The sequence below is a fragment of the Diceros bicornis genome (genome assembly GCF_020826845.1).
Source record: "Diceros bicornis minor isolate mBicDic1 chromosome 35 unlocalized genomic scaffold, mDicBic1.mat.cur SUPER_35_unloc_2, whole genome shotgun sequence".
In the NCBI taxonomy this organism is placed as follows: Eukaryota; Metazoa; Chordata; class Mammalia; order Perissodactyla; family Rhinocerotidae; genus Diceros; species Diceros bicornis.
The window spans coordinates 767,452-839,540 of NW_026690913.1; the positions used below are offsets into that span (position 1 = coordinate 767,452).

At 42.1% G+C, this 72,089-nt stretch overlaps 1 long non-coding RNA gene across 6 annotated transcripts; it reads right to left on the reverse strand.

The window, feature by feature from the left end:
* Positions 1-22,998: 22,998 nt before the first annotated feature.
* Positions 22,999-50,418, reverse strand: LOC131402264 (uncharacterized). 6 transcript variants are annotated; one of them, XR_009218476.1, is made up of 4 exons: positions 44,816-44,894; positions 42,670-42,765; positions 42,516-42,578; positions 22,999-23,073 (listed from the first exon to the last, which is right to left on the reverse strand). It is a non-coding gene; the product is annotated as an uncharacterized LOC131402264 (long non-coding RNA). The 6 variants fall into 6 exon arrangements; XR_009218477.1 differs by lacking the exons at positions 42,670-42,765; positions 44,816-44,894 and adding an exon at positions 50,045-50,418; XR_009218474.1 differs by lacking the exons at positions 42,670-42,765; positions 44,816-44,894 and adding an exon at positions 45,783-45,915.
* Positions 50,419-72,089: the final 21,671 nt, after the last annotated feature.

Sequence of the window (72,089 nt, forward strand, 5' to 3'; positions counted from 1 at the left end):
TGTGGTTCGCGCCTGGGAACTGAACCTGGGACTCCGAAGCGGAGCGTGCCAAACTTTAACCACTAGGCCATCAGGGGTTGCTCCAGGAAATTTTTCTAGAAAAATATTGGAATCAAGATGTATGATTTATTTCTAAAAATTTCATAACATACTTTAAAACATGAAATGCTCAACATGTTTAAAAGCACTTTACCACTCAGTTTACCTTAACAAAGATATAGCAAACATTTTGAGAAATATACTTTCCACAGGAAAGTCCAATTGTAGCTTTATGCTTTTGTAGACCACTCCCAATAACGTGGCTTAAAAAATAATACTGTAAGAGTCTCTCAAGAAAAGGTATTTCATTTCTATAAAAATCGTTCTTTACAGTGTCTCAATGTTTGTTTCCTACTAAGCTTCTCAATGTTCTTTAGGCTTAACAATATAGTAGAATCAAGCTCCTATAATCTAGCTTTTAATCCCACAATCCGGAAAGCTCTATCTCAAGGTCATCAACGACCTCTTAAATCACCGAATAATATTATTCCCATTTTATAAGTGCGAATACTAGGTTTTAAAGAAGTCAAGTTCATGCCCAATATTGTTTAGCTAGTAAGAGGCAGAGCCTAGATATGACTGACTCCTGCTGTCTGATTCTAAAATCCATAAGCATAACCTCTAGGTATACAGCCAAACATAACACTCTGTATTCTTGCAACAGAATAAATGCATTTGCTTTTTCTTTAATATCTGTAACACGGTTCTTAACTATTCCAATACATTGGTTTCTCCTTTTCTGTAAATGAGAGTGTTCTTCAAAGTACCTTCCTTCCTCTCTGCTCTTCTCTATACTTTCCCTCCACTCCCAGTTCTTGAATTCATTTAACAAGCATTTATTTTATTGAGTCCATACAATTCCAGACCCCATGGAAAAACAATGAAAAAAAACCAGTCCCTGGCCTTGAAGGATTTACAGACTACTAGGGGAGAAAGCCCTATAAGCAAGTCCAATACTATTTTCAAAAAAAAAAAACAAGTTTGAGTCTGCACAAACACAGAAGGCTATCTATGCCACACAGCACGGGTTTTCAAGCCTTTTCTGAGGAGGACTACAGTTTTTTAAGAAATAGCGTTTAAAATTTCCAAAAGAGCACGCGAGACCTAGAACTTCCCTGATCCACTGTCCCCTTCCCACTACAAGCCATGTTTTTTCTAAGACTCTTAAGAACATCGTTTGAAAACCACTATATTCTAACATCTTAATAGTTTTGCCTTTCATGCCTAGGTCTTTAATCTACCTGGAATGGATTTTTGTGTACGGAGTAAAGTAGGGTTCCAATTTGAATTTTTTCCATACTGATATCTAATAGTCCCAGGACCACTTAAAGAAACGCCCCTCCTTTGCCCTCTGCTCTGTAAGAGCACTTCTATTAAAAGAAATCAAGTTTCTGGATACACGTGGAACTGGATTTGGGTTCTCTACTGTTTTCCACTGGTCTAACACTGTGCTAATACCAAAGTGCCTTAGTTACTATAGCTTTATATATAATAAATCAGGATATCTCATAGATCAAGTCTTCTCACCTTGACCTGCTGCTTAAAAAATATCTTGGCTATGCTTAGTCCTTTGTATTTCCATATGGATTTCAGAAAAGACACGTAATTTTGAGCTCTGTAATTTCCTGGTAAACTGGTAAAATACCCACAAAACAAATCTAGATCAGTGTTTCTCGACCAGGGCAATTTTAACACCCCCACCTCCCACCCCAGGGACATTCAGCAACGTCTGGAAACATTTTTGGTTGTCACAAAGTGGGGGGTAGGTACTACTGGCCTCTAGTGGGTTGAGGCCTGGGAGATGCTGCTAAGCATCCCACAGTGCACAGGACAGCTGCCACAACAAAGAATTATCCCATTCAAATTTTAATAGTGTCACTTTTGAGAAACCCTGTCCCAAATAAATCAAGGGGCAAATTTGCATGGACCCATTAAAGGCCAGGGAACGTCTACCAAAAACAATAATTTAGTTTTAGAAAAACTGAACTGCCATGTGCCAAATGAGATTTACCCCAATTCATTAAAAAAAAAAATCATATTATTTGCATAGACCAAAAGGCTTATCTTCCTCTTCTCTATAGCAGGGACATTTACAGGAAGCTTATTGGAGGGGTTAAGTCTTTAAAATACAAAGTTATAAAGAAACAAGACATATCCAGAAGATATTTAAAAAAAAAAAGAAACTCATAGAAATCAGTAAGAAACAACCCAATAGAAATATGGGCAATCTAAATAGGCAATTCACTAAAAGGAATATTCAAATGACCGATAAACATATAAAAAGTTGCTCAACCTCATTAGTCACCAGAGAAATACCAATTCAAACTCACGAGAACACCATCCATGCACCAGAATGGCTAAAATTTTAGAAGACTGGACATAGCAAGTGTTAACAAGAATGCTGAACAACGTAATTCCCATAATACTACTGGATGTAGGGAAGGGGTTGCATAAACTGGTTCAACCACTTTGGAAAATGTTGGCAGTCTCTACTATAGCTGAACATATCCATACACTATGACCAGCAATGCCATTCCTAGGTATATATCCAACAGAAAATACTTACCTATTTGCAAAAGAATGAACAAGAATGTTCATAAAAGCATTAAAAGCCTAATGTAGAAACCATCCAAATGTCTAATAACTGCAGAACGGATTAATAAACTGTGATATGTTCATAGAAGTAAATAATATACCACAACAAGAACTACTACTATATGCAACAACACAAATGAATCCCCAAAACACAATGGTAAGCAAAAGTACGCAGACTCAAGAGTACAGATATCACTCCATTTCTATAAAGAGGCAAAACTCATCAATGGTGACAGAAGGGAGGATAGCAAATACCTGTGGAGAGAAAGGATAGTGACTAGAAAAGAGCATAAGAAGGGGCTGTAGGGTGTTGGTAATGTCCTATTTTTATCTAGGTGGTAGATACACGAGTGTGTTTACTTTGTGAAAATTCATCAAGCTATACACTTAGGATTTGTATGCTTTTCTGTATTTAGCTTATATCTTACTAAAGAATTTGCTTAAAAATAGAAAGAATCCAACTCTGATTTATCGCATCTGATGCTTCAAGAGACTATTCTAAACAGCCCAAACTCACAATGATGCTAAAATGCAAGTTGTGTATATATTGACAACTGATTTTTTTACCAAGGAACAAAGGCAATGCAGTGGATAAAGGATAGCCTTTTCAATAAATGGTGCTGAACAATGAGATATCCATAGGCAAAATAAATGAACTTGGATCCATACCTCACACCATATACCAAAAATAACTCGAAATGGATTTTAGACCTAACAGTAAAACCTAAAACTATATTTGCTAGAAAAACACTTGTATTCAAAATATATAAAGAACTCTCAAAACTTAACAATAAGAAAAAAAAAATAGGCAAAAGTTTCAAAAAGACATTTTATCAGAGAAGATATACAGATGGCTCATAAGCACATGAAAAGACGCTCAACATCATAAGTCATCAGGGAAATGCAAATTAAAACCACAATGAGATACCACACTACATGCCTATTAGAATGGCAGACAAGACTGACCATACCGAGTGTAAGCAAAGATGTAGAGAAATGGGAACTCTCAGACACTGCTGGTGGGAATGTAAAGTGGTATAATGTATAAACACTTTGGGTAACAGTTTGGAAGTTTCTTAAAGAGTTAAACATAAGTGATCCACTCATTCTACTCTTATGTATTTGCCCATAAAAAGGAAAGCACATGTCCATAACAAAGACTGACATACAAATTTTCATAGCAGCTTTATTTGTAATAGCCCAAAACTAGAAACAACTCACACATACATCAACACGTGACTGGATAAACAATTTGTAGTATATCCATAGAACAGAACCTTACTCAGCAACACAAAGGAACAAACTGTTGACACACACAACATGGATGAATTTCAAAAGAATTATGTTAAGTGACAGAAGCTAGACAAAATTGGTGCACAAATTGTCTGATTCCATTTATATAAACTCTAGAAAATGCAAACTAATCTATAGTGATAGAAAGCAAATCAGTGGTTGTTTGGGGAGAGAAAGTCACAGAGGGGTGGGAAGGAGGGATAACAAAGGTGCATGAGAAAACTTTTGAAGGTAATGCATATGTTCACTATCTTGACGCTGACTGAAAGTTTCATGGAGGTACACCTTATGGTGGAGGCCATAACTTATCAAAGCGTACCATTTATTTTATTTTATATTTTTTCATTTATATATTTTTATTTGGAAATGTTTATATCAGTACAGTGAAACTAAATTTTAGAGACACGGGATGTCATTAGTTTGGATATCATTAGTTTATTATAAAAGAGAGACATGGAAATTATTTACATGATGAAAGATTTCAGTACTTCAGTGCAATGGGCAGCTTCACGTGATGCCATTTCAATAGTGATTCATTTCAGTCTACATACTTTCCAAGAATGTCACCATCTCTAAATAAGAAATAATCCTTGTCGTCTAGAGCTACTTTGGTGCCTCCGTACCCTTGGAGAAGCACTTTATCTCCCACTTTCACACTAACTGGTTGAATCTCTCCACTCTTTCCTTTAGAGCCGGATCCAACAGCTACTACTGTTGCTTGCAATACTTTTCCTTGAGATTTTTCTGGAAGCATAATGCCTCCTTTGGTTACAGTTTCGGCTGCACTCCTTTCAAACAAAACTCGGTCAAGAGGGGAAGAGACTTTCTAAGTGCCTGTCCTGCCATGACTCCGGCCGCCGCAGCCCACGCTCCGCTCTAGCGCCGCCGTTGCAAGAAGAGACCCGCAATCCCACCCTCGAGACACGTGAACTTGGGACAAGGCACCCGGCGTGTAGGCGCACTCGCCCCCGGCCCCTGCCCCTTCCCACGCGAGGGGGCGGTGAGGCAGCGCGCACCGCGATTCCGCAGGAGGGCCCTGCGCAGGCCCTGACGCGAGGACCCCAAAGCGTACCATTTAAATAAATACAGTTTGTTTTGTCAAGTATGTTTCAATAAAGCTTTTCTAAAAAAAATACAGGTTGTATATAAATATTATAAACCAGAGTTTCTATAATTAGCTCAAAATCAACTCCATTCATTCACACAACAAATAGTTATCTAGCACCTACTATACGCCAAGCACTCTGCTAGGTTCCAGGGTTACAATGGTAAGCAAACTGACATGGCTCCTGACCTCATGGAGAACACAGTCTGCTAGGGGAAGCAGAGATCAATAAAAGATGCACACAGACACATGGATAATAAACACTTCACAGACAAGTGCTGTGAAGGAGACAAACAGAGTGAGATGACACAAAATAACGGGGAAACCAAATCTGATCTAACGGAAAGGTCATCATGGCTCCCTCAAGGAAGTGAAATTTAAGCGATACCTAATGGAAGAGGAGGATAACAAGTTGAAGATGTAACTTTCCTCAGAAGAGACACTAACACAAGCAAAGGCTCTGAGGCAGAAGAAAGCATGACCCTTTGAAGGAATGGAAAGAAAGTCAAAAGGGCTAAGGGTCAAAACAGTGTAGACAACACTATTGGTCACCTCTCCAGTAACTATTCCATCTCCTCTTCCTCACTCCTAACAGAATCACACTTGGGTTCCAGCAGCCACCCTCCTCCACACATAGTCATGTGCTTTAGAGGAAGATGACTCCATTCTTGATTTTAGGAAGTGGATACGTTGAGACTTAAGTCAGTCATGGCCACCTCTTTTCTCCCTGCCAGTGATTAGTTAAAGAATGGCATGAGTGAAAGCAGGAAAAGAAGTTATTGCATGCTCTAAACAAGAGATGGTAGTTTGGACCAGGGAGTTGTCAATGGAGATAGAGATTTGCACGGAGAAATAAGGTAGAGCAACGTGTACAGGATGTCTCCTAGGTCTTAGGCAAAAAACGACCAATCTTTTCCATATAGTCAAAGCCAGAGAAATATTTTTTAAAAATTAAGAGTCTTATGTTATTCTTAATATATTTCACTTAAATAAATCTAATTAGAACTATTCAAGGATCATACCTAAAACATATCTCATCCTCATGCAGGATGCTGGCTTCAGAAGTTCATGCAAACTTATCAAGAATGAATGAGGCTAACTAGATTTTGTCTTACAATACAAATCAGTGTTTTCTAAAATTCTAACTTATAATTAACAATCCTGCCTACAAATAACATCAATTTCTGAATGTCATTTATTTTGCCTTGCCTGCTTCAAAAAATGATTTAAGCTAACAAAACGTCCAAATCAATTAAAAGCCAAGCCAAGAATAAAGTAGTCCAAGGATTTCTGACCACTCTTGTGTTATCTAAAAATAATTCCAGAGAAATTAGATGGAGGTACCTAATCAATTATGCTCATCAAATTTATCAAATTAGGTCTCACAACAACAGTAATGAAGGTTCCTATTACACATACCAACAGACCCAGGAAAAAATATAACCTACCTTGACAAGTTGATGAAGTGTCATTTCTTTCAGAAGGTGGTGTACTTGGACTGTTGAAATGACGTGAAGCTCCTCGGTCCTCGCCATCGTTTGTAACACTCTTTGAGTGGCACGTACAACGACGTGACAACGGCACTTCAGCTTTTTCGCTTAAGCTTTCATCCGCTGGCTTCCCTCAAAGTGAAAGAACCTCTATTCATAATATTTCTAATTAAACAAACATTAATCATCCTCTGCAGCTAGAGTGAGCAACCACTCGAATTTGCCCAGGATTGGGAGGTTCCTCAGGCTGTAAGATTTTCAGGGCTAAACCTGGGAAAGTACCTGGCAAATCTGGACAAGTTGGTCACCCTATCTGTAGCATCAAATTAGGACAGGAGAGAAACACTTATGCTGTCAGAGACATTTATAGAGAAATGATCATCAATTTACATAACTTACAAAAAGATAATAGTCAAAGATTAATAATGTAATAAAGGCACAACCACTTGAGTATTCGTTTATATTGAGATTCATTAAAATATCAAGCAGGGAGGATTAAAAGAAAGACCAAAAGTATATTCTTAGTTACTGCTATTTCCTTAAATGAATCATTCTGGATAAAAAGTACTTTATTATATTTTTTTCAAGTCCCAATAATCAAGCTGAATATATCAACCAAATACTCACCACAAAGAAGACACTGTCGCCACGCTAAAGCAGCACAAAGTAAGACTAAGCTTTTCCCACTTCCTGTAGGGCTCTCCAACAAACAATGCTGCTTCCTTTTTAATCCTCGGACAATCTATTGACACAAAAACAATAAAAAAAAAAAAATCAGTAAACAATTTACTTCATTAGGGTCTGTCTGCATCACAAGTACAAACACAACAAGCAGTAAAGTTGTACTTGAGGGAACATAGCAATAGCAGAAGGGAGAATTAGTATTTCGTTCAATCTAGACCTTATTCCTTTATCTTTCTCCCTAAAATTATGTTGGACTTAAAAGCATATAGGCATAAAAGAAATGAACAAAGCAATTTGTGCCTTAAGGATGCAAGCACCATCATTTCTGTAAAACTAGAGTACACTAATACCTTTGAAGACAACTTAATGGAGGATACTGCTAGAGAGAGTGTAAATCACTACAACCACTTTGGACAGAAATTAACAATTTCTAGCAAAGTTGAAGATACCCAACACCAGGAAGTCCAGTCCTATGTATATATCCAAAATCTTTCCCACAGGAACATAAGGAAACATGCATAAGAAAGTTCATAGCAGCATTGTTTAGAATTGCAAAAGAATGTAAACAACTTAAATGTCTGTCAGAAGGAAACTGGATAAAAAAATTCTGGTACATTCATACAATGGAATACTATACAGCAATTAAAATAGATTAACAATCAATAAGGCTACTTCTTAAAAATAATGTTAAGCAACTAAAAAAACTTCTGAACAAATATAGGTACAGTATCATATCATTGTACAAAGTTTAAAAACAGGTAGAGTAATGCTCTATATTGTTTACAGATACATACATATGTAACAAAAGTATAACAACACGTCTAGGAAAGAAAAAGAATAAATTCAGCATACTAGTAACGTTACTTGCAAACAAGGTATAAAGTAAATATGGCAAAATATTAAGATGGAACAACTCTGGAAAGCTGGCTTACTCATTTGTTGTCTATTAATTTTCTATATGATTGAAACATCTCAAAAAATATGGTGAGAAATATAGTATTCTGTGTAAAAGACAGTAAATACTTTGTAGAAAGTAGTAATTCCGTAAAGTAAATAGAAGTTCCAAATGAGCTGAGAATAGTTTTCAGAATATTCTCCTTTGCCTCCTAACCATATACAGTTTATAGCGATCAGGATTATTTTTTGAAAGGTTACATGTTCTTCCATGAACCCAGCAAATATTTTCAATCCATTTACTATCTGAGAAAATGAATGTAGTCACAGATTCAGTATATGTTATGAATTATCAGCATCTTTATCTTAATAAAGACTTAACTGCTGAAAAATACTTGCAGAATTCATTATAGCAAGCTATGATGGACAAGCTTGACAAGGAAAGTTCATCTTCACCCCACCAACTGCACATTCAGACCATATTGAAGAGTCCTGCTTTCCTGTTTACTTAGATTCCTAACTGCAGCAGAAACGAAAATCAAGACTGAAACAACGTCATTCAAAGAAAACCAGATACCCAACTAGACTAGGACAGAAGTCTAGAAATAAAAAGGGGATTCCTAAATGTATAAACAAAACAAATGCAAGTAAAAGAATTTCCTAGTCTTAACCATCACAGTGGTTGAGAACATGTCTCGGAATCTGACAAATCCGGATTTGTATCCCTACTCTGCCAAAACTGTGGACCAGGAGGAAGAAGTACGAGTTCTAGATCAGGTTCCCACAACTCAGCTGTGTTTCCTTGATCATGTCTTCACTTCTCTAGACTAAGATCCTTATCTGTAATAATCCCTAATTGAAAAACTGTTGTCAGGGAGAAAATGCCTTGGCACACAGTAGGTGCTTGATAATTCTGATTTAAAGGTCAGAAGGGTATAATGAAAAGAAGATGGGCTTTGGAGTAAAGCAAGCCTAAGTGTGAGTCCCACTGTGTGAATCACTGAACCTCAGTCTGTTTCTTCATCTGTGCAATGGAGATAAGATTATCTACCTGATAGAGTTTTGACGAAAATTAACCAGGCATTGAGATGAGAATTAAGCAAGGTAATGGATAGAACGTGCCTAAACTCCAGTACTTGACACAGAGGAGGTGATCTACTTTAATCCTCACCTCTTCTAAACCACCTATGCTTAATCTAGGATCCAGAGACGGAAGTCAGAGACTGTGCTCTCTTGCTATTGCGTGCAGAAGTCTTGGTACATCACTGCGTTTCTCTGAAGAGAATGTCCGTGGGTTTCTCATTCCCAGAACTATATCCTAATAAAATAACTGAAAATAGAGGGGAGACTGATATGCACTGTTATCAACTGAGGACTTCCTTGCAATAGTGAAAAAAAAACGGCAAATTCGACCTGGGGATGGAGGGATGGCTAAAAGAGCAACTCAACAGCTTATGAAGCCAATTATACCCTGACCCCCAGCCTATGTGTTCCCAAACAAGCTAAGAACCACTATTCTGAGGTATTTCCCAGTTCCAATATTCTGTGATTCTATCTGTGCAACTCTTGAGAAGAGATTTGGTGGACCCTAACCCCTTCACCGCAGCCAATAACGCAACGCCGGCTAGCTCCTCAGATACAGCCTAGAAATCCACCCCGCCCGCAGTCGCCGCCATCCCCCAGGGGATAAAGGACGAGGCCCCGATCCGCCTCCCGCCGCCGCCCCCGCCGCCACGAGTCAGCGGGGGCCCGAGGGGGCCCGGGCCCTGCTCCCCGGGGGTCGGGACAGGCTCCCTCCGGCCTCCGCGTGCTCAGACCCCCGAGGCCCGGGGACGCGGGCACCCCGACGGCCCGCACGGCGGCCAGGCGAGAGCAGAAGGCTCCCTTCGGGCAGGCTGCGCGCCGCCCCACGAGAGACAGGCTGGCCTGTTCTGAGGAAAACCGAGGCAGCGCTGCCTGGGCTCCGGGTCCCGGGAGAAAAGGAGACGGTATCCGCGAGCACACACGGCGGAGCCTGGCAGAGAGGAGAAGCCCCAAACCTCTCGCCTCCTCACCGTGCTGCCACGCCCCGGCCCAGCGCGGACTCCGGCGCCTCGCCCGCTCCCTCCTCCGCTCTCTCCAGGCTGCGCGCCCGCGCTCTCCCGGACGAATTCCCGCCTCCCGCCCCCTCGACTCCCAGCACCCAATCACCCGCCAGAGCAGAAACCAAGCAACCAATCCTGGCGCGAGGTGAGGGGGCGCGCACCCTGGCCCCCCAGGGAAGCCTCCGCAATAAAAACCGACAGAAAGGATTTGGTGGCCCGGAGGCGAACGCCTGAAGAGCGAAGGACGCTCGCAGACCGCAGGGTTTAAAGGAAAAGTCTTCTCCGTTTTGAGATTTTTGAAACCGGCGACTTAACCCGTGCATCCGTTTCCTTGGAAACTCGCAGTCTCATTCTTCGGGTCTGTAGACCAACCGAAAGGAAACCTTTTGAAGCCTCGCCGGGTTCTTCCCAGAGCGCCTGGCAGTGCCGCTCAGCTCACGCTTCCGACCTTCACGGCGCCCGGGTGTCGCACAGACGGAGGCGGGAACTGCCAGACGCCCGAGCCCGGCCAGGCGACAAGGCTGGCTGACGACTGGCCGCAGAACCTCAGGATGTTCGAGGCTTCCCCGGATAGCGAGTCCACCCAGAGCAACGCTCTAGAGCGCTCCCGCCCCGGCGGCTTCTGCTCCATCAAGGCTCATCCGCCTCTGTCCCTCCTAACACCCCGTTGTTATTCTTTGCCATGAAGTACACTTCAGCTCCCTCGAAGGTAGGGAGTTAATCATGATCTCTCCAAATTGTGATTTTGTCAATTTCTGAGTAACTTAAGCTTGGCTCCAGTCCCAGTGTCTCAATAAAGCAAAACCTGAGACAGTTTCTCAAGTTTGAGCAAGTAGTTTGGGGAGAGGTTTGCTGCAGGGGGAGCAGCGGGAGGAGAGTGGATTTGTTTGCCTCCCTTTCAGTTTTACTGCATCTTCCCAAATTGCAGAATGTACAGTGCTAAAGATAAATTCTACCTTTTAATTTAGTAATCTCAGGCTCAAAAATTTATCCTAAAAGAGTAATCCAAAAGAAAGAAAAAGTAAAAATACCTCAGTTGATAACAGTGCCTACTGTAATCCTGAAAAAAGTCGTCAACCTCCCGGTCTAGTAATAGCACCCTATACGGTTATGATATATCAGTTTGATCATTATGAAGCCAGTAAAATAATTATCAAAACTAAACAACTTGCAAAAAAAATTTCATATAAAGTTAAATGAAAGAAAGCAGACTCCCTACTGGGTATTATGAATTCCATTATGTGAAAATATATATGCATAAGCAAAGATAGAGGGAAAGTATAAAAAATGTAACTTGCTGTTAAAACAGGGGAATGAAGGATAATTTATCAATACTTAAAAAAATCTTCAAATTTTTATTCTGCTTTTACAATTTTTTAAAATATCAAATCGTTTAAGTAACTGCTCCAGGGAAAGGACTACGATTTTCCTCCACTCAATTCCTAAGGCTCTCAACCCACTCTAGCCTTGTATGGCCATTCGACGTGTGTGGCCTTAACAGAAATGGATACACGTAGGCTCTGGAGCCAGACAGTCCTGGATTCCAGTCCCTTGAACTGTTCCTTTCAGGTGAACAGTAGTGAAAGAAAACACAAAAAACTACAAGTTCATTTGATAAGGAATAGGAATGTTTATAAACCAATATTCAAAATAGCTGCACACATCTGTTTTCACTTGAATAAAAAAATCACATTGTGACAAATTTTGTAAGTTTAACTTAAAATACATGAATATTAACATTTACTAGTATAGTTACACATTTTGTTTACATCATCAATGAATGTGATGAAAAACAGCATGTTATTATTTAAACACAGCAGGTTTTGACCAGTCTTTGAAAACTGATCCAAGAATGTGCGCTGCATTTAGTTAGAAACCGTTTATTTCAACCTTTTCTGAACTCCTAGAGGTTTCCTACTCACATAAAATATTCCAAAGCCTCAGTTTAAAACAAAACAAAACAGGAGCCGCTGTATTTAATCTTAGAAGACTACAAAACTGCCTTGTTTAAAAATATGAAAATTCTTACAGTATTTTTCAAGTGTATGCTTTTCTTTTTCGCATCGAAATTACTTAATTGAACATTAAGCATCTGATATCTCAGGGAAAGCCAGCCCAGTATCCTGTTTTTCAGAGCTGACCAGGTGTTTCTGATGCAATCTATGGCCCAGCAGAGACCCATTTGACTAAAGAAGAAATAATTAGTCAAGTGTTCTCTAAACATTGCTGCATAATGGAATCAACTGGGGAATCTTAAAAAACAATACTAATGCCTGACTCCCATCCGCAGACATTCTGATTTACTTGGCATGGGTTACAATTGGGGATCAAGAGTTTTAACAGCTCTCCAGGTGATTTTAATGTGCAGCAAAATGTGGAGCCACCACAATGATGCAAGACACAATAGTGATCTAAATCACAATTAGCCACAAATGACAGATGCCTGTAGAGGAGAACTCACTTTTAAAAAAGTTTCTCAAGTTGGAAATCCTTTATAGTTTCTCTCTGTTTCTTAAGATCAAATTTATGCTTTTTCTTAAAGTTATAATGACTCTTTAATTAGTAGTGTTCAGAGGGGTTTTCTATTGTTAAACACTCAACAATTTTTTTCACCCATTAAGTTTAGGTTATTGTATATAATCACTGCTATACACTTATCTATTACGTGTAACAATACACTGAAATTACCTTCTAGGCATCACAGTTTTAAGAACCATCCATAGTTTATTGACTGTTTGAAGCATTCTCCACAGAACCCCTGAATTCAATAGCTGGTTCATATTGGATGTTAATACTTCTGCATATGGTGTAAGTTCACTGGCAGAGAGTGGAGTCAAGCGTTCTAGAATCTGTATTGTTTCCATATGCCTTACTGGGACAGCTGAAAATGCTAAAAGGGAAACTTAGCAGTCATAATTTAAATTCTATACAGCTTACCAAATAAGAAGTAACATTGCTCTATCAGACTACAGGCCAAACAAATCAAGAAAACAATGTTGCTCTAAACGTAAAACTTTCAATCCTAGCCATCGTTTTGGCCATACTTAAAATAAGGACTTTAAGAAAAATTCATTTAGGTGTAGTTATTTCACAAAGAACAAAACATATCTCATTTAAGAAATCACATTAGTGACCCAAAGACAAGGGTCATTTCCTTGGTGATTCAGACTGATTTTAAAAATTGATTGAAATATGAAAATATACCTAAGTATTGCCTTTGGTAGTCCCATTCATTTGAAAGATTGGAATTTGTTGATACCTATAAGGGTGGCCCCCTTTATAGGTTATAAGCACCCAGCAGATTACTGTTATTCAATAATATCAATCCTGTGCTCTTCAACAGAACAGACACTAACCACACCTGGCTGTTGAGCACTTGACATGTAGCTAGTCCAAAATGAGATGTGCAGTAAGTATAGAATATACACTGGATTCCTAAGACTTAGTATGGAACAACAGTAAAATATCTCATTAATCGTTTTTGATATGGAGCACCTGATGGAATAATAGATATATTGGGTTAAATAAAATAGTTATTAAAATTAATTTTGCCTTTCTTTTTACTTTAATGTGGCTATAGAAAGTTTAAAATTATATGTTAAAATTATGTGTGTGGCTTGCGTCTTATTTCTATTTGACAGTGGTGATCTAGAACACTATCCAGTAACCACAAGTACGTTGCTCTATTCCACGGCACTTATTTCTGACTTCTTTCTATCCACCTTTCACACAACCTGTTTAGTGATATAACGTAGGACCTAGGAGTAAACAGATACAAGCATATCAGAAAGAAATGGTTAAAACTCCTTAAACTCAAAGAGAATGATTAAAATTATATTCACCAAAACCTTATTATATCCCTAGGGAAGTTCTGCATGATTTTAAGATTTCAGTGAGCCTAACATCTCTTTGCACTACTAAAGGGGAAGAAGGAGTATCAGTCTACTATACCTTCTTGGAGTTGTTTAGGAGAGTGGTTTTTGGCATTATTAGTCAGGAGCATTTCCCTTAACAGGGCGTCAGTCCCTGTGATGTTTTCTTCACAGACCCATCTTTCACAATGCATAAATGCGGGTAGTTAGTTACAAGGAGACATAGTAAAGCAGAATGCGACCCTTAACAATTTACAGAAAGTCAACTGGATTCTTCATTCTTAAACACAAAACTCATCTCTCTCCTCTCTCCCCCTCCCTGCTCCCTTTCACTGTCAGCAATCCAAAGGAAGTTGCACTTCGGGTGCATGCATACTAGAGTTTGAGAACTTCTTTTAGGTAGTTCAGCCAGGGAATCTGCTTCGATCAAGATCCCCAAGTGATCTGATACAGGGAAGTTGGAAACTACTACTATTATCAAAAGTTCTCAAGCTTTCTTCCACTCTATCCCAACATAAAAGTCTTTCATCAGGAAAAGTTGTTTGACATAGCCATAGTTCTGGAGTTGAGAGGGGGAGGAAAGAAAAAGAGGAGAAAAGAATGTCCATTTGGGGGAGATCATATATGACTTTAAAAAGGCCTCACTCAGAAATTCTGATGACTAGTGGTGTAGCGGTTTGCATACTCTGCTGCAGTGGCCTGGGGTTTGCAGGTTCGGATCCCGGGCACAGACCTACACACCACTCATCAAGCCATGCTGTGGCAGCATTCCACATACAAAATAGAGGAAGATGGGCACAGATTTAGCTCAGGGCCAATTTTCCTCAAGCAAAAAAAAGAGGAAGGTTGGCAAAGGATGTTAGCTCATGGCCAGTCTTCCTCACCAAAAAAATAAAAAATAAAAAAATAAAAGAAATTCTGATAGGCTTCTATAGGAGAACATGTCCTCTCCTCCAACCCAATTGACAATCATTGCTGTATATGGGTAAAATTCAAGTTGCTCACTTTAAATGCCTAAAATGTCTCAGGCACTTGATGTATATTTTCTCATTTCACCCTAACATTCCTACAAGGTAAGCAATATTGTCTCCATTCTGCTGTAAGGAAACAGGCTGAAAGACATTTATTAATATCCCAAAGTCACACAGCTAAGTGTGTCAGGCAGTCGAAGCAGTGCTGGTGACGCCCACAAGAGGACACATTTGTCTTCCTTCAAGAAGGGTTAAGGAGGCTCCAAAGGAATGGGAAACCTTCCTTTTTGTAAACCAAATGCTTGTTTCTAACCTTTTGCTTATACCATGGTTTGACTATTCGTGACTATTATTGTGTAATATCAATAATGAGAAAGTAAATGATGATATTGTAAAAATGCCTATTTAGATATATGAGATACCACTATGCTAAGTGCTTGGCACATAAATACTTAATAAATATTTTTGTTACTATACTACTAGTATCATCATCAGAGTTGTAAGTGTAGTAGTAATAATATTAGTAGCAACAATGGTACTTTAGATACAATCATCAACTTCTCATGCAACTTAAATCAAATCATACCAGTGCTTAGTCCCAGTAGGGATGGCATGACTCAGGGTTGGGAAATCGCCAGGTGACTCAGAGAGAGTCTTCAGTGGCCTTCCCACCTCCTTCAGCTTGTCTGGAGGGGGCAGGGCTCTGCCGGGCTGACTTCACTTTCTCCACCTGGAGGGAGCAGGGTGGGAGCGGAGCCTCCAAGTGAGTCCCCACTGCTGAGCGGGTGGCTTTTGGGTGAGGCCATCCACCTGCCCCATTAGCTGCCCCACCTGACCCTCCTGCAGGACATCTGCGCCCTCGGTCCCATCCCCTTCGGGCAGCTCCCTGGCCTTGAGGAGCCTCTGACCTCTGCAGAGACTCGCTATGGCAGTGGTTCAGGACCCCTCTCAGTAATATATTAACACTCAGATAATGAATGCAGCAATGGCTTTTAATGTCCTCTGTGTGTCAGGCTGTGCTGAAGACTATTATCTCCTTCACCTTCCAAACGGCCCCATGGCAGGGTGCGTGTGTGTGTGTGATAATCTCTTAATTACACACGAGTAAACTGAGGTCCTGCTGGCTGAGGTGAGGTGCTCGGCCTCAGAGAGGGGACCCGGAACCTCTGGAAATCTCCAACACCCAACACCTAGAGGAGCTCACAGATCCTTTTCTTTTTCCATTTTCATTGTATTTATTTATTTGTTCATTCATTCCTTTTAAACAGCTTTGTTGAGTTGTAATTCACACACCACACATTCACCATTGAAAGGGTGCCCTTTGATGGTTTTGGCTTATTCGTAGATAAGTGCAACCATCACCACGGTCGGCCTCGGGGCATTTTCATCACCACAAAGAGAAACCTGGAACTTTAGCTAACTGTCCCCCAACAGTCGGTTTGACCATAACAGTTGGTGTAGTTTGCGATGTCCAGCGACAGCCACCTCTGGCTCGGCTTGCTGACGCCCCCGGGCCCCGAGCTGCCCCTGCCTCTGCTGCGGCTCTGTGCTGTGTCTTCCAGGCCTGCCCAGCTCTTCTTACAGACTGGCCACTTGGGGAAGGAGTGGGACAGGGGCTTCCTTAAAGTGGCCCAGACCGACCTGATGGAGTTACTGAAAACACGGATATAAAATAGGAGCAGACAGGTGGCCTCTCCTCACCTACTGGAATTCACCTCGATCCCCAAGGTCATGCACACTGTGCCCTAAAATGTCCCCCAGTGGCAGGGACACCTGACCCAGCATGGGCCCCACAGGCCACACCCTCAGTTAGAGGAGTCCACGTGGCCCGGGTCACACGTGTTGCTGCGGGTCTGGCTCGCTGGCTCTGTGCAGGGCCGACTCCCGCAGCCGTGGGCCTTCACCTGGCGGGCAGCTCCCACTGTGCTCACCGCTGCTTCTCTGCCCCCTGATGAAGCTGCAGGCCCGTGCACCCCGCTCCCTCCTTCCCAGAGTCACGCCCTCAACAGGCCGACAGACTGCAGGGCCTGGCGCTGGGTCTGGACTTGGGGGTGCGGGACTTATGGCTGCAGAGCCCTCTCCTCTCCTTCATCCAGGGGCCCTGGCTGGGAGGGAGTGAAGGTGCAGAGAGACCGCTGGGCTCGGGCGGGTGGGGGCCCATGGGGCAGGGTGGGCAGAGGTCCAATCTCCATGCCCACCCATTCCCCACAGCCCTGAGCACCCCTTTCCCTCCTCACCTGATCTGCTGTGCACACAGCGGCCCCAGACGCTGCAAACAGGGAGAATCCACCCCTAATTACTTGCTGTCCATCATGTTACCAGTCCCTGGTGACCCGTCACTTCCCAGGTGGCCTCCAGAAATGTAAAGAGTGGAGGGACCTGTGATGGCCGATTCTGTGACCGGGAGGAGCCTCCCTCCGTCGTCGGTCACTTCACCTGGCAGGAACCGGAGTCTCTTCTCCCCAAACGCACGCACCTGTTTCTCTGCGTTGGAACCCGGAGCGTCCCAGGATTGCTGACTGTCACCCGAGAGGAGCCGATGGCCTGGCTCCCAGGCCTGGCAGGCGCGAGGGGCATGGCTGGGACAGGGCCCGGGAATCTGGGGGAGATTCTTGCGAGCTGGAGAGCAAAGTGTGCTCAGGGGCCTGGGAGCTTCTAGTCAAGCTCTGGAAAAGTCCTCTAGGCCCCAGGGCGGAGGTAGAGCCAACCCCCAGAACGGGTGGGCGTTCCAATGGCAGCCGGGTCACAGAGCTTCACTCAAGGGACGTCTCCGAGGGCGTCCCTCATCCAAACTGGGGGCTCAGTGAGGTGGGGGCTTGTTCCCAGTCTAGGCCTAGTGCCTCTGGGAGGCAGGAAAGGAGGGAGGAGGGACGTGGGAGGAGGGAGAGGGAAGAAAGCACTTCCCTGGGTCTTTATGAGGCACCAGGCCACCAGGCTCCACCACCTTCTGGTTCACAGTGGTGCCTGAGGTGTAGGACCACCCTTCCTGGTCTGACAGTTACTCAGGAAGCCTTGGGTTCTCTGGGAAGACAACTGGCCTGGGAATGAGACCATCTGGGGTGGAGTTCAAGCTCAGTCATCACCATCCTTCTGGCCTCTTGACCTTCAGGTGAAGCCCCAGGTGAGCTCCAGGTGAGCCCTGCACAGGGTCCCCACCTGCAACTGTCTGTCCTCTGCACACCCCACGCTCTGCCCAGGGTGACGTGGGCAGAGGAGGGCCTGACAGCTCTGGCCAGGGAGGAGGCCTGCCCCCGAGTCTCAAGGTTACCATGGAAACAAACAGAAAGGGGACAGGGCTGAGCTCCTCCTCCCTGGCAGCTTGGAGACCACCACGAAGGCAGTGGCCTGTGTGTGCCGACATGTCCACTGGCAAAGGGCAGAGGGCTGCCACTTGTCACCCAGAGGGACAGGGCCCTGGGCTCCCACGACTGTCGAGCATGTTCTGGACGCTTCAGTGCTGCTGATGGGGAGAGCTTCTGGGGGGAGGTGTCAGACCGTGAACGTGTTAAAGGTCAGGGGTGTGAAATTACTGCACACGGATAAACCCTGGACACAGTTGCCGAGAAGGCTCTTTAGGTTGGCAAATGTGCTTTGAGGTCATGAGTCAGGGTTTTATAGGCCATTTCTTAGCTGGGCCCCAGGAGGGCTGACGGCTTTGCAGAAAGGCGGCGTCGTGTTTAATGAACGACAGATGCTATCATCACCCTCCGCACTGTCGTTCTGGTGACAGGACTGTGGCAGCCCCTGTGGACGTGGCCCCGGGTGGTACCTACAGGCAGAGCCTGGGGTCTGGCCTGGAGTGAGGATCCCTGGACAGTGCTCATGAAGTTTGTACCTCCCTCTGATGTTCCTGCTGTCAAGTCACCGCAGCGAGAGCATCCCTGGGGCCCCTGGTGTCCGGTGTGGCCCTGACGCAGGCCGGCCTTGCAGGATTGGCGGTTCTCCAACGGGACCTGGAAGGGCATCTGTCCCAGGCCCTGGTCCTCCCTCCTCCCTCCTGTCTCCACAGGCATCTGCAGGAACATCCTTGTCCAAATCCCATTCTCCTCGTCCATTCTTATCTTTTGTTTTTTCTCAGCCCCATAATCTGGGCCTGACATTTAGGGGCGAAGGCTGTACGTTCTGCTCTCTGCGGCTCACGCTGATCACGGCTCAGATCTGCCCCAGTCCTGCTTCGTTGCAACAGAATTATTTTTAATAAACAGATTTATTTCTCAATCTGGGAGAAATCACTGCATTTGGCCAAAACAGACATGATTTATGTTTTTAAGATCAGCCCTGCTCTGCTCAAAAAATGTTTAAAGGAAAGATGAGCAGAGACATCTGGGCTCTTAGGATGAGACTCCAGGGAGAAGGCGTGGATGAGAGCCAACCTAGGACCAGAGGGTGGTTTCCGAGCGGGTCACAGGGCGATGAGTCAAGGAGCAGAGATGCGATGAGTCAAAGCCACAGCTTGAAACTCTAGCCAGGCATCAGTTGCTGTGGTGCTGCTGGAGCCCGGCCCAAGGGCAGCAGGGGTCGGGGGTCATGGGTCAGGGGTGCAGAGGGGTCAGGGGTGAGGGGGCAGGGGGCAGAGGGCCATGGGGTGGGGCTGCATCTGTCTGTCAGGTGTGAGTCAGTGTCCTGTACGGAACCCAGTGCCCAGGGCACCAGCAGGCCTGGCTTCTTCCCTGAGTCCTGGCCAGCAGGTGAATGAAGCTATGGGGACACTCCTGTCCTCTTCGTCTGGGCGGGAGAAGCACAGAGGAGTCTGTTCAGGCCAGGAGAGAGCTGCTTCAGCATTCTGGTTAGTTCCGTTTTTTTCCAGCACCCTGTGAGTCACACGGTCAGCACGGCATGGACCGCCTCTGACATCCTGCTCTGAGCCTCCCAGACCACCCCCCTAACAGCCTGGTGACATCTCCCGGCCCCTCTGAACAGGGCCTGCTCCAGGCCGCTGCCCCGCAGACAGGTCTCACCGTGGCCCGCGTGGGTGCTGTCCAGAGTGGTCTGTATTTTCTCAGTAGAGCCAGGGAAGGGGCCCTGGACAGGCTGTGGGGACCCCAAATCCTCTGTAGAAAGTGACTTGGCCAAGCCCTCAGGGGACTCGAGAAGGCCCCAGCTTCTGCCTCAGAGACGGGGCGCTGTTCTCCTTCACACCTCCTGGAACAGGCAGTTTCTCCTCTCCTGGTGTCCTCTTCTCTCTCCTTGTCTCAGCTCACGCCTTCCAGCTGCAGGGGTGTGACAGAGACCTGGACACAGGCCAGGGATGGGCTGGCATTCCCTCGGGAACACTTCCGGTGAAAGGGAGCTGTGAGTGTGCGTGCGTGTGTGTGTGTGTGCATGTGCGCACATGTATGTCACTTATAAGCATGCCTAAGCCAGCAGTGGCACACAACACACACACGTGCTCATTCTGAGGGTAGGCCCAGTCCCCCTCACGATGCCCAGCGTTTCCCACCGCCTTGACTGTGTCCGCCAGCTTCAGACAAGTGCAGTCAACCGTCAAGAAGAAGAGAGCGCTTGGGTCCCATAGCTGCTCCTGAGGGGACCAGGATGCAGACAGTTGGAGCAGAGGCTCCGCACGCATGTTCCAGGAGCGCCCGAGTGTGGCCAGCCTGGCTGCTCCCAACTCAGGAGCCACACGGCCGGACCAAGTTCTTGAGCGGCTCCAGTCACAGCGTCGCATCTGTATGGGGGGCAAGCACCCCCACGAAGCTCGTGTCCTGGCCCTGAGTCCCGGCTGTGGCGTGGCCAGCAGAGCCAGCAGCATCCCCCTCATTTCCTCCCACCGCGTCACCCTGTCAGCTCACCAGGACCATCCGACACCCCCATGGGGTCCACAGGTCACTTCTGGGAGGTGGTCAGAAGGGGAGGTGGTGCAGGTGAAGCACGGCAGGAGCGTGTGCTCGATGCACGGTGGCTGCTGTTACAAGATTTACTGTCTTAACAACAGTGTGTCCGGGTTCTGGGGCCCTGCCGCCCCATCCACAGGAAATGAGTGTGCAGGGGAGAGCTCCAGCCCCTAGACCATCACCTGAACACTGAGCCCCCAGGACCGACCTGCACCCGCTTTCCTGTCCTGGCAATGCCCCTGGCTGGGCTCCCCGTCAGTTCCCTGCTCACCCCGCCCTCCCGTGCTGGAGCTCTCCACCTCCTCTCAGCTCCAAACCGGGGACCACAGCCCTTCCCCCTGCACTTGGTGGGGAAATACTGCTGCTGCCGGGATCCTTCTGGCTCGCGTCTGCCCCTCTCTGGAGACGCACTGGGCGTGCCAGGGGCGGAGGCTGGATGGGAGCTTGTTACTGCTGAGTGAAACGCAGTCGGATCACAATGCTCCTAGCACAACACTCCTCGGTGCCCCAGCTCCTGCTGCCTGCAGAGTGAGGACCACTCTCCTTCCGTGGCACAAGGGGGCCCCCAACTTCCTTCAGGTGTAACCTCCTCTGTCCTGACCCTCACCCATCTCCCTCTCACCTGGCGTCTGTTAGCATGACTATCTCTGCTGAGCTGTGAGGCAGAGACCAGACCGCTCAGTGGTGTGTCCTTGGATCCTGGGCCCACTCTGACCAGTGGGCATGTGTCAGGCTGACACTGAATGACTGGTGGGCATGGTGTCAGGCTGACACTGAACGACTGGCGGGTTGGTGGGGATGAAGGGGGAGAAAAGGAGGTTGGCTTTATTTTTCCCTAAGGACATAGAAAGAAGGAGGGGAGGTGGCTTCTGGGCAGGAGCAGACAGCTGTGCTGAGACAGGGACTCTGAAAACAGAATAGGCTCCAGCTGTCCTCTCCTCCTCCCTCCTGTGGTAGCCGGCCCCAACCCTCGTCTAGTGCACCCGTGGCTATTCAGGGGTTCCGTTCACTATGCTGCACTCATGTCCTCTGGAAGATGGTAATCTATTCAAGTTCCCTGCAGTGAAGCTATCTCGACCTTTGAAACGGATGAAAAGTACACTTTTTCCAAACGTGAGTCAAAGGATGTGAGGTTCGTGCACAAGGCAGTTCTAAAAGTGGACGGGTAATTACTGGTTCTGCTTCCTGTAATGATTTTGTAAGATCACGCCACACTGCCTCCCCCACAGAGAACAACTAGAAAATCTGTACATAACGCAACCAGGAGCCGCTTGCCGGCACTGGGGAGTGAACAGCAGCAGACAGATTCCGGGGGAGTAGTTTGAAGTGAATTCCTGTGGCTTCCAGTCTGGGGCCATGTGCAGTCAGAGCAGGGCATGGGAGGCAGTGGCTCTGGGAAAACCAGTCTTCACAGCCCAAGAACAAGAAAAATGAAACTGGGGGGCTGTGGTTGTTACCAAACCAAGTGGGCTTGTTACCGAACCAAGTGGGCTCGCCTCCTGGTGAGTTAAATTAAGACTATACCAGTGGAAGTTGTCTCACAAAGTAAACTGTATTTGCAGCAAATAGGAGGCCGTGAGGAATCATTTCCAAAGTCATGGCGTCCCAGAACTAAGGGAAGCAGGAACTTTTATTTCAGTTGGGGAATAATATTCAAAAGGGAGAGGTGGGGGTATTCACTTGCACAGGCTCAGTTGGAGAACATGTTTCCACATAATGAGGCCTAAGCTCCTCCTGGAGAGATCTTTGCATTAAAAATAAAGCAAAGGTCATGGGCATAGCTCTTGTGGTGAGGCTTGGTCACTTTCAGGATGGCTGGTGGTTACATCTCCCTTGAGTGCCCCATTTGGTCAGTTTCAGGATGGCTGGTGGTTACATCTCCCTTGAGTGCCTCATTTGGTCAGTTTCAGGATGGCTGGTGGTTACATCTCCTTAACCTACAAAAGGAAAAGAAACAGCTTGGAATAACAGTTAATTGCTTCCAAACCCACCTTTGAGTTTCTCCAGGCACCTAGTCCCGGACATGGTCACTGAAGAGGGAGGGGCATTGCAGGGGGGAAGAAATGTGCAGGGGAAACTTCAGACTCTGCCCTCACCTTTCTGACGGACTGAACCACGCATGCGCAAGCCACTCGCTAACAAAAGATCTGAACTGAGGCTGGAGCTGCAGCCAGGAGCCAGTTTGCGGTTCAAGACCAGCTGAGATCACTACCTGCTGAACCAAGAGACAGTCATTGGTGGAAAATAGCAGAATCCAGAATTTCCACCACACCACATTCATAATGTCCAGGACACAGTGCAAAATCACCCAACATCCAAAAATCAAGTAAATGGGACACATTATTAAGAGAAAAGAGGATCAACTGAGATAGATCCCAAGATGACCCAGGTGTTGGAACTGGCAGATAAGGATTTTTCTTCACGTGCCATAAAGCTCGGTCATTAGGTGCATAAACAGCCTGTATTATGTCTTCTTGATAATGGACCCTTTTGTATTTCACAACGACCTCCTTTATTCCCGGTCATATTCACTGTGCCTGAAATCTGCTTTATCTAGTATTAGTATAGCTTCTCCAGCTTTCTTTCAACTAGTGTTAGCATGGCATGTTTTTCCAATCTCTCTATTTTTAATTTATTTGTGTTTTTATATTTAAAGTGGGTTTGGGGTAGGCAGCATATAGTTGAGTTTGCTTTCCTATTCAATCTGACAAATTATGCCTTTTAAATGGGGTTTTTAGACCACTGTCATCTAATGTTACTGCTGATAATAGTTAGATTTGAATCTATCCTGCGATTTGTTTCTTAGTTGACCAATCTGTTTTTTGTTTGCTTTTTCCTCTTAGACTGCTTTTTTTTGCATAATTTAAGTATTTTTTATGATTCCATTTAATCATCTTTTTTGGCTTATTCTGGATGAGTTTTTCTGTGTGTGTGCGTGAGTGTGCATGCCTTAGGGTTTACAGTACACATCTTTAACTTTTCACAGTTTATCTTCAAATAATATCAGACCACTTCATGACGCCTGAACAACCTCACAACAGTACTCTCCCACCCCCACTGCAGCCTCCGTGTCCATGTTGTCACACGTTTTATTCGACATGTTACATACCCCACAGAAAGTGCTCTCTATCCCTTTCTTCACATAAGGTTTCCATATTGTGTCATTTTCCTTCATCATCTCTCAGCGCTGATCCGCTGGTTACCGTGAATTATCTCAGCTCTTGTGTGTCTGAGAAAGTTGATAGTCTATCTTATTTGTACCCTTTGCTGCCAGGCATAGAATCATAAATTAGCAGCTTTTTTTCTCAATACTCTGAAGACCTTGCTTCACTCTGCTCTGGCCTCAGTTCCAGTGAGAGATCTGCCTTCATTCTAACCTTTGTTCCTCTGCACTCAGCAGGTCTTTCTATCTCCTGTCTGATTTCATGATTATCTTGTTATCACCCTATTTAAGCAATTTAATTATGATGTGTCTTCTTCATACGTCTTAGACTTGGGGTTCATTAAGTATCTTGGATATGTGGGTTTATAGTTTTTTTTTTTAATAAAATATGGAAAATTTTCAGTCATTATTTCCTCAAATTGTTTTTTCTGTTTTCTTCTCTTTCTCTTTCTGGGACTCTGATTACATATATTTGAGGCCATTTGAAGTTGTCCTGCAGTTAACTTTCTGTTCATTTTCTTTGGTCTATTTTCTCTCTGTATTTTATTTTGAATGGTTTCTATGGTATGTCTTCAAGTTCATTAATCTTTTGACGGATTTGCTCTTAATCTCATCTAGTAAGTTTTCATTACAGATGTTTAATTACAGACATTTCATCTCTAAAAGTTTTTGGGTCTTTTTCATATCTTCCATATTTCTACTTAACATCATCAGCCTTTTCTTTTTTTTACTGAAGTATTGACATACAATATTATGATAGTTTCAGGTGCACCGCATAGTGATTTGACATTTATATACATTATAAAGTGATCACCATGATAAATCTAGTTCCATCTGTCACCAAAGTTATGACAATATTGTTGACTTTGTTCCCCATGATGTAATCCCATCCCCATGACTTATTCATTTTATGACTGGAAGTTTGTACCTCTTATCCCCTCACCTATTTCACCCACCCCCGACCCCCTACATTGTCAGTCTTGTCTCTAACTTCTTGAACATGTGGAATATGATGACAGTAATAACATCCCATCTTTGTCTATGAATTACGTCCTCTGTGCTATTTGTGGTCAGTATCAATTGAGTGATTTGTCTGCTCATTACATGATGTGTTTTTCTGCTTTTTTGCATACCAGGTAATTTCTGGTTGGCTGGTAGACATTGTGTATTTTTCCTTGTTGGAACCTGGATAGTTTGTACTCCTAAAAATATTCTTGAGCTGTTTCCTGGGACAGAGTTGTGTTACTTTGAAACAACTGGAAACATTCAGGCTGATTCTAAGCTTTGTCAGGTGGGATCTGAGTCACCTTTAGTCCAGGGCTGACTGTGTTCCACCACTGAGGCCACTCTGAATACTGGACACAATCTCCTGTGAGTTATGGGGCTTTCCTAAGCCATGTGTGGACTGGTTGAACCCAAACCATTCCTGTCTGTGTGAGCTCCAAGAATTATTTCCTCTAGTTTTTTGGTGTTTGATTCTGTAGTGTTGGGTAGTTTCCTCACATGGGTGCACTGGTCATGACTCAGTGGAAGATGCAGTGGGCCCACGGAGAATCTGTGAAGTTCTCTCTTGCTGCAGTTCTCACTTCTTGGGTGGTCTTCCGTATGTGCTCTAGTCACCTCAGCCTCCCAGGACACCCAGTGCCATCTCTTCAACTCAGGGAGAGCTCAGGGGTCCACCTGGGTTCTCCTTCCCTGTGCTGGAGCCTGGAATTCTCTCTCCAGGCAGCAGGGCCATCACAGGGCCCACCTTGTCAGTTCCAGGTCTCTCAGGGGTCACTGAACTCTGCTGCCTGAGACCCACTGTGTGAAAACTACTGTTTCATATATGTTCCCCAAAATTTTCAGTTGTTGTGGGAAGAAGGGTAAATTAGTTCCCTGTTATTTCATCTTGGCTGAAAACATAAGTATTAAACAAAGATTTTAAAGTGATTGTCATAACTATCCTACATGAAGGTAAACAAACATGCTTGTAGCAAATGAAAGAGTAGGAAATTTCAGCAGAAAAATTTAAAAAAGAAAATTTTAGAATTGAAAAATACAATATTAGAAATAAATTCTTTACATGGAATTTAAGTAGAGCAATAGAAATTAACATGGAAAATAGAAAGAAAAAAGGGTGGAAAAATAACAGAGCCTCAGTCACTCTTAAGTAAGATCAAACTTTAATATACATGTGGTCTGCTTCAAAGAAGGAATGGAGAGAGAGAATGTGCAGACAAAAATACTTGAAGAAATAGTGGCTGGAATTATCCAAGTGATGGAAGATAGACATTTGCAAATATGATGCTCAACTAACACCAAGCAGAATGAAGACAGTCCCACATAGAGACACATCAGATCAAGCAGCTGGATACCAAGGCCGAAAAGCAAATGTTGGAAGCAACAGAGAAAAATGACACTTCACACAGAGGAGAATAATGATTTGATTAATAGCTGACTTCTCATCAGAAACTATGGGGACCAGAAGAGAATGAGAAAAGAGATTTAAAGTGTTGAGAGAGAGAGAAAAAAAGACCTGTGAATGCAGAATCGTATATCCAGCAAAAATATCCTTCGAAAATCACTGTTGAAAGACAGCATTTTCAGATTTAGAGAAACTAAGAGAAATTATTACCAGCAAATCTCTACAACAGAAGATGCTAAAGGAAATTCTTTAGGAGAAGGGAAATTATACCAGAAAAGGAATCTCAGATCCTCAGAATGGAATAAGTAGCTTCAGAAATGGTAAATATCTAGGTAAATGTCAAAGGCTACTCATTTTTTCTGCTTTCTCCTTCTAACTTTTGTATAATACACACAACTTACAGTAAAAACTGTAATATTATGGGGAGGGTAGAAGGATGAATAGGTGAGCATAGAGGGATTTTAGGGCAGTGAAACTATTCTGTATGACACAGTAATGGTGGATACATGTCATCAGACATCTGTCCAAACCCACAGAATGCACAACAGCGAGAATGAACCTGGTGTAAACTGTGGACTTTGGGTGATGATGACATGTCAGTGCAGGTTCGTCATCTGTAACAAATACACCATCCGATGGGCAAAGCTGATAGTGGGGGGGCTGTGCATATGGGAGCAGGGCATATATGTACCAAACACTCAATTTTGTTGGGAAACAAAAACTGCTCTAAAAAAATAAAGTCTTTGAAAAATGATAATATTTTCTTCTTAGGTTCATAAGATATGTAGATGCAGTACATACAGTTACTACAGCATAAAGGATGGGCGGGGTGGCCCAATATGGCTGCACTATTTCCATATTTTACCTGAAGTACTAAAATGTTCATTGTAAGTGGAACAGGAAAAGTTAGAGATGGAGATTGTGAACCCTGGAGAAATGACTGAAAAAAAAAAATAGCCAAGAGGACAAAAAATAAAACAATGTAATCCACCACATCACCAGAGTAAAGAAGAAAATCATGTGACATGCAGAAAATGCATTTGAAGAAATTCTACATCCATTTATAAAAGTCCAGGAAAGTAGAAGTAGAGGGAACTTCTCTAACTTGATACAAGGCGTCCCTGAGGACCTGCAGTCATCACAAACAGTGAGACTAAAGGCTTCCCCTGTAAGTCAGGATCAAGGCAGAGACATCCGCTCTCATTGTCCCCAGTCAACACCACACTGGATTCTTAGTTGGTGTGAAATAGCAAGAAAATCAAATAAAAGGCATACAGATTGGAAAGGAAGGAGTAAAACTGTCTTTTTTCACAGATGACATGACTGTCTACATAAAAAATCCTTAAGAATATAACAAAAAAAAAAGGCTACTGGAATTCATAAATGAGTGTAACAAGGTCATAGGATACAAAGTCAACATACGAAAATCATTTGTATTTCTATACAGTGGCAATAAATGATTGGAAATTGACATGTTTTTTCTTTTGCTTGAGGAAGATGGTCCCTGAGCTCACACCTGTGCCAATCTTCTTCTACTTTGTATGGGATGCTGCCACAGCATGGCTTGATGAGCAGTGTGTAGATCCATGCCCAGGATCTGAACCCGAGAACCCAGGGCCGTGGAAGTGAAGTATGCGAACTTAACAACTGCGCCACCAGGCTGGCCCCCAGAAATTGACATTTTAAAAGTGCAACTTACAATAGGAACAAAAATCATAACATATTTAGGAATAAATCCTATAATATGCCTGTAGAATCTCTATGCTGAAAACTACAAAACACTGATGGAAGAAGTAAAAGAAAACTTCAATAAGCAGGGAAATGGTCTTAGTCTATTCGGGCTGCTATAAAAAAACCCACAGACTGGATAGCTTATAAACAACAGACATTTATTTCCCACAGTTCTCGAGGCTGAGAGTCCAAGATCAAGGCGCCAGCACGGTCACATTCTGGTGACAGCCCGCTTCCTGGTTCATAGCTGGTGCCTTCTTGCTGTGTCCTCACACAGTGCAGGGGACAAGGGCTCTCTCTGGAGCCTCTTTTGTTATAAAGGCACTAATCTTGTTCATGAGGGCTCGACCCACATGACACAAGCACCTCCGAGAGGCCCCACCTTCTAACACTCTCAACCTTGGGGTTTAGGATTTCAACATGTGAATTTTGGGAGGACATAAGCATTCAGACCCCAGCAGAAATATACAGTGTTCGTGGATTGGAAGACTCAGTATTTTAAATATTAATTTTCCTTAAGTTGATCTATACCAATTACAATTCCAGCATATTTTTGGTAGAAACTATGAAGTTGATTCTACAATTTATTTGAGTAGGCAAAGTAATTAGAATAGCCAAAACAATTTTGAAAAAGAACAACAAAGTTGGAGGCCTTAAACTACCTGCTTTCCAGGCATATTATAACATTACGATAATCAATAGTGTGCTGGTGAACGAATAAACACACAGATCAGTGGAACAGAAGAGAGAATCCAGAAACAGAACCACACATGTATGAGCAATTGATATTTGACAAAGTTGCTAAAATAACTTAATGGAGAAAGAATGGTATTTTCAAAAAGAGGCACTGGAAAAATTGAATATTCATATGCAAAAATATCCACCATAATATATAACTCAAAACAAAACAAAACCCCAAAATCCTTGGACCCATGTCTCACACCACATACAAAAATTAACTCAAAGTGAATCATAGCAGTAAGTGTAAAATCTAAAACTATAAATCTTCTGGGAGAAAATATTCATGACCTTGGATTAGGCAAAGATTTCTCAGGTGTGAAACCAAAAGCACACCCATAACAAATTTTGTTTAGTTAAACTTTATCAAAACTAAGAACTACTTCTCTTCAAAAGACACTGTTGAGAGAAGGAAAACAAGTCAAAAACTGGGAGAAACCATTTCTGCAACACATATCTGTGAAGGCTTTTTATTCGGTGTATATGAAGAACTCTTAAATCTGAATAACAAAACAAACAACCTCGTAAAAAATTGGCAAAAGATTTGAAGAGGCACTTCAGCAAAAATGATACACAAATGGAATGAAAGTACAGGAAAAAATGCTCAACATCATCAGTCATCAGAGAAATTCAAATTAAAACCACAATGAGATACATGTGTGCACCTTTCAGAATGGCTTAAAAAATTAGCAACAATATCAAGTACTGGCAAGGATGCAGAGCAACCAGAATGCTCGTACACTCCTGCTGGGAAAGCAGAATGTTTCAGCCATATTGGAAAACATTTTGAGAGTTTCTTGTAAAGTTAAAGAAATGTTGACCATGTAATCTTTCTGATCCAGTAATCTTATTCTTGGATATATGTCAAAGAGAATCAAAATGTTACGTTCACACAAAAATCTGTATGTTGATGTTTATAGCAGACTTATTCACAATTTCCAAAAACTGGAAACAACCCAAACAGACAAACTGTAGATATAAATGTTCTTCAGCTAGTAAATAAGTGGCACATCCATCCAATGGAATATTATTCAGTAATGAAAAGGAATAAGTATTTTATATGTGAGACAAAATGGATGAATATCAAATACAATCTGCTAAGTAAAGAAGGTAAAGCTCAAAAAGTTGTTACATAGTGTGTGATCCCATCCCTGTGAGATTCAGGAAGAAGCAGAACTACTGATAGGGAGCAGATCAGTGTTGGCTAGTGGGGAGGAGGGGCTGCCACAAGGGGCAGACGGGGAATTTTGGGAGCAGGAGAGCTGTTTTCTGTCTTGATTTCTGTGGTGGTTTATGAATGTATGTGTTCATAACAAATAGTACTGTAAAATAAAAAAAACTTGACTTTTATGGCATGTGAATCATGTCTCCATTACTTCCTTTGAAAAAACCAGTAGGAAAGTTTTAAAAAGACAAAGGGGAAAAAACTGGAGGAAACGAATAGAAAAAAGAAATAAAGTTACAGACCCAAAACTATGTCAATAGCTATTTATTTTTAATTTTATATATTTTTAATAAAAATTATATATTTTAAAGTATCCAATGCTGATTTGATGTACATATACGTAGTGAAATAACTACTGCAGTCAAGCTAATTGACACCTCATCTCCTCACACAGTTACCATTTTTTTGTGATGAGAGCACCCAGCTACTCTTTTAGTGGATCTCAAGTATTCAGCACAGTAGTATTACCTGTGGTCATCGTGCTGTACATTAGATCTCTGGACTTATTCAACCCGCGTCACTGCAGCTTTGTACCCCTGACCACCATCTCCCCCCCTCAACCCCAGCCCCTGGTAACCATTCTAATCTCTGCTTCTATGAGTTCCACGTGTTTTTTTGTTTTTTTAGATTCCAATATAAGTGAGATTATACCATATTTGTCTTTCTCTGTCTGCCTTGTTTCGTTTAGCTTAATGTCCTCCAGGCTCGTCCGTGTTGTCACAAATGGCAGGATTTCCTTCTTTCTCATGATTGAATAATATTCTGTTGTGTATATGTACCACATCTTCTTTATCCATTCATCTGTCAACGGACACTGGGTTGTTTCCATATCTCGACTACTGTGATTAATGCTGCAGTGAACATGGGGGTGCAGATATCTCTTTGAAATACTGATTGCATTTCCTTTGGATATATCCCAGGAGTGGGACTGTTGGATCACGTGGTAGTTCTACTGTTAATTTTTTCCCTTACGTTCTTTTATTTATCATATATGTGCAGATCTGTTTTATGTACAATGATTGGTTCTATCAATCATACCAAGGTGTTCTATTGATACTATTGCTAATTTTTTGAGGAAGCTGCATACTGGTTTCCGCAGTGGCCACACCAATTTACATTTCCACCAATGGTGCACAAGGGTTCCCTTTTCTCCACATCCTCAACAAGACATGTTATTTTTTGTTTTTTTGATGATGGCCATTCTAACAGGTGTGAGGTGATATCTGATTGTGGTTTGGATTTGCATTTCCCTGATGACTAGTGATGTTGAGCACCTTTTCATGTATCTGTTGGCCATTCATATGTCTTCTTTTGAGAAATGTTTATTCATATCCTTTGCTCATTTTTCAGATGAGTTACTTGTTTCTTGCTATTGAGTTGTATGAGTTCTTTATATATTTTAGATATTAACCCCTCATCAGATTACAGTTTGCAAATATTTTCTCCCATTCTGTAAGTTGTCTTTTCACTCTGTTGATGATTTCCTTTGCTGTGCAGAAGCTTTTTAGTTTGAATGAATCCCATTAGTCTACTTTTACTTTTGTTGCCTCTGCTTTTGGGGTCATGTCCAAAAAAAGCATTGCCCAGACCAAACTCAAGTATTTCTCCTATATTTTCTTCTAATAGTTTTATGATCTCAGGTCTTAAATTTAAGTCTTTAATCCATTTTGAGTTAATTTTTACATACGGAGTGAGGTAAGGGTTCAGTTCTTCCATGTGTGGAAAACCAGTTTTCCCAACACTATTTGTTGAAGAGACTATCCTTTCCCCATTGTGTATTCTTGACAACTTTGTCAAAGATCAATTTACCATAAATGCCATAAACTACCATAAATGGAGTTATTTCTGGGCTCTCTCTTCTGTTCCATCGGTCTGTGTGTCTGTTTTAATGCCGGTGCCATGCTGTTTTGATTACCATGGCTTTGTAGTATATATATATATATTTTGGTGAGGAAGATTAGCCCTGAGCTAACATCTGTTCCCATATTCCTCTATTTTTGGTATGTGGGGCACCACCACAGCATGGCTTGATGAGCAGTGTGTAGGTCCGCGCCCAGGATCTGAACCTGTGAACCCTGGGCCTCCGAAGTGGAGCAGGCGAACTTAACCACTATGCTACCGGGCTGGCCCCCATAGCTTTGTAGTATATTTTGAAGTCAGGAAGTGTGATGCCTCCAACTTTGTTCTTTTTGTTCAAGGCTGTTGCTGAACAACCTGTGCTTGAAACTCCTATCCCACCATCTTGTTTGCTCATCATTTTACACATTAGTGGACCGAAGAGTTCAGTTAAAGGCCGAGATTCTCGGGAGGGATATAAAAATAAGACCCAAATGTATATTATCTACAAAAATTGCACTTTAAATATAAAGGCACAGACAGTTTGAAATAAAATAAAAATAAAAATCACAACAATTGGAAATGCAGTAGAGTTGCCTCTTTATGCCTCTTTATGCAGATAGAATCATACATGAGGAAAAATCCGAAGAAACCCACAAACGGTTAGCACAGGTGCTGGAACAACTGGACAACCACATGCAAAAGCGTGAAGCTGGACCCTCACCTCACACCATCACACTCATTGAAAATGAGTTCAAAATGGATCCAAGGCCTACATATAAGAGCCAAAATTATAAAACTCATAGAAGAAAACATAGGAGTAAATCTTTGTGACTTGAATTTGGCAATGATTTCTTAGATATAACACCAAAAGCACAAGTAACAAAAGAAAAATTAGACAAATTGGACTTCAAAATGAAAAACTTTTGTGCATAAAAGGAGAATATTAAGAAGGAAAAAAGATAATCCACAATCCAAAATGGCAGAAAATATTTGCAAATCCCACATCTGATAAAGGTCTAGTGGCCACCAGGCCAGCCCCTCTGCCTGGCAGGATGCCCTGAGTGATAGAGGTCTCAACCCCACAGCACCTGGACACTGGTCATCTTCCGCATTGCCAAGGAGTGAGTGCTGGACTGTTCTGACTTATTCAGAAACAGTGACGGAGCCCAAATTCCTTTCACAATCACCCTAGAGGTCAACGGCTTCAGTCTGCTCCTAAAGAACACACGGTGTTTGCGAGTCTGAGAACCAAAAGAATTGTCTTCACTTTTCTGAAAAGTGTGTCTTATTATTTCACTTTAGTGACCATTTTCAAACTGGCTCCCAGTGGTGCCCTCCCACTTTGTTTATTTCTCTGAAAGTGGCCGTGGCGACTTGGCTGTTCTCTGTTCCCAACCCCCACGGTGTGACAAGGCCGATGACATCCGATTCCTGGGATCCTGACCTAGGTGGAGATTAACTCAGCCTCAGCCTGTGATGGGAAGTGATGGTCCCAGCTCTTCCTCTTCTCCCTCTCCTGTTCTCATCCTCCTGCTCTGCACAGTCTCAGAGTTGCCTGACATCACCACTGACAAGCCCTGCAGAGCCCAGAGATTTCTCTTTGAAGAAAAGAAAAACTCTGGAGAAATCAGAGGGATAAATAAGGAATGTACCCAATTCCTGCCTTGTCCTTCTCCCAGACTAATCCTGCTGATGGCCAAGAGGATGAACAATGAGAGAGAGTGGTTTCTCTCATTAGAATTTTAAAATCCTCCAAGTAATGGATCATTTTGGAGCATCCTGTGTTTTCCTGCTTGTCCCAAGAATATATTATTACTAAACTTGAATAATTTTAATGAGGGAAATTCTTTATCTCATAAAAATGCTGAGCAGGGGATCCATTTAAAAAAATGTTATCAAGGTAACATCAGGGCCCTTGGAGGGAGGGGTGCCCATGACCCTCCTCCAGCAGGGCGGGCCTTCTCAGGTGCGTCCCCCAACATGGGCGCACACACCACAGGATCCTAGGTTAGCCAGTGGCAGGCAGCCGGCTAGGGATATGGGGACAAGCGAAAACTGCTCACTCAGACTGGGACACCCCTGGGCTAAACTCAGGAGCAAGGTGTGATCCAGGCCTGTAGACCCACAAACCTCACCATGAGTTCTTTCCATCTGGATACAGCAGTGGAAAGGAGAAGGTGCTGGGTGGGGAAAAGCATTACGCTGAAAAGAGCTCCTGCCTCTGCCACCCGCCTGGAGTTTGGTCTCCAACAAGCATGGGTTTTCTCACCTTTAGAGAAACGAGGGGTGGAAGCCATCGAGTTTCCTCAAGTGCTTGAGGGGCCTCATTTTCAGAGCTGCTCAGCTCCCTTCCCTGCCCGCAGTGTGTCCACGGGACCCCAGCCCACGGCCCCTCCCTTCCGATCTTTCCCTTTGGAACCTTCAGATGTGCCCACTCAGGCACCTAGTGGTTTGGGGTCCTGAGCTGATGCAATTTTAATGAGTTTCCATCATTTTCAAAGGGAAAAATGGGAGGGGAGTGGCTTGTTACTGAGACAGATCGCAGCGCACCTGGAAGGACAGGACACTCATTTCCATTTACCTCGTCTGATGACCCTCCAGTTCCATCAGTGGTTGAGTGAACGCGGCCTGTTCTTCCCAATCGCGGTGCAAGTGTGTAATTTCTCCCAGTGGAATTTGATTTTAATGAGAGGCTAGCTCATAGGAGAGAGTCATTATTTAGATAGCATGCATGCGTCAGGTTAATTTTAAATCAGCTTTTAGGTCAATCTGTCTTAATTATTCCATTAACTGTTTTTGACTAGCAATTTCAATAATTGTTTTAGCATAATACTTGGCAGTGTAATTGCTTTTTGGAATCTGTTCATTGAGATGTCAGAGTCAGATCCGGGGCTCCGTCCCTGTGCCTGAGTTTGTGTTTGTGTGTGTGTGTGTGTGTGTGTACAAGCATGTGGGGGGTGCTTCCTCTGATTATTAATGAATGCATTTTCACGAGGCTTATTGATATCAGGGAGCCCTGCCTTTATTTTTAAAAAATTGTTAAATAAAATTTTAATGTTAGAATAGTTTTAGATTTACAGAAAATTGTGATGATAATACAGAGTTCCCATATACTTCACACCAAATTTTCCCTGTGATTAGCACCTTACATTAGTACGGCCCCTTTGTCACCATTAAAAAACAGTAGAAAAGATCAATGAAACAAAGAGCTGGTTCTTTGAGAAGATAAACAAAATTGACAAACCTTTAGCCAGACTTACTAAGGAAAAAGGAGACAAGGCTCAAATAAATAAAATTAGAAATGAAAGAGGAGAAATTACAATGGACACCACAGAAATACAAAGGATTATAAGAGAATACTATGAAAAACCATATGCCAACAAATTGGACATCTAGAAGAAATGGATACATTCTTAGACTCATACAACCTTCCAAAACTGAATCAAGAAGAAATAGAGAATCTGAACAGACAAATCACATGTAAAGAGATTGAAACAGTAATCAAAAACCTCCCAAAAAATAAAAGTCCAGGACCAGATGGCTTCTCTGGAGAATTTTACCAAACATTCAAAGAAGATTTAAAACCTATCTTTCTCAAACTATTCCAAAATAGAGGAAGATGGAACACTTCCTAACTCATTCTATGAGGCCAACATCACTCTGATACCAAAGCCAGGCAAGGACAATACAAAGAAGGAAAATTACAGGCCAATATCATTGAGGAACATAGATGCAAAAATCCTCAACAAAACATTGGCAAACCGAATCCAGCAATACATTAAAAAGATCACACACCATGATCGAGTGGGATTTATACCAGGGACACAGGGATGGTTCAACATCCGCAAATCAATCAACGTGATACACCACATTAACAAAACAAGGAATAAAAACCATATGATCATCTCAATAGATGCAGAGAAGGCTTTTGACAATATCCAACATCCCTTTATGATAAAAAGTCTCAACAAAATGGGTATAGAAGGAAAGTATCTCAACATAATAAAGGCCATATATGACAAACCCACAGCCAACATCATACTCAACGGGGAAAAACTGAAAGCCACCCTTCTGAGAACAGGGACAAGACAAGGGTGCCCACTCTCACCACTCTTATTCAACACAGTACTGGAGGTTCTGGCCAGAGCAATTAGGCAAGAAAAAGGAATAAAAGGAATCCAAATCGGCAATGAAGAAGTGAAACTCTCGCTGTTTGCAGATGACATGATTTTATATATAGAAAACCCTAAAGAATCCATCAGAAAACTACTAGAAATAATCAACAACGACAGCAAAGTTGCAAGGTACAAAATCAGCTTACAAAAATCAGTTGCATTTCTATACTCTAATAACAAACTGACAGAAAGAGAACTCAGGAATACAATCTCATTTACAATCGCAACAAAAAGAATAAAATTTGGCTTATTATGATTTCAATCTTCTGAAATTTATGGAGGCTTGCCTTGTTTCCCAACATATGGTCTATTCTCGAGAATGTTCCATGAGCACTTGAGAAGACTGTGTATTCTGCTGTGTTTGGATGGAGTGCTCTCTATACATCTATTAAGTCCATCTGGTCTAGTTTTTCATTTAAGTCCACTATTTCCTATTGACTTTCTGTCTGGATGACCTATCCATCGATGTAAGTGGGGTGTTAAGGTCCCCTACTATTATTGTGTTGTTGTTAATATCCCTTTGAGGTTTGTTAATAGTTGCTGTATGTACTTTGGTGTTCCTCTGTTGGGTGAATATATATTTATAAGTGACATGCCTTCTTGGTGGAGTGACTCTTTTATCATTATATATTGCCCCTCTTTGTCTCTCATTACCTGTTTTATCTTGAAGTCTACTTTGTCTGATATAAGTATGGCAACAGCTGCTTTCTTTTATTTGCCATTAGCTTCGAGTATCATCTTCCATCCCTTCACTCGGAGCCTGTATTTGTCTTTAGAGCTGAGATGTGTTTCCTGGAGGCAGCATATTGTGGGGTCTTGTTTTTGAATCCATCCCGCCACTCTGTGTCTTTTGATTGGAGAATTCAATCTATTTACATTTAGAGTTATTATTGATACATCAGGGCTTAATGCTACCAGTTTATCACCTATTTTCCGGTTCTTCTGCACTTCCTTTGTTTCTCGTCCTGTGTGTTTTGGACTACCAATTCAGTTTGGTAGTTCTCTATGATGGTTTTCTTAGTTTTCTCTTTATTTATCATACATGTCTGTGTTCTGATTATTTGCTTAGTAGTTACCATGAGGTTTGTATAAAAAATCACATAGATGAGATAGTCCGTTTTCTGATAGTCTCTTATTTCCTTAGACTAAGTCAATTCCATCCGTTTCCTCTTCCCCTTCTAAGTTATTATTGTCCCAACTTATTCCATCTTGTGTTATGGTTTGTGGTTCAAATGACAAGATTATATTTATTTTTGGTGTTTTCCTTCCCTTTATCTTTGCTGTTATAATTAAGTATTTGCTAACCTGTTCTGATAGAGAGCTTCAATTTTTCTGATTTTGTTTACCTATTTTTCTCCTTGCTCACGGATTTGTATCCCCCCTCCTTTTTTTTTTTCCAGGTACGAGGGCCTTCTTGAGCATTTCTTGTAGTGGGGGTCTTGTGGCAATGAACTCTCTTAGCTTTTGTTTATCTGGGAAAGTTTTTATTTCTCCATCATATCTGAAGGATATTTTTGCTGGATATTCTTGGCTGAAAGTTTTTGTCTTTCAGAATTTTGAATATATCATTCCACTCTCTCCTAGCCTGCAGAGTTTCTGCTGTGAAATCCGCTGAGAGCCTGATAGGAGTTCCTTTGTACCTTACTCTCTTCTGCCTTGCTGCCCTTAATATTTTTTCTTTGTCATTGACTTTTGCCAGCTTTACTATTACATGCCTTGGAGAGGTTTGGAAAAACTTCAAACTTCCCCAGGTTTGGACTGTTCTCAGTTATTATTTCTTTGAACAAGCTCTCTGCTCCTTTTTCCCCTCTCTTTTCCTTCTCAAATACCTATAATCCTTATGTTGCATTTCCTAAATGAGTCAGATATTTCTTGCAGAATTTCTTCTCTTTTTTTTAGTCTTAGTTCTGTCTTCTCCTCCATCTGGAGCATTTCTGCATTCCTATCCTCTAGATTTCTAATTCTATCCTCCATACTCTCAGCTCTGTTCTTTAAAGATTCCAGACTTTTCTTTATCTCCTCCATTGTGTTTTTCATCTCCAACATTTCTGACTGGCTTTCTTTATAGTTTCAATCTCTTTTGTGAAGAAGTTCCTCATTTCATTGAACTGTCTATCTGTATTTTCTTGTAACTCATAGAGCCTTTTTATGATAGCTATTTTGTGTTTTGTTTTTCTTTTGAGGAAGATTGGCCCTGAGATAACATCTGTTGCCATCTTCCTCTTTTTCTTTTTTATCGCCAAAGCCCCAGTACACAGTCATATATCCTAGTTGTAGGTCCTTCTAGTTCTTCTATGTGGCATGCAGCCTCATCACGTCTTGAGGAGCAGTGAGTAGGTCCGCGCCCAGGATACCTACTGGCGAACCCTGGGCCGCCAAAACAGAACGTGTGAACTTAACCGCTACTCCACTGGGCCAGCCCCCATGATAGCTATTTTGAATGCTCTGTCATTTAGATTATAGGTTTCTGTGCCTTCAGGATTGACTTCTGGGTGCTTGTCACTTTCCTTCTGGTCTGGATATTTAATATATTTTTTCACACTGTTGGACGGTGTGGATTTGTGTCTCCGCATGATAGTATCTGGTTGCAGCTTCCAGCTGCCACCACTGGGTGGGGTCAAGAGCTGTATATTCTGAGCCCACAGTGATCCATGGATACTTTGGCCGACTGGCTGTGCTGGAGCACTGGACAGGGGGAGGGATGCTTTCTTTTGCCTGCCCAATCCCAGGGGCTTCTCACTCTTCCTTTGCTATCTGCTCTCCTGGGGTGCTAGCTTGATGAAGATACCCCTCAACAGTTCAGTCACCTCTGTGTGGGGGTTTCCCATGGGCTGTGAGCGAACTTGGAGAGTCACAATTTTCCCACAGAGGGCCGCCTCTCCCCCTCTCTCTGCAAGCCATGCGGTCCCGAGGTCACTGCCATTGGGGAGCAAGAGGAGCTCTCCTTACCTCCTTCCACTTCCTCCGGGGGGGTGTCCAGCACCTCCACGTTCAGATGTATAGCTGGGTGGGTCTCTCAGATGTCTTTTGTGTTGTGTGAGTGTCCTCTTTTGGTATATGAATGTCCTTTTTGTTGTATCTTAGTGGGGAGAGTCTAAGGGGAGAGCTTGCTCCATCATGATGCTGACGTCACCTCCCAAATATTTTATAATAATATATGGACCGTAACTTTACTCAAATTGTGAAAAAACCTTTAGAGACTGTCATCAAAAGTGTAATGCTGGATAGTTCAAGTTGTGCAGCCCATTCTTCTCAAAGAACCAACACTGCTAATTCTAGCTCTTTCTCCTTTACAAGTATTTAAATCATAAAAGAGTACCCGGTATGTAGCATTTCTATTCTTGGCTCAATAAATTATTCAACATTCTTTTAGCAAGCAAAAATAAGTTAAATACCACAAAAATGTTTACCCTCAAAACACAGATTTGCAAAGATACTGGAGACGTCGAAAATTAACCAACAGGCTACCCCTGGGCCAATAATTTTTAAAAACTTCCTTACCATGCTAATACTGTGCTTTAATCTTGGTTGGCTGTTCCCATTTTTCCTTCTGAACAAAAAACCTGAGACTGGTTTTACTGCTGCTCATATCTGCCATTTTCGACACAAGCGACAGTAATGGAGGAAGACCCAAACTATCTTTCACATGCAGGCACTTGGTAAAGCTGCCAGGGGTGGCCAGTGTCCACCTGGAACAGGTACAATAGTAACCATGCCTTCTCCATCCAAATTCTAGTTTCATTCTTGCCTCCACAATAACCTTCAAAGCTGACCACGTAAGCAACTCATCCATGCATCCGTGCAATCATTCATATATTCAGGGCTCTGAATATGAATACGAAAGCCACTCAGCTAGGGTCAACAGGGAAAACAATCAGGTAAGTACAATACCTGTCAGGGACCCTGACAGACTGGACACCCTAACCTAGCAGAAGGACTCAAGGAGGATTTCACAGTGGAAATTACTTTTCAGCTAAGACCTGAAGGATGGGTAAGAGTTAACCCAAAATTGGGGAAAGCAAGAGAAAAAGACAAGGGGAGAACATTCAGGCAGGGGAACTAGCATGTTAGAAGGCTCAAAAGTAATAAATAAGAATAACGATGATATTGACAAAAATAGTGATGAATAATAAATTATTGACTCTCTGGGTCAGACACTGCTTTAAGGTTCTATATGTATTAACTTATTAAGTTCTCATAAATATCCTTATCCCCATTTGACAGATGAAGAAATGGACACACAGAAAGTTGAAGTAATCATCCCAAGGTCACAGGGCGAAGAGGTAGTGGGACTTGGACTGAACCGAGGCGCCTGAAGACAGAGCCTACCTGCTTACACTGTGCTACAAAAGATCTGGTCATGCTTCAGAAACTGGAATTTTGGTCCATGAAGAATTTTAGGGGGAGGCTGGCAAGGGTGGTGATGATGAGAATTAAACAGGGGCAGATAATGGAGGGTCTGGGAAGCCCCTGTACCAGACACCTCTCATGTCCTCCTCACATCCTCCTGGCCCACCTTTTCTTCTACCAGCCACAGCTGCAGCAACCTGCTGTATGCAGTGAACCTGGCAGCACCTGCCTCAGGTGCATCAGGTGCTACCAGGGCTGCAGCACGGAAAGCCTGGATGTGAGGAGTCAACACCTCCTGGGACAGCCCTGACCAACAGGGGTCAGGAACCAGTAGGTAAACAGCCCCCTCTTCCTTGCCTTCAGTGGACACTTGCGGGGAGAAGAGGGGCAGACTACATGGCTCCTCTGAAAACCTGGAGGGATGGAACCCTAGGTTCCCACAGCAGTGATCAGCTCCTACTTCATTCTGCCCAGCCCTCCTCTTCAGTTTTAGGTGACTACTTCCTACAAATTACCACCTACACGCAAACCCTCCTCTCATACTCTGCCTTCCGTGGGGAACCAGATTGAAACAGCCATGTTAGAGAGTTTAGATTTTATCCTTCGGGCAGTCAAAGACAGCATATTTTTGGCAAATCATACCTTCTCTCTTCCAGGAAGCAACAAGAGGCTGAGCGAGGGGAACAAACTCAGCAAAATGATGGCTTGGTAAAGGTTCCCATTCTTCTCTCACCTCACCCCTCCCACCACCATTACACCAGGAAGCCACCCAAGAACAGGGTGCAGGAAAAGTCTATACCCTGTCTTCTGCTCCTTTAGCCAGAGGCTAGAAAAATGGCAGCTGCCCTGGACTCCTTCAGCCTGGGGCCCACTTCTGAGGCCACGGCATCTACAACACTGCTACTTCTTCCACCATCTCACTGGCTCTTCTCGTCTCCTCTAGACCTACTAGAGACATATGGCTACCTGACTGGTACCTTTGGAGGGACACTAAATCTTAAAACCAAAGAATAAGCTTGAAGATGAGGAAATAAATGGAATAGATAGATGATTTGGTTTTAAAATATTCTTGGCTTCTCTCTCTTCTGGATGAGATGTTTTCATTTCTCACTCATATTATGATGTAAATAAATCACAGATTAAATGCTATAATAGCCAGAAATTTTTCATATGAACAATATTGGAGGTAACACCATACATCTGGCTTAAGGATGAAGTTCAGTTTCTATAAAATAGAATTAAAAATATTAACATTTTGCTCTTAATATTAGATTAAGTAACATAAAAAGGATAACGTATATTATCCACTGCTCATAGTAATTTTAACTGTCATTATCATATATCCAGGAATAAGTGAGACACCATGTAACCCTGCCTACAACAGTTTGTTGAAGGGCCAGCTACAGCAATTACGCCTTAATCAATACACAGGCTCAAGGTGTTTAAATTGTGGCCAAAAAGAAAGAAAGACTATAAGGCGTCTTTTTTTTTTTTCTTCAAATTTTCTTCTTTAAATTTATTTATTTAATTAATTAATTTTTATCCCCAAAGCCCCAGTACATAGCTGTATATCCTAGTTGTAGGTCCTTCTAGTTCTTCTGTGTGGGATGCTGCCTCAGCACGGCTTAACGAGCCATGCGTAGGTAGGTCTGCCCCCAGGATCTGAACCAGCAAACCCCGGGCTGCCGCAGCGGAGCACGGAAACTCAACCACTACGCCACTGGGCCGGCCTATAATCCATCTTATTCTTAAGACATTTAAGCAAAATAGATTCCTGAGATAACACAAATACTGAATGATGAAAAGAAGATAATTTTTATCTTATACTAATTTTAACCAAATTTATTCTTACATTTGACAGTGATTATACTAAATTGCAATGTTTAGGTGAAACTGCTACACATTAGAAATAAGAGAATGGTAAAAGTACTGTAACTATGGTATTTGTAACATATATTAGGGTTAAATTTTTATTGACTAACATATGCAAATTGGTTTAAAAACTGTTACCGCTGTCCTTTCTTACCTGCATATGTCAGATTGATTATGTTCATAAAGTTTCTTTTCCAGGTCCAATCTCTTCTTTTCACTATAATACAGAAAGAAAATGTTTTATGAATAATTACACTGATAAGTAATAGGCAGTTGGATTTAGAACATGATCTCCTTTGAAATCACACCTTTGTAAGAATGCTTCTCTGGCCTCTCTCAGAAGCAGAAAATGCCAGCTGCGTTTGAAACTCAAGACAAAAATACTTAGCAGTCATCACGGAAGTCTAAAAAGCAAAAAGGACACTGAAATGAAGCAAAAACAAGATTCTCAAAGTAAATGGGGAAATGCAGTAAGAAAAGGCTGGGAAGCAGGTTCAATCACTCAGCAAGTATTTCTTGAGTGCCATGATGAGCCAGGCACAGTTCTAGGTCTGGAGACTAATCCGGTGTACACCAACCAAGACCCCTACCCTCAGGCAGCTGACATTCTAGGGGGAAGGAGAGACAATACACAAGATAAATATGTAAAATATGATATGGCCAGACTTCTCTGAGACGGTGACAGTTGAGCGATGGGGATCCCACCAGGTCTAGACACAATGCCTCCACAAATCCACCCTAGATTGAAGACTGGTGGCTTGCTCTGTTCCCAACTAGACACGCCTGGGCAGAGCCAAGTAGCTGAGTTAGGAAGAGGTCTCTGAAAAGTAGACCTGCCCTCACTCACATTTAAGGAAGACTAGGCCCCCTAACACTATTACTTCAAATTTGGGGGGATTTCTTTTTACAACTTTGTAACATCGCCGGGATTTGTCACTGACTGCTATCCTGTGATGATCAGGTGAGTGCTGGCAGTCAGCTAGAGGACAGAGCTTACCCTGCACACCCAGCCTGGGCAAGAGGTAGGGGAAACTGGGCAGCAGGGGTGGTAGCAGCCAAAACCAAGGGGCTAGGGGTAAAACTGCTAAATGAGAAGCCATCTCAGTGCCAAAAAGAGTCCTTGGGAAGTTTAGCCACAGAGGGCCCCGCTCAACCACCACCAAAGTACCAGCTTCAATCCCATCTAACTGAAGCCAAACTGCGAATCTAAGTTAACAAGAACTAAAGGCCAAAAGAGAAATCACATAATGTCTGAGAGAAAAATGCTAAAGAAAAGACTGAATCAACGACAAGGAGTCCAACAGAAGGTGAGCCTAGCTTGGCCCCTGAGGGACAGGGGCTGAGCCCACATTCCATTTGTGAGCTCTTAATTATTAGTTTCTGTTTTCCTTCAGAGAAAAAAAAAAGCCCAAAAGTTACTCTGTTAGCTAAATTATAGGTTAAGTAAATTTCTTTGCTTAGCATAATCTAGAATGGAAACCATCATTTAACCAAAATTCTTTTAATGGGAAAATGGGGTCCAAAATCCAAACACTGAATCTTTGCTTGGGGAATAATCTCTTCCTCAGTTGGGGTATGCCTACGCTAAAAAAAAAAAAGGAAAAATAAAAAAAAAAAAAATTACAGAAACACAAATTTTTAATCTAATAGCTTCACACAGATCTTTATTTTCTCATTAAGAAGACTGAACTCAGAAGAGAAGTGAAAGAAACATGGTATAATTGCTTCCATGTTAGAAATTTTTATTTGTCACTTTCCTCCCTTCTAAGGTTCAGTGATCAATAGGATACTTAGTTCATGAAAAACAAATGTCCGGACAGAGTGAGCAATTCATCACTAAATTATGAGACAGACCCTTAAAGGCATCTATGACCTTGTGCCTCTGATGTCATGCTTTACTTCTGTGGAATTTCTGCCAAGAAAGCATGACTGGAATCTGGTCATGAAGAAACATCAGATGGACCCAGCTTGAGGCTCACTCTCCAGAATGAAAGCTGTTCTCTAGGAAACTGTCAGGAACATGAAAGGCAGGGAAAGGCTGAGGAATAGGTACAGATGGGGAGAGACTGAAGAGACATGGCAAATGGGTTCACAGATGGACTCCTGGACCAGACGATAAAAAAGACAGTGCTAGGACAGTTGGTGAAATTTGACTGGGGTCTGTGGATTGGTATATCAGCATTGATTTCCTGACTGGGAGGGTTATATGGTGATCACAGACAGAGCATCCTTGCTTTTTGGAACTATGCACTGGAGTGCTTAGGAGTGATGGGGCACCAGTTCTCAAATGGTTCAGAAAAGATTAATAATTTTAGATAGAAAGAGAAAGAGAAAATATAACAAAATGTTAAGAGTTGAGGAATCTGGGTGAGGGAAATATTAGAGGTCTTTGCCCTCTACTTGCAACTTTTCTGTAAGCTTGAACTCATTTCAAAATAATTGTTAACAATTTACCTCTGACTTCTAGTGAAGAAGGACCACAGTCTCTTTGGGAATCCACCACCTCACGAGCAGCAAGTTCTTTTTAATAATAAAGAACATAAAACTTCTTTGTTCTTGCTCTATCTCCAGTAGGGACAGACTGGTCAAACTTCTTCTCTAGCATGACACTTCCTACACTGAAAAACCACAAACACCTCTTGGCCTTCTATTCCAGGCAAAATGATGCTACTCTAATTCACTCTTCATCACAGGCCCATTTTCTAACCTCATCATCCATGCAGCAGTGCCTCTGAGTGCTGTCTTTCATATGTTTTAAATTTAAGACTTAAAACAAGATATCTACCCCAATAAAAACCCAGAGAAAGGATTATTGGGAGGATCACCTTGCAATTCTACGGATTAAATCTCTGTTTCAGAATCTTTGAAACATCCAGCCCCGGGATATGTACCCACTGCCAATGGTTTCAGGCACCTGCACCCCTCACTCGGACCTTTCGAAGTTTTACACAGCTGGGTGGTCCTTAAAGTGTAGTATGTGGTTTAGTTTCCTCCTTTTAAGCCACCTGTTATTCAGTTTTTGTATCAATATCATCTTCAGCTTTACTCAACTAATACCTCAGCATCAATTTCTGGACCTTTACGATATCTCACCCTGAATCAATACTGGTATTGAAAACACTGGGGCTGGTTAATGGGCCTTTTAAACAGATGTTTTTATATAATTGTAAGTGTCAACTCCTCTTACATGTTTCTACCACACTTGTGGCACTATATGCACTGTACAGAGTCATTCCATCAGGCTCTTGTAGATTCAACAACATTCCCACAATGCAAAGAAAACACTGATACAAAAAGGAAAAAATTCAGAATATAAAATTACATCTATGTGTGACTACAGCTAAGACAATCTGGGCTAGAAACACACCAAGTACAAGGGAAAAGCCCAGTTATTAGACCAGCTAACATTGCAATGACCCACCTCTAAGAGGGCTGAGAAAGGGCAGGTTGTTTTTCTCTCTCACTCCCAGGAAATCTGTGGACTGATAAAGCAGCTGTGACTACCCAAGGTCGTAGCCTGTAAATTTCTGGAGCTTCAGGAGACAATGGTCCTTGTGGTCAGCGGGATTGGTTACGAAAAACAGGTACATTCAAACACTCCAATAGGGTACAGACAATGATATTCATTATCTGTTGCTTCACAAAACTACAGCTTTCAACTTTTTTACTTTGAGGCTCTTTATTTACTAGAGAAAAAAAAATCTGTGGCCGTACTTTACATATTAGTCAAGGCCTCTCATTTCTGTGAAGAACCAAGGTTCAGAGAGGCTGAACGACCTGCTCAAGGTCACACAACAGTTCACAGACTGGAACCCAGGTTTCCATGTTTCTACCGCACTTTTCTGTGTATCCAAAATTATTCGCCTCTGTACTTATTAACTATGCATTAGAGTTAGTCATGGACTTTTAAAATGAAAAATGAGTATACACAGCAACAGATCTGTACTGATTTAAAAATAAAACCAACCTCCAAAGGCAGAACCATGAATAGGCTATAAAATTTGACTCAAATTCCTTATACAATTTCAACAGCCTCACCTTGCTTAATAGTTAAAGCATTAAGTGTTAAACATTAAATAATAATCATTACACAGTTATTATACCATAAGGACTATAAACAGCCAGGTGTTCCTAGCACAGGAAGCAAAAATGATAACTCACAATGAACTTAGTTCAAAAAGAATGCCATTTGAACCAGTGACATTTTAAAATTTAGAACTTGGGCTAAGAGATACAAATAACTAAAGGCCTGGGGTAACTAAGCTATTATTCTAAGAGAACAGAGTCAAAAAGCAGTTAAAAAAAAAACAACTCAAAAAACGAACACACACACAGTACAGAGAACAGATTGGTGGTTACCAGAGCGGAAGAGAAGTGTCGGGAGGGTGAAAGGGGTAAAGCAGGACATGTGTACAGTGACGGATGGAAACTAGACTTTGGGTGGTGAACACGATGGACTCCATACAGAAGTCGAAATATAATGATATACACCTGAAATTTATATAATGTTACGAACCAACGTGACCTCAATAAAAATAAATTAGTAAAATGTAAAGAAAAAAATTACACCCACACCCAGAGGTGAATTTGCTTTATTATTTGTTTGTTTGCTTTTTAACTTGGAGCTGGACTTCAGTATAAGATTTCACTTTGGGGATGGGACAATAGCTTAAATTGGTTTGAATCTATAAACCAAACTTTAGTTTTTCAAAATGGTTAAGGAACCTTGGAGCAGAATTGAAATTTTAAAATTTATTTTAGGGGCTGGCCTGGTGGCGCAAGCTGTTAAATGCGCACGCTCCGCTGCGCCGGCCCAGGGTTCGTGGGTTCGGATCCCGGACGCGCACTGACGCATTGCTTGTCAAGCCATGCTGTGGTGGCGCCCCATATAAAGTGGAGGAAGATGGGCACAGATGTTAGCCCAGGGCCAGTCTTCCTCAGCAAAAAGAGGAGGATTGGCAGATGTTAGCTCAGGGCTGATTTTCACACACACACAAAAAATTATTTTATTATTCTTATTGTTCTTCCCCCTGGTGATTTCTTTTAATGTATTTAATCTTATATAATGGGTTTTTTTGTGTGTGTGTGTGTGAGGAAGATCAGCCCTGAGCTAACATCCATGCTAATACTCTTCTTTTTGCTGAGGAAGACTGGCTGTGAGCTAACATCTATTGCCAATCCTCCTCCTTTTTTTTTTCTCCCCAAAGCCCCAGTAGATAGTTGTATGTCATAGCCGCACATCCTTCTAGTTGCTGTATGTGGGACGTGGCCTCAGCATGGCCAGAGAAGTGGTGTGTCGGTGCACGCCCGGAATCCGAACCCCGGCCGCCAGTAGCGGAGGGCACGCACTTAACCGCTAAGCCATGGGGCTGGCCCCAATGGTTTCATTTTAAACACAACCTAACAAACAACATTAAAGAAACTGGGTTTTTTTTCTTTAAAAAAAAGCAGTTTAAGTGTACTGATGCACAGAGCAATGTCTTGTCTTTTAATTATCAAGTATATGCAGACACAATATCATCTTTGAAATATCACACTGTCCACTCTTCCTGGTTGACTGGAACGTGGTCATTATTTAGTGGCAATGTGTGGCTAATGTTCTATACAAGACATTTATACCTCCTGGACATTAGCTGGTTGACTTGGGATTTCTTCCATTCCTTTAACAAACATATATCAAGCCCCTCCTCCACCTAAGGTACTCTATTATCAGCTAAAGCTTCAGCTAGATATGGTTTCTGAGCTCCTGGAATTCTCCATCTAGGCAGGGAGCAAGTCACTCAAGCCACTATCTAGAGTCCTTTAAGAATGCCGACGTTGCATGAGTTAGGGAACAGGCTGATCAATACTTAGTGCAGGGAAGCCACTGAAGGAAGTGATTTTTCAAAAGCTGGAGTTGAGGAGGTTCCTGGGGTGGGTGAGTGGCGCTATGTCAGAAAGAAAATAGGATGTAGAAAAAGATTAAAGAGTAAAATATGGTGAGGACAATTAAGGAGGCCTGTTGTAGATGCTCTAAAAATATTTGACAAAAATTAAATCTAGCATAAAACCAATATAATTCCTTCCTTTTCAAAACCACTTACTTCTGCCTTTACCTTACACGTAACTATTGTTGTCATTTTAGCATTGTTACACACACACAGCTCTCTTCACTAAAATGATTTTGTAACTTTAACACTCATTAAACCTTTTGTTTATCAAGAGATCCAAACATCTATTTCCTTTCTTGTCAACTAATGAGATTTCCAACACCAATTAATTTAGCAGCTAAATAATAGTTCCAACAACTTATCTTTTATGTGGTTATTTATAGCAAAGTGCTTTTTAATTTTCTTTCTGTATGTGCTCTTAGATCTAGCTGTCTTCAGCGGTTCTCATCTTTCATGTCTTAATCAAGGTATCACGCATACTCCAGAAGCTGGACTTCTCTGTCTGGAAATTTCATCCCTTCGCTGGAACTATGGCCCTCAGAAAGTCTCCCGCATTTAAATAGGGCATATGTTTGACAAACACACACACACTCACCTGCCTGTGTTCCTGGACCTGTCACCACTGATGCAGTGCAGCTGTCAGGGTGGGATGACAATTTGAAGAGACTGCGGAGGGGGCGTGTAGAGGGAACGAGAGAAATTCACGAGGCTTGACTGAGAGTGACAGGCAGGAGAACTCCTACTCCCCCTTCCGGGCAAATTCAGCGACGCGGCCGCGTCCTCCAGCGGGAGATCTCCAACAAGGGGGTCTCTCCGGTAAACTCTGTCCTCCAGGCCCCAGTGGGAGCTTGGGGGCCGTCGCGGGCGGACCCAGGCCCAGGGGAACCACGGGCGGGGCGAGTGGGAAGGACAAAGGGCAGGGCACCAGCCGACCCTGGGCGCCGGCCGATGCCCGCCCCCGCCTCTGGTAGGCCGTACCTGTCCCGCAGCCCGCGCTGGAGGCGGCCCAGCCTCTCCTAGGAGTCGGGGCTCGCCAGGGGCGCGGACCGAGCGGAGGCCTGGCGCATGCCACCGCCGCCACGCTCGCCCCGCGCCGCCTCGGGGCAGCGCGCGGAGCCGAAGGGCGGGTTGTCGGGGGCGACGGCCCCACCATGCACCGCGGGTGAACACGGCGCCCCGACGCCGTGCAGGGGGCGGGACGGGGCGCCGTGAATGGGCGGGGCCGACGGCCGTGGAGGGGCGGGGCCCGTGGAGGGGCGGGGCGGAGGGGGGTGTCGTGGGAGAGGTTGACAGCCGCCTTGGGGGGAGCCGGCCCAGGCTGCACGCTGCGGGATGGGCAGGGGTCCTTGGGGGTTGGGTGCCCAGGGCTCTCTGCCCGAGACTGGCGTCTTCCTTCTCCCTAACCGTTCAGAACTCTCACGGGACAGACCCTGGTCCTCCTCCAGGCGGAGCCGTTCTCTGAGGGTCAGTCAGAAGCCCACTCCTGATCCCCACCATGGGTAAAGGATGGAGCGTGGCTGGGAGCAAGTCACGTGATCAGTTTTTGTCCTGGCATGAAACTACATTAATTTTGCAAGACGCATTCTCTTTCCCTCCCGCCACCTCTCCCTCTCTTCTTCCCAGGATATGCTGAGTGCCAGGCACTGTGCTAAGCTTGGTTTCCTACCAGCACTTAAAAGCAAAAGAAAACACCACAAAAAAGACAAAATTCTAAGCAACTGTGTTCAGCCCTGACAGCAGAACAATCCCTTACCTGTAAATCCGTGCTGACCATAAGGATGTGGTTAATGCTGTAGGTCACATTACTAGTTGGTGAGGAGAGGAAAGTTGCTAACAAGTTGCTTGCAAAGCAGACATTTGTTTGTGCAGATATAGAATCCTGCAGCAGGGACTTGAGCCAGGCTGCCTAGACTCAAATCCCCTCTTCCACTGCCCAACTGTGTGACCAAGTGCAGGTCACCCTCCTGAAGCCCAGGGTTCCTTATTTGTAAAACCGGGAAGATGGTTACTGCAGGGCCTAGCTATGCCATTGCTATAAAGATTAGATCTGTTAACGTGTGTAAGTGTTTAGAAGAGGGCCCAGCACATAGGAAGCATCAGTTTTTATCAACATCATCACCAACTTGGAGGAAAAGCTTCCTGAAGAAAGACAACCGTACTCCAAAACCTGCAGGGCAGAAAAAAAGAAATTATAGTTTCTTTAGTCTCTTATTCTTCATTTCTTTTGGTTTCTTTGCTCAGTCATTAATTTCACTTACTTGCAAGGTGTGACTTAAACTAGTAAATCAATCATTAGCAAGAGAGATGGACTACTCAAAGGTCAATAATATAAAATTATAATGTTACTTAGCCTTCCCTTCACATTTGCCAGGGCCAGGGCAAGAGTGTGAATGGACGCCCTCATACCATCTGTCAAAATATTAAACAATTATAAATCACGATGACAAATTGTAGATAAAATATGTTTTCTCCTCCTACCTTGGCCAATGTGCCTTCATAAGAACCTGGAAAGCCAGAGGGAAATTTAGTTCTCTGACTCCCTCCCCAGCCCACTTTATTTCCCACCCCGGGCCCAGTCTTGCACTGTGAGGGGCCTCACACACTGGCAGGGATGTGTGTGTCTCCCCAACGCCACCACCCCAGTCTACAAGTCCTAGCTCTGTCCTCATCCCCACCTCAGCCTCCTCTTGGCCACTCCTCAGGCCTAAGGGCGAGCACCTTGCAGGAAGTGATAGTCACCCTTGCAGGAAGGGTCCAGGAAAGAGGTCTTTAAGGGCCTCAGAAAGGAGGTTAGGGCCCTTTGAGCAGGGATTGTCAGGGTGATGGGTACCTGAAATGTGTTGCAGAATGGTGTGTGTGTGTGTGTGTGTGTGTGTGAAAGAGAGAGAGAGAGAGTGCGCTCTAGGCAGGCATGACCCCTGGCCCTGGGCCTCCTTGCCTTGCATAGAATGGCATGGCCAGAAAAGGGCCAGAACACGCTTTGTAATATACAGAAGCCAGGGTAGGGGCCCTCTTGCCTAGGTCTAAGGGTAATCCTGATGTTACTTTTATTTAGTTGTTATATCAAATCATTATACCAAATTGATTCCATGGTAGTTGTGGACCTTAAACAGCCAGTTATTTCTCCAGCACAAATAGGTTTATTTGGGATCAGCAAAGAATTGCAATCTAAGGTCTACAACCATGTCAAGCCACCTGCAAGTCCTCCTGCAGAAAAGGGAGAAGAAACTCTTATAGAGGGGAAGAGGAAGTTGGGAGGGCTAATGTAAACAAAGAGTCCTCCAAAGAGGAGGAGACTGGGAGTTGAAAGTGTAGTGGCTTTTCATTGGCTGAGTTGTGGTAGTCTATCATTGGCTGAGCTGTTGCTGGCAAGAAGAGGAAGTCTTTCTTCTTCCTATTGGGCTCTGCTATCTTCATAGGGTGTCAGAGCTCCCCTTTTTGGCCTCCTGACTCCATTTTAGTCAGGTTTATGTTTATTAATTTCCACATAGTGTGCAAAGGTTTACTTTACTGATTTTAGTGCAAACAACATTGTACTACAACCCTGGCAAAAAAAAAAAATGCATCTTTTTAGCATATTTTATTTAGGTCTCCTCTCACCCAGATTAGTTTACTAAGGGAAAAAAATCCCCCAAACAATTAATGTAGCTAATTATTTTCAGTAAATACATAAAGTAACCAGGTGAGGCATCGTTTAGCATCCCAAATTTTTATTAGGCCATCTTAGGAGAGTCTAAAATTAAATATAATTAAACAGTAAATAGATAATTCAAAATAATTAAAATTTGCATTCTATGGTTGATTTATTAATGACATATGACATCTAAATGCAGGACCCTCTTTATTAACAATAACACATAGCAAACTAAATGAATATTTCTAGAGTATTTATGCTAAAATTATGCATTCTAAATGGTGACAGACTTTTATTAAATGCAGAGTTTTTCACTTTGAATATTTAATTTGCTGGAGGACTCCCTTTTAATATTGTTCTTAAATCCGTTTATATTAGCAGAGCTGATTTCTGTAAACAGCTCTGATTGTACTTCCTGGACCACAGGCCATGAAGTCTGCCTAGATGGACAAGTCTTCCTATAAGCTACAGAATGTCTTAGCTGCGAGTTAGAGGGGATCTAGCTTCACCCCCTTGTTTTTTTAGAGGAGAAAAAGGTTCAGGGCAGGTAAGGGACTTGGCCCGGGTCACAGCTGATAATCTGTGTAATGTTAATGAGTCTAGTTCCAAAGATGGGTCCCTAATGGCCCCATTAGGCAAAGAGTAAAGAAAGCCAGTGTTTCATCTCAGTAGACATATGGCTCTTTGGGTGAACCATATGAAATTGCCGTTTTTGTAGCTCAGAAACAGTTGGATCAATGAATGGAAGATTGGTTTTGGAAATATGTTGAAATTAGAATTTTACATTTTAAAATGTAAACACCACACAATTTTAAAATTAAATCCTGTATATTTGAGTCAATAACTGCTTGGATATTATATTATGTAGTTTGCTAGGGCTGCCATAACAAAGTACCACAAACTGGGTGGCTTAAACAACAAAAATTTATTGTGTCACAGTTCTGGAGGCCAGAAGTCTGAGATCAAGGTGTGGGCAGGGTTGGTTCCTTCTGAGGAAGACTCTGCTCCGTACCTCTCGCCTAGCTTCTGGTAGTTTGCCAGCAATCTTTGGCATTCCTTGGCTTGAGGTGCATCACCCCGAGCTCTGATGTCATTTTCACATGGCATTCTCTCTGTGTGCATGTGTGTCTCCAAATTTCCCCTTTTATAAGGAAACCAGTTATATTGGATTAGGGGCCCACCTTCCTCCAGTATGACCTTATCTTAATTAATTATATCACAATGACCCTATTTCCAAATAAGGTCACATTCTGGAGTGCTGGGAATTAGGACTTCAACATACGAATTTAGGGGGTACACAATTCAACCTGTAACAGACATGAACATGGAAAGTATTTCATTTTGCAATCACTATTCAGAAATATTTGACATTGCATCCTATGCTATTAGAAAATTCACTTTTAAGTAGAGATGACTCAAAAGTAGAAAGTAGGGAGAAAGGCTGTGATGCCACATGAATATGTATATGGAACCCCTCCACCCATTGAGCATTTACACCAGTATAAGCATTTATTGCCTTATTTAAACCCAATAACAGTCCTTTGAGGGCACCTGGCCTAAGATCATGCTGCCAGTATGTTCTTGACCAGCTAGTGGTAGAGCTAGAATTCAAAAAGATCTTTTCCAAATCCAAAGTCTATCCTTTCTTATCCTCCATTCTATATGGCCTCGAAACTCATCATTTGACAGCTACTGATATTTTTTATTTTCCTTGTATGAGATGTGTAAAATATATATTTTGTGACCCAGAAGAGTTTACACATATACATGGTTCATTATTTGAGGGATAGTATTCATTGACATAGAATTCATTTTTTACATGCCGTGATATAACACTATGTGTTCACCATTCTGTTAATTTTCCTCCTTAGCACTCAGTAAGACTACGTTTCTCATCCTTTCTAGTGGTTAGATGGGTCTATATGACCCAGTCTGGCAATGAAGTATGAGCAGAAGTGATATAGCCACTTCCAGGCCTGGCCTCCAAACATCCTGCACTCTCTTCCTTATTTTTCCTTAGTTGGCCAGCTAGATGCAGAGGATCCAATGGAGAACTCTGAGGCCCTGGAAGAAGAGTGGATGATTGCAAAGCATAGAGCACAGAACGGTGTCTTGGGCCAGAACTAAACCTTCACTATATTGAGCCACTGATATTTTGAGGTTGTTTGTTTCAGCAGCTGGCACACTTATCCTGACTAATACACAAACATTCCATGCAACAATTACGCAAATGCACCAAAACAACTTTCTACAACGTTCTCAATGGATTTATGTGACTATCCAGATGGTGAAGGAGACTGAAAACCTGGAACTCTGAGATTAAGAGTTGATGTCTGACAATGGAATACTACTCAGTCAAAAAAAGATGAAATCTTGCCATTTACAACATGGATGGACCTTGAGGATATTATACTAAATGAAATAAGTCAGATGGAGAAAGACAAATACCATATGATTTCACTCCCATGTGGAAGATTTAAAAAAACAACAAAAACAAACAAACACATAGACACAGAGAATAGACTGGTAGTTACCAGATGGGAAGGGTGGTGGGGGGAGAGTGAAAGGATTAAAAGGGCACAGTTGTATGGTGATGAATGGAAACTAGACTTTTGGTGGTGAACACAATGTAGTCTATAAAGAAGTCGAAATAGAATGATCTACACCTGAAATTTATATAATGTTATAAACCATTGTTACCTCAATAAAAAAATAAATTTTTAAAAAAGGAGTCAATGTCTGAGAAGAGAAGCCTAGATAGTGAAGGCAAAGTTACAATGAAGAACCATCTAGAGCAGCTCTGGCCAATAGACTTTCAGCAATGATGGAAATGTTCTATTCTGCGCTGTCCAATACGGTAGCTGCAAGCCACATGTGGCTATTGAGCAACTGAATGTGGCTAGTGCTACTGAGGCATTGAATTTTTTATTTCATTTAATTTTAATTAAAATGTAAATTTTAGAGGACATGTGTATCTAGTGGCTATGTATGGGACAGTGCAGACATAGGGATAAAGTGGAAAGACGGATTAGCATGGTGGGGGAAGAGGGGAGATCATAAATTACTTGGAAGTGGAAAGGCAGGAACTGGAAGGTAAGATGTCATCCTTGGTGGAAGGTGATGATGGTCAAGAGGAGAGGTACGATGGTTAATTTTATGTGTCAACTTGGCTAGGCCATGGTGCCCAATTGTTTGGTCAAACACCAGTTTAGATGTTGCTGTGAAGGTATTTTTAAAATGTGATTAACATTTAAATCAGTGGACTTTGAATAAAGCAGAGTTCCCTCCATAATGTGGGTGGGCCTCATCCAATCAGTTGAAGGCCTTAAGAGAAAAGACTGAGGTTCCCAAAAGAGGAAGGAATTCTGCCTCCAGACCGCTTTCAGACTCAAGACTGCAAAATCAACTCCTGCTGAAATGTCCAGCCTGCAGGACTGCCCTGTGGACTTTGGACTTCCAAACCCCCACAACTGCATAAGCCAATTCCTTAAAATTAATCAATCTCTCTCTTTCTCTCTCCAGATATAGATATAGATATAGATATAGATATAGATGTAGATATAGATGTAGACGTAGATATAGATATAGATGTGGATGTAGATGTAGATATAGATATAGATGTAGATATAGATGTAGATGTAGATGTAGATATAGATATAGATATAGATGTAGATGTAGATATAGATGTAGATGTAGATGTAGATATAGTTATCTATCTATCTTAACTGGTTCTGTTTCTCTTGAGAACCCTGACTAATACAGGAGGGCATGAGGTTACTAAGAACTTTTGCTCAAATGTATTTGTAATAGCTAATTTAAAACAATAAGAATCAGGTGCAAATGCCAATAAATAAAATGAAATCATAGATTCCCTCATTTTATTTCATATCGTGTAAACCAACAACTAATGTGTGGGTCTCTAAAATACACCAGTTCTATGAAAGCTAAATAACAGCCAAACGATAGAACAATAGAGTAGTTGAATGGCTCCAGCTAGAGCCTCACTAATTCAGTGAGATGGGCTCCCTCTGTCTCACAGCTCTTGCATGCCTATTTCCACTGAAGTCCTTGAATTTGGGCTTCCACGAGGTCTCCAGGATTATTCATTTGTTGACAAAGCGGAATCCTCAGAAGTGATAAATTCCACACGCTCAAGTCCTTGTACTCTTTTCTCCGTGCGTGGTGTCTCCCTGGATGGTGTCTTGGTTCTGCCTGGGAGGGACTACTCCACAGCCTTGGACTCCTGGTGTGTGGGCAGCATCCTTGCATCCCTGTAGGTGCTGATGTCATGCATGAGCATGCATTTGAATGCTGAGATTCTCCTCAAAAATCATTTGGTGGATTTCATAATTGTTTGCCACTTAGATGCACTTCTCATCAGGGTTCAACAAGTACTCCTAACTACAAGGATTGGAAACAAAGGGATGCTCTAGGCCTGCTCTTACAACTCACAAGAAGACTGAAACCAAGGGTCTTGCACAATAAATACCATTTAATTTGATGGCTATGTGTTTATGCTTACAAGGTGACAGGGCACCAGGTGTAGAACATTCCACTTCTTATTGTCTGCAATTATCCATGGCATGTGTCTTTGTAGAAATGTTGGCTTCATTCATTTCTGGGGCACCTGGGTGGTGTCCACCACAGACAACACCCTCCCTGCTCCAACAAACATTTGCCATTGTGTCCTAGAGAAGTGTAGAACACAGAGGTTGAGAATTTTGGCTCAAGTGCCCCTCTGCGTGGTATACTACTACTTCCTCTTACAAGCTGTATGACTTTGGGCAGATTACTTAACCTTGCTGTGTCTCAAATTCCTCACCTGTAAAATGGTGATAGTAATAGTGCCTTCCTTTCAGGCTTGTTGAGAAGATTAAATGTGGTCGTCTGTGTGATGCACTTAGAATCATGCCTGGTAGAGTTAGCCCTCGGTAAACACAAGCTGGCATCACTTCTTCAGAGAGCAAGAAGAATATCCCTTTGGCAGATGAAGAGAGTCATCAGAGGTAAGGGCCCCTGTTCTGCTTCTTACTATTTGTCTATCTCTCAGAGTCATTTCCTAAGCGTCCTCTCTGTCCTTCTTTATCAACGCTGCTGGCCCTGCACTCACATGCCCACTCAAAGGGGTCAGGTCACCTGAACTCATTGCTGCTGACTCAGTAGCTGACATCAGTTGGGAACCTCAATCCCAGATTCAGTTTCAGTCCTTTTGTGTCAACCCTGGCAGTTGTATGGATCCCAGCCCACCACCCCTCAGGAACAGAAAACCAGGACATGGAAGGGAGCACACAGTACCATGTTGTCAAAAGATCACATGCTTTGGAATCAGAAGACCCGAGTTCAAATCCTGACTCTGCCTCATATCAGGTGTGTGGCTCTGAGCACATTTCTTAATGTCTTGAATGCTTCATTTTGCTCATTTCTAAATGAGGGTAATGATATTTTTATTTATGAAATTATTGTGAGTTGTGAATGAGGTAACATTTGAGAAGCTCTTAGCACAGGCCTGGCCCATAGAAAACATTCAATAAACAAATGGTTCCAACTTCTCCCTGAGAATTAGGAGCATTCCTAATTTCCTAGGAGCAAAGGGGATTTTAAGGCAGTGAAACCATAGTTCTATATGATTCTGTAATGGCGGATACATATTACTATGCATTTGTCAAAACCCATAGAATGTACAACACAAAGAGTGACCCTAATTCCAACTATGGACTTTCATTAATTATAATGTATCTGGACTGGTTCAGGAATTATAACAAATGTACCACACTAAAGTTAATAATTTTACAGTAATAATGTTATCTAAGTTATATAGATTACTAACGAGATGTTAATAATAGGAAAACCATGCTGGGAGGGATGAGGGGATATATAGGAACTCTCTATAATTTCCACTTAATTTTTCTGTAAACCTATAAATGTAAACCTTTATAAGAAATAAAATCTATTTTTTTAAACCATATTTTCCTATCTGGTAGCCTCTAGCTACATGTCACCATTGAGAATTTGAAATGTGGCTAGTCTAAATTGAGATGTGCTGTAAATGTAAAATACACTATGGGTTTCAAGGATTTTATATAAAAATATGAATGTATAATACCTCAATAATAATTATATATTGACTACACGTTGAGATAATAATTCTTTGGAGATGTTGGGTTAAATAAAATATATTAAGATAAAAAAATGAAAGGCTTACATGGCTACTGACTTGGGAATTGCAAGATGCACCACCACACACACACACGAGACTCCGGCTGAGGCAGGGGGTTCTAGATTTTGCAACCACCTCATAAATGTATGGCCTCCCACACTCAAACCCTCCTCTCCTGACTTGGAGCAAGGCTATTGCTATGGGTTGAATTGTGTCTCCCAAAAGATATGTTGATGTTCTAATCCCTGGAACCTATGAATGTGACCTTATTTGGAAATAGGGTCTTTGCAGATGTGATCAAGTTAAGATGAGGTCATTAGTGTGGACTCTAATCCAATATGACTGGTTGGAGAGGAAACAGCATTTCATGACAGAGGCAGAGATTGGACTGTTGCAGCTGCAGCCAATGAACACCAATGATTAGCGGCCACCACCACAAGCTGGGGGAGTCAAGGAAGGGCCTGCTGATACTTTGATATCAGATTTCTAGGCCTCAGAACTGGGAGAGATTGAATTTCTTTTGTTTTAAGTCACCCACTTTGTGCTATTTTGTTACAGCAGCCCTGGAAAGTCATACAAGTATAAATGGCAGAGCTCATGTCACACAGGAAACATAAAACAGAGGCAGAAAAAGGGGGATTTATTCTCTTCCTTCCAGGTTGGAGTGGTTTCCAGAAAAACTGGTTGCTGTAGCAGAGGTCCCTGGTGTCACTGTGGTTTTTCTGGGGCCACAGGAGCTGGTGAAGATGTTGGGCTGTTTGAGGAGACAGAGATAATGGTATGCAGAGCTCTAACTACTATGCTGGAAATTACGGAGATATTTGTGATTCAAGAGTCCTTAACTGGGGTAAAGGCCATCACAAGGTGATTGGAATCAGGTCCAACTTGTTCTTCCCCATTGATGTCTGAGAACAATGGGACCTTGTCCAATTCATGATGAACCAAAGAAGACCTTCCATGTAACCTTATTGATAATATTGAAAATTTTCCAAACTCTTAAGTGTCTATTGATAGGATGCTGGTTAAAGATATTATAATAAATTTCAATTAAGTAATCTAGTCATTAAAAATCAAATCGGAGTCTATTTTTGAGCAAAAACTAAGTTTAGCTATTATAGGATAACAACGTTGTGAAATGGAATTTTTATGTTTATCTACATAAGAGGAAAATTGGCTGGAAGACAAAGCACCAAAATGTTAATAGGGAATATCTTTGAAAGATGAACTTACAGTTGACTCAGTTTTCATTTTTGTCTCTCTTTGCTTACCTGGTTTTCTACTAAAATCATGCAATTTTGGTAATAAGGAAAATTGTGTATTGTTTTACATGACTAGACCATCATCGCTGAAGATTCTAATGAAACAGGTGGGAGAAATAAGGGATCAGGTGTGTCTCTGACTTTTGTCAGGAAATAGCTCTCAAATCTCTGGCTACAAGAGGAGTGCTGCTTTTCTGGGGTAAGGGCTTAAACAGCTTATTCCCTCTCCAAAGAGAAAAATATCTAACGTGTGGTTCAAGCCTGCAGATAAACTGCGGAACCTAAAAGACAGTTGTCTTCAGATCACTGTTATAATCTCCATCTTCTTTTAGTCTCCTAAGCTGTAGCATCGCTTTATCCATCCTATGTCATCCATGAACCCTTGTTGTTGATGTTAGTGGTGGTGGTTGTGTATGTGTGTGTATGTGTTTGTGTGGAGGTAAAGGTGAGGGGAGGGAAAATGTCAAGGAAATAATAATGGCAAAGATGGCATCATAAAATTGAGACTTCACAAGGACTAGCCACCAGTCTTAATCTTACATGCATCTTAAAATCCTGTGTCATTAAAATGTGACATTGGTGACAATCCCAACTAAATAAGAATACACCTCTAATTGTTGACTCTGTTTCACTCTTGAGTTTCTGTCCAACTTTCGTGTTTTCCTTTTTTTTTGGCAATACTTTAGTTTCTAGAGAACGAAACTCCTAGGAAACAGTCCCTTAATAACATCAAATCTGATTCCCAAGGGCCAATTATCCACTCTTATAATGGTCTCTCCACCATCAAAAATGTGAAAGGCCATTGGCTAGAGTGGAAATCTTGGAGTTATGCCAGTGGCACACTGTATTTCCCTAATTGAACTTCTGCACCTGGTTTGGCGGAAACTAAGAGACAGTACTGAAGTCTGCAATGTGCAGGATGGCAAAAAAGGTCAGCCCCAGGCCGACTCCAAGACCCAGAGGGCATTTGTGGATGCCAGCTATTAACCTAAATTATCTTTGTTCCCTCTCAGGACTCTACTGCTTTCTTGCTTTCACTGAGATTCAAAAGTTTTCAACCCAAGGTTTGTTGATGGTGAAGGAAGTGGTTAGTACCTCTTGCATTTCTACAGCACTGGGTTTTCAACACAGTCCCTGTGTGTGATTTTGTGTTATCCTACAACCATTTGGAGGTAAGAAAGACAAACCTTGTCCTCAACCTGTTTCCGATGGAGAAAGTGTGGCATAGAGATGGTAAGTGAACTTCTTAAGTAATGAAGAGAATATCACACAGAGAATGGAGGCCAATGCTATTTGATCTACAGTTAGACAAATGTACTTGAACCTCTGCTCCCATAGATACCAACAGATGACCTTGGGGGAGTATGGAACCTCTCTAGGTTGCTTCTTCCTCAACTTGAAATGGGAACAATAATCTGTATAGGATACGACTATTTTGAGGAAATGCAATAAAATAAATAGAACATCTGCACAACATTTCGTGGGATGCCTTATGTGTGATAAATTCTTAGTAATGATAGACGTTATTTTAATCAAAGCTACATTTAACTAGATTCTTAATTGCAAAATGAGATAAGGCAGAATGCTTCACTCCCTTGTTAATAAATAACTTTCTTAGAAAATAATAGAAAAGGACATTTTGTCAATTGTTCCCATTATGTAAAAATAATGACCCTTCAAATGCTTCTGATACTCATTCTTTATAACCATAAGAGAGTAATCTCATTGCTTCTTCACTTCCTGCGGCCATAGAGGGGCATCTACAATAGGTAAGATTTTTGCAATATTTTGCAGAATATATATGGCTCTTTTGTCTACTTGAATATACTTCTTTTTTTCCCTAAAAATAACACCTTAATCAAATGAGCATGTATAGGTTTTCATTGGAATGTAAATCTACGATATTTGCATTTGAGTATTACATTACTTGCTAAACTGGAAGCTGATTTAGATTCAGAAAGGATATGGATTTATAGCTGTTAAGGAAGATAAGAGGGTGCAAAATATTTGCACATAATTTGAAAATTACATGGAATCTAAAGACCAGAATTATCCATCAGTAGTTTTTCCTGGGAAAACCTAAAATGAGACCCCATTACAACTGTTGTGTGTCCACAATGATGCGCGTGCACATTGAAGCAGTGTGCTGTAATAGCCCCTGTGAATATATTTCCCTAGTATGCCAGAATCTATCCGTCCTGCAATCTACTAGCTGACAGACCATGGGCAAGTGACTTCTCTTCTTTGAATCTCATTTTCCTGGTCAGTAAAATGGCCTTAAGAGTTACTGTATGAGGGCCGGCCCGGTGGCTTAGCGGTTGAGTGTGTGCGCTCCACTACTGGCTGCCCGGGTTCGGATCCCAGCGCGCACCAACGCACCGCTTGTCCGGCCATGCTGAGGCCGTGACCCACATACAGCAACTAGAAGGATGTGCTACTATGACATACAACTATCTACTGGGGCTTTGGGAGAAAAAAAGGAGGAAGGATTGGAAATAGATGTTAGCTCAGAGCTGGTCTTCCTCAGCAAAAAGAGGACGATTAGCATGAAAGTTAGCTCAGGGCTGATCTTCCTCAAAAAAAAAAAAAAAGAAGAGTTACTGTACGAAGAGGCCTGCTTCAATGATTAAGTAAGATAACTCCAGTAAACTGCCTATTTCAGTACTTGCCAGAATAAGTGCACAATAACTGTTGTTCCTATTTCCTCCAACTCAGACACTGATCATAATGTTGGAAATCAGATGACTTCTCTATTGCACACCAGCAATGAAGAACACTTCTTCAGAGGCCTGCAGAAGCAATGCATTAGTGAGTTCAGGACCCAGGGCTTACCTAGCGGCTCAATGGACACAGATCATTTCATCCTTTCCCCAAGTGGTTGTTCAAAGTGAAATGTCAGAAATCATACAAAATGGTATTCAAAGTGGTGCATGTTCTTCAGTTGAAGATGGTATGTCTTTTATTTCTTTTCAAAAATACCATTTGGAAGAAAAAGTGAAAATGAGGTGAATTTTCTTGTCTTTCTCAGTAATAGTGTCTAAGGACAAAATGTATAGATGTGAAGAGGGGCAAAAAAGGAAGAAGACCAAAAAAAAGGAAGAGAAAAGAATTAAAATATATTATATGGAGTGTATTTATTGAAAGGAGTACATAATCTCCCAGGTGAACAATTTGGACGCATGGTTTGGGACACAATTTTAAATTTTTTTACTTACTTTATCATATGTTAGAGCATAAATCTCTTGATTTATAATTTTATCTCATTTGGCTTAAATACAAAAGTTTCAATATCACAACTAATGAAATTAAAAGTAATTTAAAAATTAAATCTTATACAAATAAATCTGCCCCCTGAATCATAGCCATCTGCTTCCAGAGATGATGGAGAAAGGGTGTGAGATAGGACAATGGATAAGAAGATATGAAAAGGACTTGGATCTTGGGAAAAGGAGAGGAGATGGAGGGGATTAGAGAGAAAGCCTCATGAGGAGAGAGAAAATGAGTTATAGGTTTGGTGAGGTGATAAAGAAGGAAGAACTAGAAATAGAACTGGTGCTGAAAACAATCTGAGGTGTAAGAAGTCCAATATGAACCTGGGGATTCTGGCTGATGGAAACCATGGCTTTAAATAGTGACAGGGTGACTCATGACACCTCACTGCGTTGATGTAAAAGAATGAAATACAGGTCAAGAAATTCTAAATCAAGTCTTATTAAAAATGCTTAGGGTTTTCATCAGAGAAGTCTTTTATCCTAGAAGCAGCCGAGATGCAGAGGTTCTCAAGCCTGAGCATCATAGTCATCCCCTGGGGAGCTTGTTCAAAAAGATTCCTAGCCCAGGACCCAGAATTAGATTCAGTAGAGCTTGGGTGGAGCCAGGAAATTTGCATTTTTAACAAGCTCCCGGGTGATGCTGATGCTGCTGGTCCAGAGACCACACCTTGAGTAGGGCTGTGCAAGAGGATTGCTCCAAGGTTTTCCAAAAGAGTTTTAATCACTGCTGAAAGAAAACTTTTTTTTGTCTAATAACATAAGCTGGCAACACCAATCATGTTCATAGATCGTCCATTGAACAAATGTTTACAAAGTGTGTACCACTTGCCCTGTGTCAGACTCAGCACACAAAAGGATTCAAGTAACAAAGATTCCAGTTGACTTGATGCAGCCCAGGGTCTAAACTGAGTTCCTATCCTCTCCTCCACTCTAACAGTTGCTGTGACATGTGAAAATATCTCCACTCCTTGTCCCCCAAATGCAACGTGCAATAACATCACAAAGGGTTATGAATCTACCACTGACACAGGATTTATTCCATGTTCTGGAAGGCAGAATTTTACAAATGACACAGAAGATTGCAACGGTAAGTCCAAATAGAGTAACAGCCTTAGAAAATCAGAACGGAGTTAGATGCAGCAAAATTGAACCAGTTCCTTAGAATATGGCGTGAGATTCTAGAGGAAAGCTGCCGAAGTGAGCACAGATGCCAGGAAGACAAGTCATAAAACTGAAATGTGACGCCAGGACCACAATTGATTTTTCTCTTTTATCGGTTGCTTTTAAAAAATAACAGTGAATGTTGAAAGTAGTCCACACCTTAGAGTCTTAACTTATTCTGCAATAACTAACTAATAGACCAGAGTTTTCAACCAAAGCCCAAGGCCATCTCTAGTTGGAAATGTTACTAAGCAAATAGAGAAGCCTGTGAACATTATCAAAAGCAAAAAGCAGGAAACAAATGAGAATCATAACAGCATAACAGATGACTTTTTCCCATTTTTCCAGTCTCTGTCCTAGATGTTGATATTGTATTACTAGTTTAGTCTTCTATTCCCATTTTGATTATCTCTGTGATCCTGGAGAATTACTATCTCTTTGCACAGAAGGCTGTTACTGCTAAGAATTCTCCCAAAGAACATACACTCAGATAGTTTTTAAGATCTTAGTATCTTAGGAAAATCTCTTATCTCTTCAGTCCAGCTGTCCATATCAATGGCTCCCAAACCTGTATGCTGAATGAAATCACCTAGCGTTTTTCTGAAAATATCAGATTCTAAATCCCACCTCCTCTGAAATTCATTTTTACTGGGTCTGAGACTGACTTTGGGATTTATATTTTCAACAATTATCTCTAAATATTTCTGATGCTGTCAGTCCACAGAAACGTCTTGTGCACCACCGCCAATGGATAGGTGGAGCGTATACATTCAGCTGGTTTGATTATGAACTGTTTGCTCCATTTCACAGATGAGGATGAATTCCACAATAGCACTGCCTGCCCACCCCCAAATTCTTAGACCTATCCAATTGGAAGCTACCTTCGTACCTGTCAACCTGGTTTGGCTCCAAGTAATGGAAAGTCAAACTTCACACATGAAGAGGAAGAACGCACGGGTAAGTAGTGATAAAGCCCAGTGTCTGTGGGCCACCAGGAATGCAGATGAAGTCCACAGTGTTAGGTTTATTAATGTGCTGCAGCAAAGTGTACCTCCCATTGGGAAGCTTCAGTGTTTCACTAAGAAGATGATAGAATGGGGTTATTGAAGGGTCTGGCCTTACGCCAGGTGGCTTTGAGGAGAGCTAAGGAAGCAAGGATTTATTCTGTAAATGGTGCTGTCAGGAAATGAGGGCAATGTGATGAGTGGGTATTTTGACTTTCAGGTAGGAGATGAGACTAATGAAATTGGGTAAGAGTTGTCCTTGGTTCAGAAGCAGATGCATCCATGTCAGTCAGGAGATTGGAATGTTTGGGAATTTGTTAGGAATGTAAATTTTCAGGCCCCACCCCAGACCTACTGAATTGAAATCTGTGGGGATGGGACCCAACAGCATGTTTGAACAAGCCCTCCAGGCAGTGCTGATGCACACCAGAGTTTGAGAACCACCGTCTTAGGCCAACTACAACAATACTCTAAAAATAGGGCAGGGTCCATATCATACTAATCATGTCAAGAATTCTTGCCCACCAATGCTGGTGATAGGTTACACTGTTTTATATAATAAAACGGGCCATGGCTAGTGTAGGGAATAGTCTATAGAGATGGTATAAGGAGTTTGAGAGAAATATTTAAGAACTTTTGAAGGTAAACATTCTTCATTAATGCTACTCTGTCTCCCTGAGTCTCCAAACTTTTTTTTTTTTAGAAAACTTGATCCTGTCTCACTTTTAGATACTTGATGCTACAGGAATCTGAGAAGAAAAATGGGGAGAATTTTTTTCATCTTGTAAGGTCAACTAGTTCCTGACCTTGAAGAAGGAACTCTCTCCAACCTTTGTTTTTCTTTTCATTCTTAGAAATGACCCCTAATTGTTCTCAACTTGGCAAAAATAAATTTTCCAGAGACTGTGAAGTCCAGGTGAGTTTCACACCATCATCAACTTGTGGACTGGGCATGAAAAGGGGAGACAGAATATACTTAAGTCTCTTGCAACATTTTTGAATATGTTGTGTGGTAGATATTTTTTCCAAACACGAACCCAAATGTACCATCCTTATTTATTCATTAGATACCCGCTAATTTAAAATACGACTTTTCAAAATGCAATATGATAAGTAAAACGTGGTGAGGCATGTATAGGAATTCTGTGTACTCTTCTGCAATTGTTTTGTGAATCAGATAGAGAAGTGACCATTAGCCTTATTGCACCCCTGGAGCTGGGCATCCCACACACACACGGATTTAGTTCTTACACTCTCTGCTCTCTTCATTTCACCTATTTGCTTATTTCCCTATCAGGAACAAAATTTTTAGTTAATGCAGCTTTATATGTTTTAATAACTCATAGCTCAAGTCATTAAAATTTCATTTTTTTCTGAATCTCAGTTGAACATGCCTTTCTTTAATACTAAGTATGTTGAATGTCACAAAATATCACTCAAGTGGTCAATTCAGATACTAAATCTCTTATGACTGATTTTTTTTTTTTACATATAGACTTGTCCTGAGAAGACCTATTGGAAAATTGTACTAACTCTCTATAAATGCATAATTAGCTTTAAGTCAATGTCATGGTCACATGAACTCTCAGCCACTCAAAGTCTTGTCTGCCCAAGTTAAATACACATATTTCTATGAAGCCCAGATCTCTGTGGTATAAAGAAAATGTCCAAATCACCTTTCTTATGTGTGTTTTTCTAGGTGAATTCCACAAATTATTGGAATAACAGTAGATGGGTTTGCTCTGACTTAGGAGGCTCTCACATAGGTGTGGAAATGGGAATGCAACACTGTCTTTAAAGGTTTGAAATCCTTTCTAATATTTTAATATCTTTTCATGCTTGGTGATTCTCAAACTTGACCAAACATTAGAAAGACTTGAAGGGCTGTAAAAAATGTACTTATACTGAGTCTTGGTTCAATCAGAATCTGTGAGGGTAGAGCTCTATTGCCTGTATTATCTAACTTGCCAGATGATTCTAACGCACACGGTGGTTGAGAACTATTACAAATGGCTCCTGGGGTTTCCTCTCACTCCTCTGGATAGCAGGCCAGATCACTGGAATCCTAGTTCATTTTCGAAGAAAAGGGGAGCACATACAGAATAATTATCCAGATCACTAATAAGACATGAGGTTCAGAGAATTTTTCATAATTAAAACTGTTTCCAAAAGAGGTCTCTGAGTGTACTGAGGACGGTATGCTTCTCTCTCCCTCCACCCCCATCCCTTAAAAGCTCCTCAACCTAGAAGCCCACAGACTTACATGTATTTTGCCTAATTCATTAGGTAAACAGGTGAAAACAGGTGTCCTTTGCTGCCCCAATACATGAAGTCACTGATAGTTCACCAGATTCTTTCACCATATTGATTAACTCTATTCATTTTACTATATTTTTGATATAGTTGTTGTTTTACTCAATTGGTTAACAATGGATCTTTACAGTAAGAGAATAAAGGACAGAAGAAAGAGAATGGGAACAGGAAAAGCAACACATACAGGAAAAATAATGACAGAAAAGGTAGAATGTGGGACAGGAAGGCAGAGCAGCATTCATCCCTAGTTTTTCAAGAAGTGATCTGACACCAGCAGAACAGAGTTACTTCCTACCAGGTTTGAAGAATTGCATTGATTTCCCAAGCATTCACTTGCAATGCACCTATCATCTTGATATGTAGAAAGACAAGCATCCCCAAGGAAGGTGTTTGTTTAGTTCCAAATGCTTTAGAGAAAGATCTGGGCACAGAATGAGCAGTTTCAGACATCTCTTTCCATTTCCTTAGTGACATTATCTATATTTTATGGCAGGGGATAGCTAATTCTTTTGATCTCCTCACCAACATTACCGCCCATGGAATTACCTGAAAGAAAGAAGAAATGGCTGTGGTGGTAACTCTGCATCTTCAGAGCGTTCAATCGGCAGCATACAGTGTGGCTCAGAAACAAACCACAGAGGGCAGACGGAGGGTAGAGACACAGTTTATGGGTAAGCCCACACCAGTCACGCTTCCTCGCAAGGCATCTGCTTGAATGTATGTATTTCAAAATGGGTTGTCTTTGCAAAAAAAAATTCACGGCCCGCAATTAAAATAATAATCTTTCAGAACCTACACAGGCCAGGATTCCTGGATCATCCACAGAGTGTTACTTATGTCCTAGAATAATGAAACCATGGGTGGAAGGATTGTCACTGGTCACTCTCAGTCTAACCACATATCTAACATTCTTTCTGGGTATTTTCCCAGTTCATATTTCAATGGGGACCCTCAGCTGCTATCCTGGGGGGACTTATAACTTATCTAGTGCATGGTTTCTTGACTTTGGCGATATTGATATTGGGGCTGAAGCATTCTTTGTTGTGGGGGCTGCCTTTGCATTATAAAACAATTGGCAGCAAAATGGTATCTAGATGCCAGAACCAACTTTCTCCCCACCCCGACATCATGACAAACCAAAATATCACCAGATAGTACCCAGTTTTCCCTGAGGGGCACAAATAACACCTGGTTCAGAAGCACCGATATGGAGAAATAAGATGTGAGTACATGAAATAGTACCCTTACATGGCAGACATTATAATCAGTGTAAAAGGACTTTATTTCCCAGAGGATGGAAATCCTACTTTCAGGTAGGGCCGCCAAAGAAACCGTTCAATAAGATCAGAATCAAGGATGTGGTTAAGGAGGGAGAGGAGAAGGAAATACCATAAAAAATAAACTGACCCATCATGCAGTGATTGATGGATGGATATCTGCATAAATAAGTGATGAAAGCCATATAGAAGAATGTTAGCAACTGTAGAGTCTGGGTGGTGGGTATTTGGGTGTTCAGCGTGCAATCTGCCTGACCATTTGTGATAAAATGTAAGGAACGTATTTTTTTAAATAAAGGAAAATACCAGTAAAACAAAGCCGATTGCAAAAGTTACTGGGCTCAAGGAGTTTGTAATCTGATTACACATGAATGTAAGATAAGTACACAAATAACAACTCCTTGACCACAAGACAAAAGCATTTTAGAACTAGGAGTAGACCATTGTACCTTATTTCCAAGGTGAAGCACATGGTTCAAAAGCTTTCACCAACTCTATCCAATTTGGTTCTCATGACAGTCCTGTAGAGTGAGCAAGGAAGGTACTGCATTTTATAGGTGATGGAATGGATTCAAGGAGGTTGAGATTTAATCACTATGTGATACGCTACTAAAGAGGAAAATTTGGGACTCATTCTCAGATCCTCCTGCTCTGGATCCAATGCTGTTTCCACCCTCTTTGCCACAAGCCAGTTGCCGTTATGACCTCTCCAGCGCAAAGAAAAAGCTGTCATCTCAGGTGGCTGCAGCTGCTGTCACCTAGAATTGGGTCTCCAGGTATTTCTGATGCCCAGACACTGGCTGCTTCTCTCATGGAGCATCTTTGGCACTGATCCCGCAAGAGACCTGCAGGCAACCCATGATGCCCCAAGGCCACTCCCCCAGTTGGCATCTTAGAAGCCTCCCCTCAGCCTCTGAGCTACTGGAACAGGATCCTCTCATCCTGGGAGGAGCTCTCTGGAATGGGGTTCCTTTCAACATGGGCTCCAGACTAGCTCCCATTTGCAGATCTGAATCTCCTTCCCTAGTACTCTGCACCTTTGCATCATGATTCCACTGCAGTACTCTTTATTCTGCTAGTAGGCAATGGCATCTTCTGTCTCAACCAGGAAACACTTTACACTTCTCGAGGTTATTGTGAATAATGCCTCCATGACCCTGGGAGTACACATATCTCTTGAGATCCTGATTTTGTTTCCTTTGGATGTATACCCAGGAGTAGTATTGCTGGATCATAGGGTAGTTCTACTTTTCGTTGTTTAGGGAACCTACATACTGTTGTCTTAATGCCATATCAATTTATATTCCCCACCAACAATGCACAACGGTTCCCGTTTCTCCACATCCTCACCAACAGTTCTTACCCTTAGGGTTCCATTTTCTTTTTTTAAATAATAGCCATCCTAAGAGGTGTGAAGTAATACCTCATTGTGGTTTTAAATTGCATTTCCCTGATTATTAGCGATGATGAGCACCTTTTCATGTACCTCTTTACTATTTGCATGTCTTCTTTTGAGAATTGTTTGTTCAGGTCCTTTGCCCATTTTTTAATTGAGTGATTGGGTTTTTTTTTTTATATTGAGTTGTAGGAGTCTCTTATATATTTTGGATATTAACCCCTAGATAAATGGTTTGTAACTATTTTCTCCTATACAGTAGGTTGCCTTTTGTTGATGGTTTCCTTTGCCACATGGAGCTTTTTAGTTTGATATGGTCCCACTTGTTCATTTTTGCTTCTGCTGCCTGTGCTTAGGTGTTAAATCAAAAAAAATCATTGCTGAGACCAATGTCAAGGAGCTTCTCCCTATGTTTTTTCTGGGGACTTTATGGCTTCTGGTCTTATGTTTAAGTCTTTAAACTATTTTGAATTGATTTTAGTGTATGGTTTATGATGAGGGTCCAATTTCATTTTTTTGCATGTGGATTTCTAGTTTTCCCAGCACCATTTATTGAAGATACTATCCTTTCCCCGTGTGTGTCCTTGGTGCCATTGTCAAAGATTAGTTGACCATATATCTGTGGGTTTATTTCTGGGCTCCCTATTCTGTTCCATTTGCCTATGTTTCTGTTTTTAGGCCAGTACCATACTGTTTTGATTACTACAGCTTTGCAGTATACTTTGAAATCAAGAAGTGTGTCGCCTCCATCTTTGTTTTTCTTTCTCAAGATTACTTAGGCTATTTGTGGTCTTTTACAGTTCCATAAGAATTTTAGGGTTGTTTTTTCTGTTTCCATGAAAAATACCATTAGAATTTTGATAGAGATTAAATTGAATCCGTAGACTGCTTTGGGTAGTACGTACGTTTTAACAATTTGATTCTTCTAAGCCATGAACATGGGATATCTTTCCATTGATTTGTAATTCTTCACTTTTTCCAGCAATGTTTTATAGTTTTCATGTACAGGTCTTTCACCTCCTCGGGTCCCCAGAGGCTGGCCTGGCACTGAGGAAGGTCTGAAGCCTATGTTCACACGGCTAGCCTTGTGCTGGGGACCACTGGTGCAGGCCTGTAAACCAGGTCTGCAGGGGCCAGCCTGGCATTGGGGTTTTTCCATTTGAAGAATTTCCTGAAATTTTTAGAACAAGTGACTCAATATTTTCTTCAAGTCTCTCATATCCTAGAATAAATTTTAAATATTGGCACTGGACTTCAGATTTTAAGAACATGTCTCTCTCTCTCTCTTTTTTTTGAGGAAGATTGGCCCTAAGCTAACATCTGTTGCCAATCTTCCTCTTTTTGCTTGAGGAAGATTGTCCCTGAGCTAATGTCCGTGCCAGTCTTCCTCCACTTTGTATACGGGATGCCATCACAGCATGGCTTGAGGAGTGGTGTGTAGCTCTGCACCCGGCACCCAAACCTGCAAACCCCGGGCCACCGGAGTGGAGCACGCGAACTTAACCACGATCCACCAGGGCTGACCCAAGAACATGTTTTATGAAACAAATAGAAGGGCATCTCACGTGTCAGTATATCCCACTAAGTATGGCTGCTACCTGTTTATTATTGCAAGAGCTGCTGGGTCCAGAGAGGGCATAATAGATATTTTATGCCAAAAAGAAAGAGTCCAGTGAAAACTGCTTTGATGAGAAACAGTAGGTCCATTTCTGACTCTTCCAGCAGCCTGACCTTGAGGCGAGGTGTTTTTTTTTTTTTTTTTGCTGAGGAAGATTTGCCCTGAGCTAACATCTGTTGTGAATCTTCCTCTCTTTTTTGGTTGAGGAAGATTAACCCTGAACTAACAACTGTGCCAATCTTTGGTCACTGCCACAGCATGGCTGACAAGTGGTGTAGGTCTGCACCCAGGAACCACACCTGCAAACCTGGGCCGCCAAAGTGGAGCTGGCCAAACTTAACCAGTATGCCAGGGGGTTGGCCCCTAGGCAAGTTTTTGATGTTCTGAGATTTAGTTTCCTCATTAGGGTTGTTGTGGTAACTTAATGATATAACATAGTTGATGCACTCAGCAGTTTTTCAACAAACAATAGTTCTTTTCCCCACTTTGGATGCAAAGTTCTCCAGTTGGTCTAAAGCTGGTCACTCATAGCTGGTAGGCTCAAACAAGGGTCAGCTAATTTTTTTAGTAAAGGACTAGACACTAATTATTTTCACCTTTGCTAACCGTATGGTCTGACAAAATTACTCAATGCTGCCACTGTAGTGCAACATCAGCTACATAACGAATAGGTGTGTTCCAACAAGACTTCGCTTATGGATGCCGCA